Source organism: Gastrolobium bilobum, unplaced genomic scaffold, assembly GCF_033153095.1.
Source record: "Gastrolobium bilobum isolate Gb01-03AN ecotype WA unplaced genomic scaffold, APGP_CSIRO_Gbil_v1 utg20882, whole genome shotgun sequence".
In the NCBI taxonomy this organism is placed as follows: domain Eukaryota; kingdom Viridiplantae; phylum Streptophyta; class Magnoliopsida; order Fabales; family Fabaceae; genus Gastrolobium; species Gastrolobium bilobum.
Window position 1 is genome coordinate 1 of NW_026896360.1, and position 72,089 is coordinate 72,089.

At 37.2% G+C, this 72,089-nt stretch overlaps 4 protein-coding genes across 4 annotated transcripts in view; 1 reads left to right on the forward strand and 3 right to left on the reverse strand.

Moving 5' to 3' along the window:
• Positions 1-2,947: 2,947 nt before the first annotated feature.
• On the reverse strand, positions 2,948-4,517 carry LOC133299349 (uncharacterized). Its single transcript, XM_061498807.1, has 3 exons — positions 4,357-4,517; positions 3,474-4,193; positions 2,948-3,353 (listed from the first exon to the last, which is right to left on the reverse strand). The coding sequence occupies exons 1-3, from the start codon at positions 4,515-4,517 to the stop codon at positions 2,948-2,950; spliced, it is 1,287 nt and encodes a 428-aa protein (XP_061354791.1).
• Positions 4,518-4,658: 141 nt separating this feature from the next.
• On the reverse strand, positions 4,659-6,173 carry LOC133299352 (uncharacterized). The gene has a single exon (XM_061498811.1). The coding sequence runs from the start codon at positions 6,171-6,173 to the stop codon at positions 4,659-4,661; it is 1,515 nt and encodes a 504-aa protein (XP_061354795.1).
• A 1,671-nt stretch (positions 6,174-7,844) lies between these two features.
• Positions 7,845-41,317, reverse strand: LOC133299353 (uncharacterized). Its single transcript, XM_061498812.1, has 17 exons — positions 41,017-41,317; positions 28,838-28,935; positions 23,248-23,367; positions 21,381-21,470; positions 21,165-21,280; positions 20,601-20,700; positions 20,059-20,130; positions 19,934-19,981; positions 19,774-19,851; positions 19,573-19,692; positions 19,305-19,410; positions 9,718-9,881; positions 9,305-9,439; positions 8,527-8,657; positions 8,187-8,249; positions 8,016-8,094; positions 7,845-7,911 (listed from the first exon to the last, which is right to left on the reverse strand). Exons 1-17 carry the CDS (start codon positions 41,315-41,317, stop codon positions 7,882-7,884), a joined length of 1,851 nt encoding a protein of 616 aa, XP_061354796.1. The 3' UTR covers positions 7,845-7,881.
• A 28,250-nt stretch (positions 41,318-69,567) lies between these two features.
• The window catches only part of LOC133299348 (aspartic proteinase-like), a 4,045-nt gene continuing 1,523 nt past the window's right edge, over positions 69,568-72,089 (forward strand). The window contains exons 1-9 of the mRNA XM_061498806.1: positions 69,568-69,801; positions 70,006-70,360; positions 70,444-70,504; positions 70,645-70,739; positions 70,841-70,953; positions 71,159-71,327; positions 71,407-71,446; positions 71,803-71,867; positions 71,960-72,073. Coding sequence (XP_061354790.1) covers positions 70,019-70,360; positions 70,444-70,504; positions 70,645-70,739; positions 70,841-70,953; positions 71,159-71,327; positions 71,407-71,446; positions 71,803-71,867; positions 71,960-72,073 — 999 coding nt within the window. The 5' untranslated portion in view covers positions 69,568-69,801; positions 70,006-70,018. The remainder of the gene's footprint in view (positions 69,802-70,005; positions 70,361-70,443; positions 70,505-70,644; positions 70,740-70,840; positions 70,954-71,158; positions 71,328-71,406; positions 71,447-71,802; positions 71,868-71,959; positions 72,074-72,089) is intronic.

Below are 72,089 nucleotides of genomic sequence, written 5' to 3' on the forward strand. Positions count from 1 at the left end.
GAAGACATGTGAGAATAAAAGAGAGGGAAAAAAAATATCACGTACTTTTTTTTTTTTGGAAATATAATGAAAACTAAAGCAACATAAAAAAAAAGCTTTATACTGGGCACAATCTTGGGAGACTAACTCCCCTCAAGTCATTACGAAGCAATTCCAAACAAGTCGTTGGAGGGATATCCAGCACAATCAGTTGTCCATCCTGATGAGGTGCATGAGTGGCAAGCCAATCAGCAACAAAATTTCCTTCTCTATAAGTATGACTAAGCTGAATAATACAGTCTCTTTGAAGCATGCTACGAGCTCGGATGATTAAAGCAGGAAGAGGATGACTTACGTCACACATTTTTCTTATAAATTCCAAAGTCACCTTGGAGTCACCCTCCACAAAGACTCTCCTAAATCCCTTATGCCAAGCCAGATCCATACATGTCAAGAACCCCCAAATTTCTGCTGAAGTAGAAGTACCACTCCCAAGGAATTTTGTAAAACCAGTTAACTAGTTCCCAGTAGCATCCCTTATGACTCCACCACATGCAGTCATTTGCCCACTGTCTATGCTGGAACCATCCACATTAAGTTTAACATAACCCTCAGAGGGAAAATTCCAGTGAATAAGACGCTCCTCTCTTCTAAGCTCCTGATGACCAATCTTAATAAGGGTTTCATTAGCCAATTGAATATTACCACAAGTATAGGTAATGCGCCTAATGAGACCATACTTCGAGGTGCTAATTTGATCAAAGATCGCCTTATTTCTTTTCCCCCACAAACACCAAGCTATCACCCCAAAATACAAAGGCCAAGTTCGATCAGTTTGAAACGGACCTTTTAATCCTAGATTTGTCTGAATCCATAGGTGAAGATCCATGGAGAAAAAGTCACTACGGTTATCAGAAGGAACCCAATGCTCCCATAATTCCCTAGCACCAGGACAATCTCTAATGGCATGTAAACTATCCTCAAGATTATAATGACATCTCAGACACGCTGCATCTGTAGCCATGTGACGATGCACTCTACGAACATTAGTTAAAAGAGAACCTCTGTAGAGAAGCCATAAGAATTGTCTAATACGTTCAGGACCAGGCCAAGCCCAAATTACCTTCCAAATCCTATCCTGATGATAATGCGAGGTACCCATGAGATAGTTATAAGCTGATTTCACTGGAAAAAAACCCATCTTGGCTACCTGCCCGAATAACACGGTCTGGAGAAGGATCCACTGTAGGAGGGAGCACACTACGAATCTTGTCTAATACTGAAGTAGGAAGAAGGTGCTGAAATAAAGGCCAGTCCCAATTACCATAACAAGTTACAAATTGAGACGTAGACCAATGAGTCATAATAGGAGGAATAGGTTGAACGGCCAGAGAAACAAGTTGAGGACATCCTGGCACCCACGAATCCATCCAAAAAGACGTATGAACCACATCCCCTAAAATGATACGAGAATTCTCTAGAGTTTGAGGCCAATACTTAACAATAGCCTTTCATAAACCAGAATCATTTGCTGAAGCCGAGATACTTGGAATGAGCCTTTCCTCCACCTTATACTTGCTACGAAGGACCCGAACCCATAACGAATTACGATCGGTCATGATACGGTGACCTAGCTTCATGATAAAAGCCATATTATTCTCTTTAATTTTACGAAAACCAAGCCCCCTACATTCTTCGGCAAACAGACCGTCCCAAGAAACCAGGTGAACTTTCCTTCGTTCAGAAGTTGATCCCCAAATGAAATTCCTAGTTACACTCTCAATACGACCACACGTACCACTAAGAATAATACAAGTTTGCATAGGATATTGAGGAATTGCAGTAAGAACTGACCTAGCCAAAGTTGATCTTCCTGCCAATGAAAGAGTACGTTGATTCCAGGCATTTAAACGAGCTTGCATCCGATTTAAGATATAGCCAAACATACTCTTTGTAACACGGCTATGACGAAGAGGAATACCCAAGTATTTACCCAAGTCATTTGTAGGAGAGTAGCCCATCAACTGGCTTAGATTCTGCACTCGGGTATGATTAACGTTTTTGGAGAAGAAGACTTTTGTTTTTTCCTTGCTAACCTTCTCACCAGAGCACCTACAAAAACAATCAAGAATCTTATTAATAATAACAGCTTGCCCTTCTGTGGCTTCTGTAAAGAGCGGAAGATCATCTGCAAAAAATAGATGGGAAAGCAGTGGTCCCCTTCTATTCAATTTGATAGGCTTCCAAACGTCCTCCTGAACTGCTACATTAATCAAATGAGCAAGTCTTTCCATGCAAAGGATGAAAAGATAAGGAGACAAAGGATCTCCCTGACGAAGACCTTGATTAGGAGAAAATTCTGTCGTAGTTGATCCATTCCATAACAAATTCATTGTACATGACGAGACACAACACAAGATCAGAGAAATAATATTCTCAGGCAAACCAACATCCACAAGCGTGTCTTTCAGAAACTCCCAAGAAATCTTGTCATAAGCCTTTTCTAAATCAACTTTGACAGTCATCCAACCCTTACCTCCTCTCTTTTTATTCATGGAATGGATGATTTCCTGAGCCACAATGATATTATCCGCTCCTTGTCTACCCTTAATAAAACCACATTGATTAGGCTTAACCAAGTGAGCCATATGAAATTTCAGCCTATTAGCCACAATCTTAGTTACAGTCTTGTAAATAACATTACAAAGGCTAATAGGTCTGAAATCTTTAAGTAATTCAGGCACATCAATCTTAGGAATCAGACAAATCAAAGTTTGGTTAACCTCTTTGATATTATCCGGATGAAGGAACACATCTTTCACAAAAGAGATAACTGACTCACCCACCTTATCCCACTGAGATTGAAAGAAAAGAGCATTAAGCCCATCCTTCCCAGGCGACTTGTATGGACCAAAAGAGAAGACTACATCTCTGATCTCCTTACTGTTTGGCATAATACTCATCGTGTCTAAAGCATGCGCTTCAATAACTGGAAAAAGCCACGAACTGGAAAAGCCGGTTTAGGTAATGGATCTTTTGTGTACAGATATTCAAAGAAAGAAACAACCATTTCCATTAAAACCTGCTGATCACCAATCCAAACTCCCTCCGAGTTTTTCAACGTATCTATGTGATTCCTCCTACGTCTGGCAACCGTCACAGAGTGAAAGAAACGCGAGTTCCTATCTCCAAGAGCAAACCAATTCAATTTCGATCTTTGAAACCAAGTGATTTCCTCTTGAAGATAAATCTTGTCAAGTTCCCTCCATAGATCCTTTTGCAACATCTCAAGGCTATGACTGTACTGATAACTAAGACATCTATCAATACCTCTAATCCTTGCATGCAAATCATTCTTTCTTTTTAGAGCAATCCTATAAACATTTATATGTCATTCCGAAGCATTAATCCGAAATGTCTCCATAGCATGCATCCAGTTTACATTGTTTGACCAACATCCATTAACCACCTCATGAAAAGTGCTCTCTGTTAACCAGGACGCTAGAAAACGGAAAGGACGCTCCCCTCTCGGATAAATAGCAGGTTGACCTTTCCATAATAGCACTGGTCGATGATCTGAGCCAAAGAAAGGCAAGTTGAAAGCCACACGGTTAGGGAAAACCAAGTTCCAATTATCATTAGCGCAAACCCTATCAAGACGTTCCTGAAGATTTCTTCTTTGCCAAGTGAAAATAGGACCTTGATTGCCAATGTCAGACAAGCTACATTCATCTAAACAATCACGAAATTCTCTCATGCTATTCCAGTTATGCCCATTACCACCTAGCTTCTCATACTCATACAAATAAGTGTTAAAATCACCTGCTATCCCCCAAGCTGCATTCCTCATGAACGGATCAAACAATGAAGATAGAATTTCCCACAGCTGAATACGTTCCTGTCTTCGCGGACTTGCATAAATAAAAGTCATGAACTCCTCTCTATTTTCTTTTACCCAACAAATTTTAGTATGAACAAGTTGGTGATGAGAAAAAAGAACATCCACTGAAACTTCATCAGTGTTCCAAAGCACCCAAATACCGCCAGAAAAACCAAAAGCATCACGATGAAAGTGACCAGAAAAACCAAGACGCCGAATAGCTCTATCCGCCATAACACCACTCAATTTGGTTTCTAATAAAGCCATAACCTTAATACTGTATCTATGAGAAAGATCCCGAATCAGAGGCGAAAAACTCCTTTTCCCAGCCCCTCTACAATTCCAGGTCAAAATATTCATAAAAACAATCTTAAATTTATCCGAACAGAAACCGGCTCTAAGAAAGAGCATTAGTATAAACCGAAGTTGCACCCAAAACGTCCAAATTATCCAAAGGGATAGAATCCTTGTGAGTTTGATAAAAATTCCTCATTAACGTAAGAGCATCTGGTGGTCTTCCATGTTTACCTCCATTATCCAAGCCACTAGAAGAAGGAAGAGTCTCTTGCTGATCATTAACCACATAAGACGTCTTCCTTTGAAATTTAGATAAAGAAGGGTGCAAGACAATTTGTCTATCTTGGAAATCCTCCGACATATTCTTCTGAGAATCAAGTTTAAAATTATTCTTTTGAGATTCTGCACCTTTTGAAGCATTTAATCCGCCTTTGCTAATATTAGCATTCTGGATCAGCTGATGAACTTTAGCAGATGATGCAATTGCTTTCTTCTTTTGGTTCTATTTGAATTTTACTCCTTGACTTTGGACCTCTTTTCTCGACTTGCCCGCTGATAGGTTTGCAGATGGAGAAACTGTTTCCATTTGAATATCCTTTTTCACCAACGGTTCTTCATTATGAGCAATTAATTCCCCATGATTAATTCGTGTCAGACCAGATTCAATGCTGATTGAATCAATCACTGGAGAATCAGAAATAATTAAGATATTATTATCCTTTTGAGCCAACTCAGCAATAGCTTGAAATCTTGAACCTGATTGAATGACCTGTATGTGATTAGGATGAGAATTGGAAACTGCCTTATTACGTAACGCTGCATTATTAACAACGCCAACTTGTCTCTTACCCGATGGTAATGATTCCTCCTTTGATTGTGCTATGCTCCTTGATCGACGGTTACGCTGCACCAGCATCCAATTCCCAAACGGTTCCTCCTTCGCCGGAACAGAATCTTTTTCCAGCTGCTTATGCACCACCGAGTCAGAAACTTCAGGAGAATAAGCCGTAATATCTTGTTGAAGATTACTATGGGAACACTGATCCCTCCTATGCCCATACTTTCCGCAAGCAAAACAAACTAAGTGGAGACCCTCATATCCAACGTGGAAGATACGATCAGCAATCCAGAATTTGGACAAAAAGCCTTTCCTAAGATCAACTTCGACACAAATTCTAGCAAACTTTGCTCTCTCTGTAATATCACCTTCACCAGAATCACATTTCCTGATAGAGTTCCTATCAATCTTCAATGTGCGACCAAGAATACTACCTATATTCCACAAATGATGAGACGTATAGAATTCAATAGGAAGTCCTGGAATACGAATCCAAACTGCTAGCTTTCTGATCTCATCATCATAAGGATTAAAAAATGGACACCACCGTTGAACTACCACATAATGATCAGCTATGATCCAAGGACCATCCTCCAAAACATGAGAGTAATCATTCTTATTTGAAAATCGGAACAAAAAGTAGTCATTCTCCAGATCAATGAATTCATATGTGCCTGAGATATTCCACATTCTCAGTAAACGATTGAGTAAGAATCTAACTCCAACTTTCTTCCCCAGAAGTTTCACAATCACTGCCTGTCTCCAAGGTCTGCAACCTTCTAAATGCAAGGCTTTTGGAAAAGAGTACGTTGGGCAAAGAGGATCCTCCTCACCATCAACCGAAACAAAGACCTCATCCCCTTCTTCTTCGTCCCCTTCCTTACGTAGTTTTTCTACCCAATCTTCCTCATCGCTATCAGCAACATGGGGTCCTCCATTAAAACCAAGAAGAGAATCTTTATATGACACCAACTTCCTGTTAGATGAATCACCTGACTCCTCCTTCTTTTTTCCCTCGTTGCTAGTCACATTCACCTGGATATCCTCCTCTGCCATGTGATCCATAGGTTGATCTTCCATAGCAGGGCCTTTAGGTTTTTTTGTGCTTCGATGGAGAAGATCTTCCTCCTCCGCCGTAGCATCTCTCGCCTCTTTGCCGGTTTCTCTCTCTTCACTCATCTCTCGACTAGTTGATTTGTATAAATCTCACGTACTTTTATATATGTGTAAAAATTATCTCATGAGAGATATTAAACAAAAAAAAGCCAGTTATCAGTAAAAATATTTTCTTTAATACCATGGCTAGCATTTTAATATGGTTTAGTGTTGAACTCAATGTTGCGAGATTGGTTTTACTATCTCTCAGTTGTGTTCAACTTCTTATAATAATTCAATGGTCATGAATAGAAACTGCATATTGGTACTATTGCCATTGCTTATGATGTTGAGTCATGGCTGCATTTGCTAACACATTATGGTGTTACTATTTAGTGTACTGGCCTTTATGTGAGTGTCTTTCGGAGTGATTGTATAAATGGATAGACTGCAGAAGGAAATGCCATTTCATAAAATGTGTTAAACATTGATTTAAGCGAAGTAGAGTTGCAGAACTCATATTCAAACATTGGGGAAGTGAGGTCTCGTTTGGCGTCACCAATGCAACAAGAGGGAGTTAACAAATTGAGACTTTTCAGATTATAATTCTTCTAAGAAGCTTTTGTCTTTTAACAACCAAATTTTGTATTGATCTAATCAATTAGCTAATCTTTAGACTCAAAAATGGAAATGCAAGCAAACAGAGCAAGTTAATACATAGTGTTCCCGATTCAGCTGTATAAGGATTACTATGTTTAACCAAACACTAGGGCTACACAATGAAAAGCACAGACATTTACATACATACGGAGGATCATCTATAGAAGAATAGGATAACTCTTGTTGTACAAAAGGAATGCAGTGATGATCAAACTAGGCCTCTTAGAATGTTGAGCTACCCTTTATTGATAGTTTCATGTTTTTAAAACATAATATTTAGATATACGAGAGAAGTTGAAATACACGTTCTTAATAGGTAACTAAGAAACGTTTTGTTTATTAGGGAGAGCGTTAGAGTAGTTGCTTGTCAAGCAAATTCTTATTAGTTATAAATACTTTGTTTTGTGTAACTGTTAGGGTTGTGAAAATGAGAGGTTGAAATAAATTGCCTAGGAAAGGAGCCTCCTAGCTTAAACCCTCATGATTTAGTGAGATGCAGTAAGGGATAGTAGTCATGTATGTCTGAAATAGAAGAGATCGAGATTACTAGAAAACATTATCATATAATCTTGTTTTAATGTAGTGTTATACCTAGTAATTAAAAAAAGACCCTCTCTAATTTTTATTTTTTATTTTTTTCATTTCTCCTCCACCCGAATAGTTCGGTCAAGCTGGATTGGATATATAAGACGTGAACTCAAGACAACTGATTAAGTTAGAACAATTCCTATATACTTGATAGTTGTTAGAGAAATATAATATAAATGGTTATTTATGGTAGTCCAACTAGTTCTTATACACACATATAAGAGCTCTCCACCAAACTAGGGTTCAACCCCATCTTATTGACATAGGGACCTCTTAAGCATTATGAAATATGCTATATGGAGTCCTTCGTACACTTGTTATCAATTTATTTTATTTTATTTTATTTTTGGTTTTTCAACCTATTCATCCATTGCTCGACTAGTCCAGTTCGTTCTGTTATGAATTTAAATTATATAATATATCATCATCGCAGCATTATATATAGTTAAAATGATACATAGGTTTAATTGTCAACCTCATACTTTTATTACTTCTATTTCTCCTCCAATTTTTCACATGAAGGAAACTTACCAAGTTGTGAACATTAGTGTGTGTATGAATCATGCGCAAGGTTCTGCAGAACACAAAGAAAACTTGTCTAAGTTCACAACCCAAATCATAACCTACTGCTTTCAGGATTTGGAAGAGGAGGTGAGGAAAAGAAGATGATCTGAATACCTGTTCCTGAGAGCGGAAATACATAAAGGGTGTGTAATATAAAAAATTTGACACCCTAGAGGTATATATATCAGCATACCTGCAATTCAGATAAATTTAAACATTCCATTATCAAGAAAGCACATATTCTGGAATAATAGAGATCAGGTGCATCAAGAAGAAATCACATACTTCTCAATTTGTCTCATCAAGTGGCTTTTATCCCACAAACCAGCACGTGATAGAAAACCCCACCTAACGTATAAATATACCACCAAGTGAATACCTTAGTATGAGGTAATAATGACCGAAATACAAATTACAATGATCTTTGAGTATTTTAAAAGATGTCAGGGACTATTTCAACCTATGACAATTTAAATAAAATCAATCATTAGTCTCAAATTCTTTCCTATGGCTAATCAATAATAAAAATAAACAAGTTTTATATATACAGCCATGTTGCAGAAATTAATAATAGCTAAGTACGATAAAGAATTTCTAAATCAATAGCTCTATACTTTGAACTCACCTTTTATTGAAGAGCTCCCCATCTGCCTCTAGCATTGGAGCTATTTTCTCATCTAGTCTTTGCATAACAATAAGTAGCTTTTGCATGCTTTCAGTAAGGTTTTTGTCGTCCATGTTAGTTGCAGCAAGGGTCTTTCATTACATGGAAAATCTTACTATCAATATTAATGAAAACATATTGCTATCCTTGAATAATTACTCATACAAAATTTATCTGGTCAAGTTAAAAAAAAAAAAAAAAAAAAAAATGGCATTCTCATTAGCTCTAAATCAAGAACCACAAAAAGCAGACAAGGTTAACCCTGGGATAATTTCCACCATGTTTTGAGCTGCATGGACATGAGAAGCTTAGTTGAAATTCGAAAAGCGAGAAGGCTTCAAGATAAAAAGAAAAACTACTCCCCGTTAAACTCGACTAGCGAGTGTGGGGTGGAGTCAATCCTTATACGCAGCCTTACCCTTGCATAATTGCAAAGAGGTTGTTTCCTGGATTCGAACCCATGACTTTTCAGTCATGAAAGAACAAATCATTCCAAAATCCAAGAAAGTTATAAATAGGCTAATAATATAAAACACACCAGCCTTAATTAGAGTTATTTGTTAGAATGAATAATGACTGTATTGGTATCATATTTAGAACTGAATGAAGTAAAGGTTGACCATGTGGGCAATAACATAACAATGCAAAAGAGAATTCTTAATCAACAGTGGCAAGATGTACGTGCACAAATAAGCCATAAAATATACAATATATAATACGAATGTAGGACCAAACTTACATGAGCAGGACACCATTTACTTCGCCTCTGCAGAGCCAGCCGAAGTTGGTTAAAGAGATCACCTAAAACCTCCTTTTGATTTATAAGTTCCACCAATGATTGTCTATGACTCTGGCTTCGAATTAGGGCACTGTACTGCAGTTTTAACATTTTATAAAGCACAAGGACATTTTCAGCTTTGGAAACCAATTGAAGCAGCATATTTTCTCAACAGAGTACATATGGTTCAACATAAAGAATTGCTGAAGGCAGAAACTGCATTTTGACTCCAAGTTAACAAACAGTCATAATTTTTCCTTTCTCAGAACATTAAGTATATGACTTTTTCAAGCTAAAGAGAAAAATGAAATTCTAGAGAACAAAATTGAAATATAATCAGAAAATTAAGCCAAGCATATAAACGGATTACTAACCTCTTCTTCCAGTTCCCGACAAATCAATGCTGTTCGCCATCGCAAATGGACTTTGGATTGACTGACATCAGTATAAATATGGTCACCAATATACAATATCTCATCTCCATGCATATTTAGGGATTTTTCAACCAACTGTGCACTTCCCCCTGAGTACAAACCGCCTACAGAATATGGCAAATAAAGTACCACAAAGTTAAATCATCTTAAAAATAACTTTGACTGTAGCACATCAAAAAGTCAATTCATTGTCCATATTCACAAGTAAAATTAACAGATCCATTATGTTTAGTGAAAATCAACGTGGTGGTTACTTAAGGGGGTTAAACTTCACAAAATGATTCCAGCCAGTACTCCTTGTGATTAAAGGGAAAGGGAAAATGGGCTTACCTTATAGGAATTACTTCTGTTCCACCAACCAACGATGCAGTCTACTAAAATTGGGATGCAGAAAACTTCATTGTCACGGTTTTGTTGTGTTACGAACAAAAATACAAGGGAACCTAACACTGGAAAAGTTATACCAGAAGGCAGAAGCTAAGGCAGTCAGTTGGATTAATTGAAAGCTTTAATTAGGAGCCTAGATTAGTTAGTCAGTTAGTAGGAGGCCAGTCACAGCAGTCCAATTGCACGTATATTAGGAGTAGTTTTTGATAATTTTGAGTTTGGCTGAGAATTTCTCAAAGGAAGGGGAGTTCCCCTTGTGAAGAGCTTGTCTCTTGCACTTTTGCTTTTGTATCAATTAAGTCTCTCCTATTATCTTTTTCTATCAATCCGTAAAAATTCTCTTTTTTTCATATATGTTTCTCATCTCTATCAAACCAGAGTCGTTACAGGTTGATAAACTTGATGGATCCCAAATAGGCCGAACTTATGCTCATGAAATTTAAACAACTGTCCAAGAGATGTATTTTGACCTCCAAAATTCAGTTATGATGAAAAGAAAACGAGAGTCATATGATGAAATCCTTGTATGTGAATTACATAGCAGAGACTCTAATATATACAAAATATATAATTACAAGAATCTCAAATATCCTAGTTACCTTAATTGCAAGATATTATTAGCCTATTTACAATATTTACATATTTTCCATCAGATTACAATGCAGACTATTATCAAACATGTCTACAATTTGTGACTCATGTTGGACTTCCTCCTTCAATGCTAAGCCCAAGCCCATTGAGGGGTTTCCTAAAACCCTAAACCCTAGATCTCACCTCCTCTATATATTCATTAGTTGAGGGTGGAGGCTAGGTTAGAGATTAAGAGAGAGATTAGAAATTTGAGAGAAAATTGTTTGAGCAAAGCTTTATACTTTGTATTTGAGAGATCTCTAGAGAGAGTTTGAGTGAAACATCTCTAGGGAGGTTTGATTATCACCATTGTTTGAGAGATTGAGTTAATCACCACATTGGTGATTCTGATTATTTGTAACCATTATTTTCATAGTGAATTTTTGATCTGGACTAGGTTCCGTGGGTTTTTACTTCTTCATTGGAGAAGGTTTTCCCACGTTAAAAACTGCTTGTGTTCTCTCTCTCTCTCTCTCCCGTTTTTCGTTTTGATTTTCCGCTGCGTTGCCTGACCTGGTGAAGTTCAGGCCGAGGTATTGCCGAGATCCAGGATCTCATTGACTGACTTCCGCAAAAGGCCCCTGAGCCGATCTGAGGGAACCGAGTTCCCAACAATGGTATCAGAGCCCGAGGTCGACGGGTTCTGAGGGAGACGAGATGGAGACCAGTGGCATAACTCATGATGGAGATATGACCGCAGACAATTTCACCTATTGGAGACCGATGATGGAAGTTCATATCTACTGCAAAGATTTACATGAGCCCATTATCCGTGATGGGAGACCGGAAGGCAAAACCGATAAGGAGTGGGAGATTCAGAGTCGTAAGGCGGTAGCTACGATCAGAAAGTATATTGACAAAAGCCTCTTTGAGCACGCGTCCGAGTTCACGAACGCGTATGAGTTGTGGACGAAGCTGGAGTCCATGATTCAGAAGAAGACTCCCAGGAACAAAGCACATCTGGTTCGCCGACTTGTGAAGCTTGAATACAAGGACGGTATGAGTATGATTGAACACCTCAACACCTACAAAGGTATTGTGAATCAGCTGTCAAAGGCTGAGATGAAAATTGATGACGAGATGCAGGCCTTGCTACTGTTGAGCTCACTGCCAGAAAGCTGGGATACTCTGGTGGTGACCTTGAATAATTCGACTTTAGATGGAAAATTGAAGATTGATGTCGTGACAGACAGCCTCTTGGGCGAAGAAGCCAGGAGAAGAGAACAAGGTATTTCGAGCACGTCTGAGGCCAACGTTGCTGAGAACAGAGGTAAATCCGAATCCGGGGGTAGAAGCAAGAGCCGGGGTCGAGATTGTGATAGAAGAGGAAAGTCCAGAGGTCGGTCAAAGCCGAGATATGAGTTGAAGTGCTTTTACTGTGGAAAGACAGGTCATAAGAAGCCAGACTGCTGGACTTTGCAGAATGATGAGAAGAACGGCTTTGTGCAGCAGGATCAGATTATTCCCAATAAGAGGGAAGCCAAGAGCACCACTGCGGTGGCTGCCAACTTGAATGCCGAGATATTCCTTCTAGGTGAGGATAATTATTTGAATGTTGCATATGATGACTGCACCTGGATTGTTGACTCCGGTGCCTCCTTCCACGTTACTCCACACAAAGGTTTTTTCTCTTCTTACCGAGGTGGTGATTTTGGAGTCGTGAAGATGGGAAATCAAGTGACCAGCAAGATTGTTGGTGTCAGTGATGTAACCCTGCCATAGATGTCGGATGCCGACTTGTGTTGAAGGATGTGAGGCATGTACCTGACATGCGATTGAACCTAATCTCGGTAGGCAAACTTGACGATGTCGGGTTAGTGAACTACTTCGGTAGTGTTAGATGGAAGCTGGCCAAGGGAAACTTGGTCGTAGCCCGAGGTGAGAAGGAAGGCTCCTTGTACGTGATGCAAGGAAAGATCAATGGCGGATAAGCCAATTCTGTTCGAGATGAACCTAGCTTGGAGCTATAGCACAAGCGCCTCGACCACATGAGCGAGAAAGGGCTCCAAATCCTGAACAAGAAAGGATTACTGACCGGGTTGAAAGGCCAAGCGTTGGAGAGTTGCACGCACTGCCTAGCTGGAAAGCAGCACCAGGTTTCTTTTGTGAGACTGGATCAACCCCAGACGACGCAGGTATATTCTTAACCTCGTCCATACTGATGTCTGCTCCATGTCGGAAAGATCCCTTGGAGGAGCTCAATACTTTGTTTCATTCATTGATGATCATTCACGCAAAGTGTGGATATATTTGTTGAAGTCTAAAGACCAGGTACTCCAATCCTTTAAAGAATTCCATGCAATGGTTGAAAGGGAGACTGAGAAGAAATTGAAGGTGGTCCGATCTGATAATGGTGGCGAGTATTGCGGCCCATTTGATGCATACTGCAGAGCGGCCGGGATTCGACTTGAGAAGACGACCCCCAAGACTCCACGGTTGAATGGACTCGCTGAGAGGATGAACAAGATTATTGAAGAGAAGGTCCGAAGCATGTTATCCAATGCCGGATTGTCGAAATCTTTCTGGGGAGAAGCCGTCAGAACTGCTGTTGATTTAATCAACCTCTCACCATCACGGCCACTTGAAGGAGAAATTCCAGAAGAAGTCTGGACAGGTCGGAAAGCGGCCTATAATCAACTGAAGGTGTTTGGATGCCGAGCCTTCGTGCATATCCCTAAAGATGAAAGGGAAAAACTCGATGCGAAGACAAAAGAATGCAATCTATCTTGGTTCGCCGAGATGTGAGTTCAGGTTCCGACTTTGGGATCCAATCAATAAGAAGATAGTGAGAAGCCGAGATGTGATCTTTCATGAAGATGAGAACATTCATGACATTTCGAAGCCCAAAGTCCGGGTTACTGTCAAACGTGAAGAACCCGTTCCTCCTGTCCGAGCTGAAGCAGGGGGAAATCAAGAGAATGAAGAAAATGATGACCAGTAACAAGCTGATGATGACCAAGACACTGAGGTCTGAGTTGATGATGAGATCCGGGATGAAAATGATGAACCGGGTTCTCAAGCTGAAGAACAGCCGGGATATCCAACTCGAGAAAGAAGACCCTCTACAAGGTACCCATCTGATGAATACACCGTTGTTGCTGAAGACGATGAGCCTCAGAGTTATGATGAGGCTGTAATGAGCTCAAAGAAAGAAGAATGGAAAAAGGCAATGCAAGACGAGATGAAGTCTCTGCACGAGAATCATACTTATGAGCTGACCGAGTTTCCTGAAAGAAGACGAGCACTGAAAAATAAATGGGTCTACAAGATTAAGAATGAAGAGAACTATAATAGCCCTAACCCAATTAATTAGCAAATTACATGTAGTTAAATAATTAAGCATGTTTTAGTGAGTAAAATTAGGTATAAGGCTTAATTAAATGAATCTGAGTCACTTTGGAGTTAAAAAGTGTACTCAGTGAAAATTAAGGGGTATAAATGGGTACTGGCGAAAGTGCCCAAAATATAAAAATAAAATTATAAATATTCCTAGAATAATATTCCAGACTTTTGGGTAAAGTTTGGTAATTAATGGAGTTGGATAGATAGATGAACTAATACCCACATGTTACCACTTAACTAATGTTAAGTGATAAAACAAGAAAGAAGACCCATTTCCCACCCCTAAACCGTCGAGCAATCAGAGAAGAAAAGAGGAAGAAGGAGAAGGAGAAGAAAGGGAGAGAGAAGAAGAGAGAGAGGAGGGAGCAAATCCCAACCGTTTTGGGTGATTCAAAAGCCTAAACTACTCTAAATCTTCCCCTCTTTCATAATTCTGGCTTAGTTTTGAGTGGGGAGCATTGTGGAGAGAGATATTGCCTCTCAAAAATTCGGCCCTTTGGTGAAATTTGGGGTTTTGAGTGCTTCAACCTCCATTGAAGCTTGAGGAGCCATCAATCCTTGGTTGTGCAACCATTGGTGGTAAGATTCTACCCCTTGAACCTTATTTTCATGGAAAATTGCATGAGTTAGGGTTCAATGAATAGTAAATTGGGGTTTTGATGAAATGTTGTTAAATTAGCTATGTTATAGGAAGAATGGAGCTTAGAGCATGTTGTGAAAAATGCTAGGAACGACGTTTAATCGGTGAAAATGAGCTTAGATAGCTAAATGAGTATATTTGGAAAATGGCAAGAATATGATGCTTGATATTGGACTTTCTTGCAATTGTACTCAATGGTTTGGTTGATTGATGATTGTGTCCTAATGATGTCTAGGATTGAGGCATTTGGACCAACCGTAAGTGATCAACCATTGGAGCAAGCTATGGAGCTTAATTAGCTCCATTGGATAGGTGAGTTCATGCTTATGTTTGGTATGAATTGTATAGCTTGGTTGATAGCTATGAGATGTTATTGGATGCAATATGTGTTAATTGCATTAAACCTTGTGTAGGTTTTGTTTGAGAAGTGGAATATCGTAATTAACGGGCTGTAGAATCCGTGGGTGGTGAACAAAGGTCGAATTGAAGCTTGAGGTAAGCCTTCGGACCTTGGGTGTAATTCCCTTGACTGTTCCACCAAGCCCTGAAAGGGTAGAGGTTGTGATTGTGTATATAAATGCAATAAAATAGTGTAATGCTTTGTTATACGTATGTGTATGCATTTGGTGTGGCATAGGATGGTGTTTCCCTATGTTGGTATGTTGCATGACGATGCGTAAATCATACTTGGTAGTTAGCTGGCCAGTAGGACTATTTGCATCTGAGTTTCCTTAGGACAGCTTGAGAGCTCGAGGGATTTCTCCTGGAGATGTTATTGCACTTTGCATAGATATGTATTTATTGCATTATTGTTGTTATTGCTATTACACTGATATGGAATTGTGGGGTGGAGAGATGCTCCAAGGACCCCTGGTTTACTGGATATATTCGTATATCTCACCTCGTGTTGTGGGGACTCCCTTTCAGGTAAGGATGCTGCAGGAGCCTCTGGTGGCAAGTGGCGATATCTGGATTAGCCTATGCATGAAGTGTTGCATTTTTGAGATCATACATGTTGTTTTGTAGCTCACATGTATAAATTGTAATTAATAGGCAATGATAGATTTATGATTTGTATATTAGAATGGACTTAGCCTATGCTCATGCCTTTGGTCATCTCTTTTGTTGATGGGAGCCAAGGGAATGATCATAGTGTTTTGTAAGCTAAGTTCCATGATTTGTAATGAATATGTACTGTAAATGATGCCTACTTGAAATTCAATATATGCATGTTTGTTATGTATTGAGTTATTGAATTGGTTGGGCTGAGAATCAATTAGGTACCTTTTGTTTAAATTAGGAACGTTGAGAAAACAAAGGTTATGCTGCCCAAATTCTAGCTAAATCTCATGAGGAGAGGTGGATGAGTGCTAGGATTAAGTTTTGAGGCATGAACCATTGGGGTTGGAATGGGGATGCATCTTCCCCTAGACTTGGACTTGAAAAATGAGGGTAATGGAATTCCCTGGCAGCGCGCTTTAGCGCCCTGGAGCGCGCTTTAGCGCCCTGCTGCCCCTGTGAGAGCCAATGCTTTCGGCCTCCTCGCGCTGGAGCGCCCAGAGTGGGGGCTTAAGCGCCCAGGGTCGAGCGTTTGAGCGCCCTGGCTCGCGCTTGAGCGCCCTTAGCCGCTGAAAGAGGAGATGCTTCTGCCTCTGCGCGCTAAAACGTCCCAAATGGGGGCTTAAGCGCCCAGGATAGCGCGCTTGAGCGCCCTGATGCGCGCTTAAGCGCCTATTTATACTGAAAAACCTGATGCTTCCTGCCTCCGTGCGCTTAAGCGTCCAGATGGAGGCTTTAGCGCCCGATAACTCGCGCTTGAGCGCCCGGTAGCGCGCTGAAGCGCGCAGGGCCTGTGACCAATACTCTATTGTGTTGCTTCCAATTGTCATAACTTGGGCTACAGTGCTCCGATTTGAGCATGGTTTGAAGCCACGCGTAGCCAACGAAGAGATCTACAATATAGTAGAAGTTGTGAAATAAATAAGAAGTAAATTAATGGTTTAAAAATGGAATAAGAACATGATGTTAAGCTTGATTTATCTGATTCCGCAAGGTAATATGATTATGATCACGAAATTGGGCATTATAAATTCGGATGTTTTAAAATGAAAAATTTATCCGGATTTTAATTGAACCCATGTGATTGTAACTGCGCTTAATATCATAATGCGATGTTAACAAACCGGTTTTAGAACGGGGTGTTACAAGAACGGGCTGAAGCCGAGATACAAAGCCCGAATTGTAGTGAAAGGCTGCAATTAGAAGAAGGGTGTAGACTTTGAGGAGATTTTTTCTCCTGTAGTGAAAATGACCTCGGTCCGAACTATGTTAGCCATGGCGGCTTCGATGGACCTCGAGGTAGAACAAAAAGATGTGAAAACGGCATTTCTTCACGGTGATTTAGAAGAAGAAATATATATGGAACAACCTGAGGGATTCCGAGCTCCAGACCAAGAAGACTTGGTATGTCGATTGAAGAAGAGCCTCTATGGTTTGAAGCAAGCACCTTGGAAGTGGTACAAGAAGTTTGAATCATTCATGACTGATCACAAGTTTGAGAAGACAGAAGCCGTCCACTGCGTATTTGTGAAGAGGTATGAGGCCGGAGATTTTCTGATATTGTTGTTATATGTTGACGACATGCTTATTGTAGGGAAAGACAAATCAAGGATAGTCGCCCTGAAAAAGGCGTTGAGCTCGTCCTTTGCAATGAAGGACCTCGGCCCTGCAAAGCAGATTCTCGGAATCAAGATTATCTGAGATAGACAAAAGAAGCTACTGTGGCTGAGTCAAGAGAAGTATATTGAGAAGATTCTGAAGAGATTCAGCATGGACAAAGCCAAAACAGTGAGCATCCCCCTAGCTGGACATATAAAGCTGAACCAGAAGCAATGAACGATATCTGATGAAGACAAAGATGAGATGATGAAGGTCCCATACCAATCCGCCTCGGAAGCTTGATGTATGCAATGGTTTGCACTAGACCCGACTTGGCGTATGCTGTTGGAATGGTAAGCCGGTATCAGTCAAACCCCGACAAAGAGCACTGGGAAGCAGTGAAGTGGATATTCAAGTACCTCCGAGGTACGACCGACTTATGTCTCCGATTTGGAGAAGGAAAAGCTGAGTTGCAAGGCTATTCGGATTCTGATTTAGGGGGAGATTCTGACTCGAGAAAATCGAAGACGGGATATATGATGAGATTTGCCAGAGGAGCTGCCTCTTGACAATCAAGACTTCAGAAATGTGTTGCACTATCAACAACTGAGGCTGAGTACATTGCCGCTACTGAGGCAAGTAAAGAGATGTTGTGGATGAAGAAGTTCTTCATGGAACTCGGCCATGATCAAGACAAGTACGAGCTGGGTTGTGACAATCAAAGCGCAATCCATCTTGCGAAGAATTCGACCTATCTCTTCCGTACTAAGCATATTGATGTAAGATATCACTGGATCCGGGATGTGGTGGAAGGTGGAGAGCTCGAACTCGTCAAAGTGCACACTGACCAAAATTGGTCCGACATGATGACAAAGCCGGTTCCAACAAGAAAATTTGAAGACTGCTGTCAAGGAGCCGGGTTGATGCTGAAGCCGACGCATTGAAGTCGGAGGGGGAGATTTGTTGGGCTTCCTCCTTCAATGCTAAGCCCAAGCCCATTGAGGGGTTTCCTAAAATCCCTAAACCCTATATCTCACCTCCTCCATATATTCATTAGTTGAGGGTGGAGGCTAGGTTAGAGATTAAGAGAGAGATTAGAAATTTGAGAAAAAATTGTTTGAGCAAAGCTTTATGCTTTGTATTTGAGAGATCTCTAGAGAGAGATTGAGTGAAACATCTCTAGGGAGGTTTGATTATCACCATTGTTGGAGAGGTTGAGTTAACCACCACATTGGTGATTCTGATTATTTGTAACCATTATTTTCATAGTGGATTTTTGATCTGGACTAGGTCCCGTGGGTCTTTACTTCTTCATTGGAGATGGTTTTCCCACGTTAAAAACTGCTTGTGTTCTCTCTCTCTCCCGTTTTTCGTTTTGATTTTCCGCTGCGCTGCCTGACCTGGTGAAGTTCAGACTGAGGTATTGCCAGGATCCGAGATCCAGGATGTCATTGACTGACTTCCACAAAAGGCCCCTGAGCCGATCTGTGGGAACCGAGTTCCCAACAACTCATCCTCTATTCCGAATATTATAAAGGAGGACATTGGAACGTACATATTCCTAATGGTTATCAGTTATGCATATATGAGATAGAAACTGCCCAGGTATAAATAAATAACATTTTTCCCCTGTTAAGGATTAGAATACTTCCTCTGTCCCAATCTGTAAGAGTCACTTTCAATTTAAAGACAAGAAGTAAACTTAGGAATAGTGTTCAAAATAACACTCTTCAATTGATTTATATATTAAACTTTAAAATAAAAGTTTGAAGAAATATGTGATGTTCTCTATCAGAAATTAAGAATATTCTTAAACTTTTGTGGAAAAGCGAATGAGTCATACAATATAGGCATATGGAGCACTAATTACCAATTTGAGCCTTGAAGCATGGACGCATCAGACCCTCGCTTGTCACCACTTCATACATGGGGTGTAACATTTGGAAGAATTCTGGTTTCTGTGCTGAGACAATTACCTACTTATGAACAAGAGCAACATCCATACGCAACACTTATTTCACAAAAAAGATGAGGTTGTTGATTCAGGGCACCAAAATGAAGAGAATATTGTGTGTTTTTTGTTCTTCCAATGTCAAGAGGATAACTTCATATTGTATTAATAAATTATGAGAACTTACCATATCAAATAAATCTCGCCAATCCATATCACTGGGAAGGAATCTATTAAATGCATGCTGCATCATTGTGTTTGTATAGCGATAATCTGAATTGGTAATAAGCAGAAGTTTTTTGCCAGCCTGTTTCATGAAGACAACTAAGTAATGAGTAGAAGCAAACATCACATGCTATGCAAAGATAACATATTACAGGCAAAATACCTCCTTTTGATCCAAAAGTACCAACGGCAATTCCGGATCAGGCTCCACAAACTGTTCAGGGTTAGACATAATCTCATTCTGCATAAAATCAATAAGTCATTATGGGCAAATAAAGCACAGCATAAATATATCATCCTGGACAATGACGACACATGTATACCTTCAGGCGACCTTCTACATGTGCCCTGAAGAGAGCTTTTCCAACAGCCTGAAAGTCATGCCAATGGTAAAGAAAAGACCATCCCTAATCAAATATAATTTAACAAAGTATTTGCACCGTATTACCTTATAAAGCCCTTTATAATCAAAGGGGCCAAGATCTGATGGTATAGCCCCATCATTGAATCTGTCAACCACCTGAAAGAAATCAAATGACATGAATGAAGTTCATCCCAGTCAAATGTTGAATCAAATTAAAAGTTCACATTTGAGTAAATTAGATGCATACAAGGTTACCAGTTACAAAGAGACAAGAGTCAAACAAATAGACCGAGGCAGCTTATAGTTACAGGAGCTGCTTCATGTTAAAACGTCTCATCTTAATATGCTGGAATTCCCATTTGGACCTATTAACTACTTGAAAGAATAAAATATTTGGAAACCCTAGTTGATCCAAAAAGAGTCAATTAAGGAGACTTGACAGTTTTGTGACTTTCTGCTTACCCCATTAGGGTTCATAGATATAGCCACCAACACTCAATTTTTAGACACCAACATAACCCATCACCCTTTGAAGGGATAATAAAAGACCACATAAACTAAGATCTGAATGCTACTGCAAAATTTGCAGCACAATGTATAGGTTTTCAACAGCAATTGGAACACACCTGCATGTAGGCCACAGCTTCAGACACAGAGAACAATGTGTTGAGAAACTCCCATCGACTCTCCTGCCGCAGGTCCACCAGTTCTCTCCCGTACATCTCACTTCCACGCATACAAAATTAGGTAACACTACAGAAACTATTATTCCTGTTTTTGATAAATGATATCTACTAAGTAATTTATAGGTTAATATATATCTAACAAAATGAAGGCTTTGCCGCAAGGAAGTCAATAAGGAAACAGTAGCTGATCCATGTGCTTACATATAATGCACAAATTTAGTGTTAACTTATTTCAGAAGATGGAGTACTGGTGATATGTTGAATGTGTTCTTCTGAACAATTGAATATATAACTGCATTGTATCAACTTCCATAGTTCATCAATAACTCAATGCCAAATAGCATTATTTCTCTAGAGCGCAGTCTTGTAGAATCATTGTCACTTAAAGTGATATATATTTTAATAAGTTGTTACTTGTTGCAGGGTATGTTGGTATAACAAATTAGCAAGACTCTGCATGAATTTCCATTATCAAAAATCAGAATTACAATGCCCAACACTTACCTAACAGCACAAGTAGATAACATTTTGGTTCCATGCATGGCTCTTTTTACATAACCAAATCGATCAGCTTTAACCAAATTGCCTCTCTCTTTGTCTATGACAAGGCCTCTAATAACCTGAACAATTTAATGGAATGCAAAGATCACTTGGTCAAACGAGATAATACTAATCCTATGAATTGCTAAATGCTTCAGCTTGCCAGAGATAACATGTTACCAGGTCTGGATCAAATGCAAGTCCATCAACAGGGAAACCCATATTCTTGAGGTTTTCCATACAGTAGTCATAAGCGCGCCCTTCCCAAGCCTGAAAAAACACTTATCTATATCAGAGAAGTCCATTTATCTGTATACATAACACTAAAAAACATAAAGTTTCAGGAAACACATAAAAATAAATAACCTTTTTTATACTTATTGTTAGAGATATAAAATCATTCACGTGTTTGAACAATTTAAACTTTTGGGAGTGTTTGTTCATGACATGGTATCCTAGACTCAATGACCAAATGATCTAGAGTTCGATCTTTGCTGTCCCCATTTTAATAATAAAAAGTTTAATTTCCATGCTTCAACCTTTATAAAGGCCTTTGATATGGTGGGCTTGTGCATTGCCCACACTTCAATCACTAAAAAATGTTTTTTTGGTGTGGAGGGCCTGTGTATACTTCACGCTTCAAACCTACGAGACTCTTGGCATGAGGGGGTGCGTTATATATATAAAATCATTCAGGTGTCTTCATTTAACAGCTTAAACTTTTGATAAAGTTGCTTTATGACACTTGTATACTTCTACTATTTGAAGTAGAATGCAAATGATTTTAACATACATTAGCAAAAATTTTAAGCATAGTAAGGGGAAAATAATTTGTATTTTTACTTGTTTCATCTAACATTTATCTCTATGATTCTTTCCTTTCCATTGAACATGCACAAATTCCATCCACCAAAACTAATCCAACATCACTTTCTCTTTCCTTTTTCTCTCTCTTTTGTATGGGTGATAGATTTACCCTTGTGTGCCTATCTTTTCACCTTGCCACCACTATTAGTTTTGGCATGTTCAAGTAGACTAGGTCCTAAAGTTACACCAACACCACACCCAGAGCTCGAACACGCCACCACATACCATTTGACAAAATCTAACTAATTTAGCTCTTTCGTGTGTGTGATCTCGACCGCCCATCTCCCTTATTTTTGGTCGCCATCTCCGCTCACCTTGTAGTGGCCAATCTGATGACACCAACTGGATTGGTTAACACCCCTCCAAAGGGTGTTTAGTTGCGTTTTGGGTCTAATCGTCTCCTGACCTATATGTAGCGCTCTATTCATGTGTTTTCATGTCTGGTCTAACTTTCTCTTGCCTTTTGTCTTTAGGATGTTTGTTTGTTCTCCCAGCATCTACAGGTTGTTAAATCTTCATCTTCACTCTATTTCCTTTTAGGTATTGTTTTTTATTTATCCAATGCCATCATGGCATTGAGGGGGAGAGCAAGAATGATAAAGTTACATCTTTTCCTATTGACAATCAATCCCCACAATCCACTAATGATCATACCAGTGATGACTTTTCTTCCCATCGATGATCATTGTGATGGTAACTTATATAGCTGCAACTTGCACCGGCTCTATATCTGTCCCAGATGCAGTTTGGTTTCTGTCTTTATTCCATATGCAGTATGGCCCCTCTCTAGTCCCAAATACTCTTGCCTGCCTCTACAATATATTTTTACTTTTATTTCTTTTGATGTGTTTAATTGTAACAAGCTTAAAGCTTAGTAAAGTTAAAAATGAGGTGGAGTATTAGAATATCCAGAAAATATCTCATAATATCATTATTGTATCTTAAAATATCTTGAAGTATCTTGGATAATCTTGTGGGAATGGTTCCCACATTTTATTATATTTTCTAATTTGTTTCCATATTTGATTAGGATTATGTTCTGACTCTAGTAACGGTATAAATAAGGATTAGTACTTTTGTCTTTTGTATCATATCGTTATACACAGGAGAATATTATGTAGTGTCTTTATTCTCTATTTTCCTTCATCCCTACCTAAATCCCTATGGTTTCAACAATTACCATCACATTATAATGCATCAAGGTATAATCCATGTCATATCCAATGGCACTAATTGATCGTAGATTCAATGTACGGGTACAGAATATTCCACGAGGTGAATTTCTTGATGAAGAAGGGCTCTGCATGAGGACACAAAACAGTGTTATTTCCATAATGTACATTAAAAAACCTCCCAGACAAAATCCAAATACAGTAGATTGGGAGGGTAAAAGTACAGAAAGATGAAATCAGTGTGCCAGTCAGCAACAATTAATGAAGAAAGTAACAAGTGGTGAAAGATACACAGTAGGCCAGATCTGGAGGTAAAATAGAAATGTTAGTTCATTGCTAACTAGTATAAAAAAAAAAAAAAAAAACCCATAAAATTAATAAAAAATGAAGAAAAACAAATGTTTAAATAGTACAACGAAACAACAAATTAGTTTAGAAGCAAACAGAACAAACTCAGCATTATATACAATTTCCTCAAATCTGGCACACCTTTTTGAGTAAGGTTGATACTGATCTAATTGTTCACACGCAAGGGCGACAATCCCATGACAAAAAATAGAGTAATATAGTATTCATCTGCTAGGGCCTTGAATCACAAACAAATTAAGCGATAATATAAGCAAATTACATTAAGTCTCAAGTTTGTGAAACCTATGAAAACATCCCCTCTGGTTTCATATTATACAAAGGCCTGCATTTAGTTTTTTGTTAGAGGATGTTTAGAGAAAGTTGTGCAGGGAGTATGTGTATTTGAAAAAAAAAGAAAAGAAAAAGAATAGAAGTTATACACGGAGTAATTGTAGGAAATCTTAGATTTATGCGGAAGCGGTTTAGGACCTAGTACATTGGTATGCTTACCGAATCATCATCGTTTCACAATTACCTCTCGGTGCGCAGGTCTCGTGTAGAATCTTCCCTTGTAGGATTCCTCTTCACGAACAGCTCACCTCAGCGCCGCAGCACGAACAACCTCCTTGAAGCTGGACTGTGGCAGATCTTCCAGACTATCTCTCGAGGAGGATGAGATGGTTGTGTGGGCAACCGTTCAGATGATGAACGTCTGCCTCTTAGGTTTGTTTCTGATGATCTGATCACCTTGGAGGCACAAGAGGAGAAAACTATGAATATATACGCTTAGGTCTTAGACATAACTCAACCCTAAGCCTCATGGGCTCAAGTTTCACTGAAGCCCAATAGGACTTTAGTGACCAAAAGAGCATATATCCAACAATCTCCCACTTGCTCTTTAAGATACAAACTTGAGTTCGTAAACCCAAGACCATGTAGCCCATAAGTTATCATCATCTGATAATATACCTCATCCCTTGTCTCGAGCTAGCCTGGGGACCTACCATTTGTCATTGATCAAGGCTCCTGATAATCTTTACAAGATTATCTAATTCGGTGCTACTCCACTAAAAGCCCGAACGTGAACTCCAAGATTAATGACCTTTATAACATTAATATGCATTGCCCCTTTATAGAATGTCTATAATTCATTGATTAGTTTTCTGTAACCCAATCAATTATTTATTCCCTTGACTTTGATAATTTCTCTAATGGATTACATGCACTGGCCAGTGTCTTTAATATCCAAGTACCGAAATATATCAAGGGGACATTTCCTATAAATTCCTTGTTGTTTATCTCATAAATACTGATAATCAAATAATCTCACTCCCAAAACACCGAGTTATTGGCCGTCAAAAGATCGGACCTCACCCGTTGGTAAATCAAAGAATGAAAACTATTTGATTACCTATTTATAATAAACTCAGGATTAAGAGCAATCACATAACTATAGTTAACTGGAGATTTGATACCTTATGACAGAAAAACAACCTTAATCAAATCTCTCCTTGATCCTTTCCATGTGAATGTTAATTCACACCAATATTTTACAATGATTCGGACAAAATCACTTCATAAAATATTGCAGCCTGAATGAAGTGCCCAACTTTATTTAATGGCTGTGACTTCATTCATCAATTGTGAGATCCTATGATCATGTCCTCCATGAACGTATCCATATGATCATATACTCCACAATTTGATCCGGACCTTTATGTTTGTAAATAGTGCGCAAAATAAATAAATAAAGCCTTATTTATGAAATTCAGAAAATTATTTTATTGTTTCATCGTCTTACTCCAAGAGCACAATGAAACCAATAACTCCCACTTGCTTAATGCAAGTCTGGGATCCTCCTAAGACCCAAAGAAGTAACATGCCTCTCGAACACAAGTTCAGGCAAACTCTTAGTAACTGGGTCTGCAAGATCCACCTCTAATGCTATCTGAGTTTAGTGAAAAACTCATAGCTCGAGGTTGATTTTCTTGAGTCAATATCCACTTGAAATAACTGAATTTTTGAAAACTCAGCTTTTCAAGACTCCCACTAGAATATACCAGCATATAATCTCTCGTTCTCCAAAGATACTTGAGTACATGCTTAACAATAATCTAGTATTCCTCTAGGTTCAAAATGGTACTATCTCTCTACTCCCACTGCGTGACAGATGTCTGGTTTAATGCCCAACATGATATGCATGAGTCTACCTTTGCCAAAGCATAAGATATCCTACTCATGCATTCTTTCTTCTTAGAAGTCTTTGGTTACTCCTTAGGAAGATGAATTCCACATCTGAGAATTATAATTCTTCTCTTAGAATTCTCATGTTGAATTTTGGCAAGAGTTTTGTCAATGTAAGTAGCCTGAGGTGATGCCAACAACTTATTCTTCCGGCCTCATAAGAGTTTTATACCAAGAATATAATTGGCTTCCCCAGTACTTCCATACCAAAACACTAACTTAGCCAACTCTTTATGCTTGATATTACCTCCACGTTGTTTCCAATAAGGAGCATATCATCTACATAAAGTACCAGAAAAAACTAATGTCTTCCGTTGGATCCTTTACATACAAATACACATCATTCATCAAGGTTCTCTCAAAATCAAAATTTTGATAACCTGATCAAAACTGATGTTCCAAGACCTGGATGCTTGCTTAAGACTATGAAATAGACTTTCACAACTTGCATACCGTGTGTTTCTACCCATTTGCTATAAACCCTTTTTGGTTGTAGTATGCAGATATCCTGACATCCAACTCCCAAAATTAAATCTCATAATTGAGACTTATAGCAACCAAGAGAATCTGGATAGACTCAAGCATGGCGTCTGGCAAAAAATGCCTAGCTTTGAAGTTTTTCACCTTCCTGTCCATCCTCTCTTTGCCTTTTATGTCCACATGCACCTTGTTGGTTTTACCCCTCTTGGTGTTTTTACTAGGACCGAACGGAGTTGAAATACAAGTATTTCATCTCATTGTTCATAGCTTGAGCAACACTTGATCAACAACATTTTCTAGTGCATTATTGTAACTAGTAGGATCAATGTCACTCAACAAGAGACAACTTGAGAGTTAACAAGGTTCTCTCCCACTACGAATGTACTGCACTAGACCTTGTGTATTTATAGGTAAAACAAAGAGTGGGTCAAATGATGGATCTTCAATTTCTTGAGGATCCGCTTATACTTGATATTGTTCCTTTACATGTGATACTAATATTTCTACTAGTTTCACTTATATATTATCATGTTGAATTTCCAATCATGGTTCTCTTGTTTGTTCACTTAGAGATATATTTATCCCCTCTTGAACAATCAAGGGAACAGTGGATGAAGCTTCTAGAGATTCTAGAAATTCTTGATCTGAGATAAATCTCATCAAGAATAACTTAACTTAAGAGCTTATAATTTCTTATCTAGTCCTCCTTTAAGAAAATCATGTAAGTGCTCAATTAGATTATCTTGTCCTTAAGACTAAATAAGAAATCATCCCTAGTTCTCTTAGGGTAGCCAAAATATATGCACTCTTCCATACAAGATTCCATCCCATTTGACTGTTGTTGTAAGACGTGTGTCGTAGCACCCTAAATCCGAATATGGTTTGATCTGGGCTTGCACCCTTTCCATAATTCTTTAGGTGTCTTTACAACAAACTTTTGATGGAATCAAGTTAAGAAGGTACATTTCCTTCTCTTAGGCATCTCCCTTGAACAACATTGACAAAGATGAATAATTGAACATGATCTTCACCAAGTCTAGAAATGTTTGATTTTTGCATACTGCAACTTCATTCAACTAATGCATTCTTAGAGTTGACAGTTACAAAAACTATCCCCTCTTAAATCAGGTAAGACCTGAACTTACCAGACAGGTAGCCAACACTTTAGTCAGACCAAAGTGTTTTTGATTTGAACACCTACATGCTTTTCTGCCTCAGACTAAACCTCTTGGAATTTCCAAAAGCTTTAGACTTATGGTGCACTTGGTTCATCTGTCCAAATCCAGAGTAAACATTCATATAATGAAGTACTCATCACCTCTTCTGTTCTGAACACTAATTGGTCCACATACATTAGTATGTACCAGTTCCAGTTGAATAGTTGCGCAAACCTTTTTGGCCCTTGTAGGATTGTTTGGCCACTTTACCTTCCAAATAGGACTAACATGTAGCTGTTAGTTAAAAGATTATTGAACTTTCAGTCCCTCTTTTAACTAAAATATGTTTCCTACTTGAGATAATATGACTCAATCACAAAGGCCAAAGTGATGTTTCATTTGAAACTTTTATTTCTTTGGTGAAAGTTCTTGTTCATCATCCTTTCCATTCAACATAACAAATTTAAAAAGGGTATAGGGCATAGGTAATAAAGACTATTTAAACAATGTACCAGAACAAACAAGACGAAGATGAACTTCGAAATGTAACTGCGGAATCAATTGCATTGTCAAACCATGTTTTAACCAAAACAACTAACAAAAATTGAATTCCTCTTGAAATCCGGAACAAATAAACAGTCACTCAAAACCATAGTCTTATAAATAACATGTCCTACTGCAAATGCAGACACAAGTTCCCATTTTCAAGCTTAAAATATCTATGTCCATTGCTGACAGGTATGCCATGTTTGAACTACTACAAAGAGTAACAAACATAATCAGTGATTCCTGAATCAATAATTCATTCACTCATCAGAGCCTGGGCTGTACATTGGTATGTGAATCTAGTTTCACTATTCATGTAATTAGTTTTGCTTCTTGAAATGTGGCACCTAGGGTTCTAGGATTATGGTATGAATCTAGCATGTGTATTTTATAATTCATTTTCATAAAAGTTTAAATTTTAATCGGTAAAAATGCTTTAATCCATGGTTAGGCCAATGCAATTTCTGAAACTAGATGGGTTGTTTGCATGGGCTTCATAAGCCTCCTAAGGGGAGGTCCATCTAATTTACCCTAGCTCTCCCCTTTAAGACTCCAAAAATATAAAGCATCCATATTCACAACTTATGTCAATGTAATCTCCATTATATTCCTATGGCTGTGGGTTGAGAAGAGGATACCATAATGCTGCATTCCTGCAAATAGGCACAAATGTCCAGATGATATGATACCACTTGATAAATTCACGAGAATTATGACACATTCATACTAATAGCATAGAACAGAGGACACCAAAGATTCTTTCAAGCCAAATATAAGCAACTAGAGAAGAAGCAACTAAGCATAAGGAGTAGGCCTACAGCACCTGAATACCCAAGTCTTGCAGTAAATCTTCAGCTTCTCTAGCCTCTATCCTAGCCACCTCCTCAACTGGACCTTCTAATGCAGCATGACCATCAATTCCTACATGGAAAACCAAGATTATGTCAACCATAACCCACATCACGATGTCCGATATTTGGCACTACCAGAAGAGAAATATTTGCAAACAATATCAATAATTTCTGACAAAAGTGTTAATTATATCATAATTAATGTTAGGTTTAATATAAAACTATTGAAATATAAAAAAAATTGTTTTTTTCTAAATTGATTCAAATGATTTTACACTGGTAGGGAGATTTATACAAGAGAGAATGAGAAAAAATTGATAAGGATGACTCAGCGATGAGTCATTAGTCCTATCCACTAATTAATAGAAAAATAAAAACGGAAATATTTTTAATTGTAATTTCCTACACTCTCCCTCAAGTTGGGAGGTAAATGTTGACCATTCCCAACTTGCCAATCAAGTCTTCAAAAGGATGGACGATGTAGATCTTTAGTGAGGATATCTGCAGTATGCTCTTTGGTAGGAACATACATCATATGCACACTTCCATCATCTAATTTTTCTTTAATGAAGTGACAATCAACTTCCACGTGCTTTGTTCGATCATGGTGCACAGGATTTTGAGCGATGCTGACAGTTGCCTTGTTGTCACAATATAGTTTTATTGGTTGGGAATACGAGATCTTCAACTCTTCAAGAAGTCTTCTCAACCAGATTCCTTTACAAACTCCATGAGCTAAAGCTCGAAATTCTGCTTCAGCACTACTTCTTGCAACTACTGTTTGCTTTTTGCTTCTCCAAGTAACAAGATTTCCCCACACATAGGTGCAATAGCCTGAGGTAGATCTCCTGTCCATGATGAGACTGCCTACTCTGAATCAGTGTAGATTTCAATGTCCTTTTATACCCCTTTCTAAAGAATAATCCTCTGTCTGGAGTGTTTTTGAGGTATCTAAGTACCCTATAGATTGCACAAAGATGTTTCTCCTTGGGTGAGTGCATGAATTAACTAACCATACTCACCGCAAAGGCAATGTCAGGTCGCTTGTGGGATAGATAGATTAGTTTGCCGACCAATCTCTGATATTGCTCTTTGTCCACCTCGTTCCCATCTTCAATACCTAACTTGGTGTTAGGCTCCACAGGTGTCTTTGTCGGCTTACATCTTAACATTCATGTTTTCAACAAAAGAACTAGAACATACTTCTTTTGTGTGAGAGTGATGCCCGTTTTATTCCGAGCAACTTCCATACCAAAGAAATATTTAAAAGTTCCAAGGTCCTTTAACTTGAACTGAGTTGCTAGGTATTCTTTCAAGGAGTTTAATTCCTCACTATAGTCAGCTGTAAGAACTATATCATCCACATAAACAATAAGAATAATGACTTTACCATTCTTAGAGTGTTTGTGGAAGAGAGTATGATCAGTTTGCGTTTGGATGAAACCTCTTCCTTTGACAGCTTGTGTGAATTTTTCGAACCATTCTCTAGGGGACTGTTTCAACCCATAGAGAGACTTCTTCAGTTTACACACTGATCCATATCCTTTTGCAAAGCTAGGTGGAGAATCTATATAGACCTCCTCATGTAAATCGCCATTTAGGAATACATTCTTTACATCTAACTATTGTAGAGGCCAATCTAGGTTGGCTACAAGAGATAAGAGAACTCGGATTGGCAACTGGAGCAAAAGTCTCATGATAATCTATCCCACGAATCTAAGTGAACCCCTTCGCAACCAATCTTGCCTTGTATCTGTTGATGCTATTATTTGCATTGAATTTTATTGTAAACACCAATTTTCATCCTACTGCCCGTTTTCCTTGTGGCAAGGTCACTGTCTCCCAAGTTCCATTTCTTTCTAATGCATTCATTTCTTCAAAGACAACATCCCTCCATTTTGGATCATTGAGGGCCTCATGTATATCTCTTGGTATCTTTGTATTATCCAACGTAGTGTTGAAAGCACAAAATCCTGAGGACAACTTTGCATACAAAATATAATTAGAAATAGGATGAGCAGTACAAGATCGAGTATTTTTTTTAAGAGCAACGGGCAAGTGTAGATCAGTTGTGTCATGGCACTAAGTGTCAGGGTGCTGGAACTAGAACTCAGTTCAAAATCCTGGCAGTGCAGAGATTCTGGGTTATTCACGCTTTGAGTGGGCTTTCGCCTGCTATAAACTTGTCCCCACTTTGAGGAGGCTCTCCCTGTCTCCAATGGTGAAGGTATTGTAGCTCCCCTTGTCTCCAATAGTAGAGGTAACACTGTGGCATCAGTAGGCTCCCATGACTTATCTTCATCTATTCCTATAGACTCCCCCTGAAGAGAAATCAAGGGAAAAAAAGGCTGAGTTTCAGAAAAGATGACATCCATAGAAACAAAAACCTTACGAAGAGAGGGTGAATAACACTTATAGCATCGTTGGGTAGGAGAATAACCAATGAAGACACACCAGAGAGACTTAGGATCAAACTTGGACCGTTGATGAGAGGGAATATCGACAAACACGACACAACCAAACAACTTGGGAGGTAGTGATGAGATGCCCTAGAAGGAGGGGAAGGTGTGGACAAGACTAGAAATAGGAGATTGAAAGTTGAGAGTACGAGATGGCATTCGATTGATAAGATATGAGGCAGTGAATACGGCTTCCCCCCAAAGGTATGTAGGGACACTCATAGTAAACATAAGAGCTCAAGCAACTTCAAGGAGATGTGCATTTTTTCTTTCAGCAACTCCATTTTGTTGGGGTATGTCAAGACATGAGCTTTGGTGAAGGATGTCATGTTGGGAGAGATATTCCCCAAGAATAGAATTGAAATATTCTTTGCCATTTTCTGTACGAAGAATTTGTATAGAAACTTGGAATTGGGCTTAGACCATGGCATGGAATTGTTTGAAAGTGAATGCAGTATTTGACTTATCCTTTAGAAGGTATACCTAACAAACTTGGGAGTGGTCATCAATGAATGTAATGAACCAGCACCTAAAATATTCTTTACTCGGGCTGGGTCCCATATGTCACTATGAATCAAAGTAAATGGGGAAGAGTCATGGCGAGCTCTGGACGGATAATGAACACGAGTATGCTTGGCAAGTTGACAAATATCACAAGAAAACAAACTGAGACTTTTGTTAATGAATAACTTTGGTAACAACTTATGAAGATAGATAAAACTAGGATGGCCTAACCTACGGTGCCACAGCATAACATCATCACAAGAGTCAGAGAGAAACATAGAATCGTTTTCCACGAAGGTAGCCTCATGCGTCACACTCTCCTCAAAGTAGTAAAGTCTGTCATCTTCTCTAGCACTGCCAATCATCTTCTCTGAGTCCTGTTCATGAAAAACACAACCATGTGCAAAGAATTTAGTGAAACATTGCAACTCAGAGGTCAACTTACTAATGGAAATGAGATTGCAAGCCAGATGAGGAACATGAAGAATTGATGTTAAGATAATTTGTTCGAAAAATTTGACGGTTCCGTGTCCAACAAGCAGGGAGAAACTGCCATCGGCAATTTTGATCCGAGAAGGTTTAGAATATAGAGTGTAAGAACAAACAAGGTCTGTTACCTGTCATATGGTCAGATGCCCCAGAATCAAGAATCCAACGAGTTTCATTGCCTACATGAAAGCCCATACCTTGTTGAGCCACATTTTTAGTGGCCTTAGCAGGTTGAGTCAGAAACCTCTGAAGTTGAGTTCTGCTGAGAAACACTCCATTAGAGTCAGCAGAGGCAGATGCGGAAGCGAAAGAATCGAACGAGAAAGACATCAATGAGGAGAGAAGGTAGAAATTTTATTTTATTTTTCCTTCTTTTTTTATGAATAGTGTTTCCGGCGTGAACAGTGTCGTTGGTGAACAGTACTCCGTCCGTGAACAGTACTCTGGCGCAGTGAACAGTGATTCCTGTATGAACAGTACTCCAGCCGTGAATAGTAACTCTGGCGCGGTGAACAGTGCTTTCAGCCTTGAGGATGGCTGGTCTAGGGGTGGAACGAACCCACTCTTGATACTATATTGAAATATAAAAAGAATTATTTTTTTCTGAATTGATTCAAATGATTTTACACTGGTAGGGAGATTTATACAAGAGAGAATGAGAAATAATCGATAAGGATGACTCAGCAATAAGTCATTAGTCCTATCCTCTAATTAATAGAAAAATAAAAACGAAAATATTTTCAATTCTAATTTCCTACAAAAACCTTTCATGTGTCTTTACCTAACATTTTAAGCTTTTGGGACAGTTTATGACATGGTATCCTCTATGACCAAATGGTTGAGTTTAATCCTTGATGTACCATCTTTCAGATAAAAAGTTTCGACACAAGTTAGGTGGGTCTGTGCATTGTTCACACTTCAAGCCCAAAAGACTCTTGCATAAGGGGGCATGTTAGAAATGAAACATAAAATCATTTATATGTCTTCATCAAACAATTTACGCTTTTGAGATAGTTGATTCATGGCAATTATAATATCCTTTATTGTAAATAATAGATTTATTTTATTATTATTTTGTAATAGTTAGAATACTCTATAAGTGTATTTGGGCTTAGCCCATTAGGTTTTTTAGTCTCTTTAAAAAGAGAACTCTTGTACAAATATTATACAATTCAATTATATACAAATCTTCTTTTCTAGTTGGTATCAGAGCTCTCGATTCTGAGGGCTCTGCTTCCGCAAATCACTACCTCTAAAAACCAAACCCTTTTGCCTCTCGCCGCCACAAAGCCGCCACCGGGAAAAAAAAATTCGGGGACCTTTTGGACCGTGAGGACCCCTGTTTCACTCTGTTTTCTCAGATCTATCATTCTACGGAGGTTTCTTTGTCATCAGACGACCGGAACAGCTTAAGCAAAAAACAAAAAAAACAAAAAAAAAAGTACTGTGTCATCGCGCACTGTTCACGCGATACTGTTCATCGCGCACTGTTCACCGGCACTGTTCATCGCGCACTGTTCACCGATACTGTTCATCGAGAAAAAAAAAAAAACAGAACTTTATTTTATTTTTCTGATCAACTATGTTTGGTAAGATTACACACCCTACATCTCTTCTTACATCTTGCACTGATTTCAAAAATTCATGGATTATGGATTCTGGTGCAACTGATCATATGACTTGCCTAGCTGATTCTTTTCTTTCATATCACCCTACTAGTGGTATCCGTACTATAGCTGTAGCTGATGGATCCCACAAATCAGTTGTGGGTTCTGGTAACATTCAAATTCAACCTTCCTTATTTTTAAAGAATGTTCTTTATGTTCCTCAGCTCTCTACCAATCTTATCTCCACTTATAAGCTTACAACTGACATGAATTGTGCTGTCACCTTTTTTTCTACCCATTGTGTTATTCAGGATATCACCACGGGGAGGACGGTTGAAGATGCTAAGGAGCAAGGTAGGTTGTACTATCTCATTCCAGAGCATGCTACAAGGGAGACCGGGAATCAATTATTGATGAGTCATCACCCGTCTACTTCATTCTCACAGATTTGGCTTCATCACAAACGTCTAGGGCACCCGTCATTTGGCTTATTGAAGTCAATGTTTCCTTCTTTATTTAAGGATCAGGCAATTGACTTTTTCCATTGTGATGTTTGTGAGCTTGCGAATTACCACCGTGTGCCCTTTCCTTCAAGTTCAATAAAGAGCATTGAGCCTTTTACTCTTATCCATTCAGATGTTTGGGGCCCTTCTAAAGTACATAATATTTCAGGTGCTAGATAGTTTGTTTCTTTTATTGATGATTGCACTCGGGTGACATGGATATTCTTGATGAAAGACAAGTCAGAAGTACCAAAATTGTTTATTCGATTTTATCAAATGATCGAGACACAGTTTGGTAAAAGTATTAAGAGATTAAGATCTGACAATGGTACGGAGTATGTCAACCAGCGCCTGTCACAATTCGTTTTAGATAAGGGTATGATTCATGAGCTCACATGCGTGGATACCCCTCAACAGAATGGGGTTGCTGAAAGAAAAAATCGACATTTGCTTGAAGTCACCAGAGCATTATTGTTTCAGACATCTGTACCTAACTCTTATTGGGGAGAAGCCTTATTAGCTGCAACCTATTTGATCAACCGCTTGCCTTCCAGAGTCCTTGGCCATGTAAGTCCTGTTGATCTCATGACCTCTTTTTTTCCTTCTGTTCCAATTATGCAAAGTCTCCAGTCTCGTATCTTTGGATGTGTTGCCTTCGTCCATATCCATAAACAACATCGGAGTAAATTAGAGCCTAGAGCCCTTAAGTGTGTCTTCCTTGGTTATGCTCCCAACAAGAAAGGATACAAATGTTACCACCCTCCAAGTCGTAAATTCTTTGTCTCTATGGATGTTAGCTTCCACGAATCTGAGTCTTACTTTCTACACCCTCAGCTTCAGGGGGAGAATAGTGTAGAAGCTTCATCCATTTTCTTCGAGTCTGAGTCTCCCTTTCTGTTACCTACATCTTCTACTCCAGTAGTTACACTACATGACAATGAGAAGGAAGACTTAATTGCTGAGGTTGAAAATTCATCTGATTCCTCATGTGACATGCCTCCTATTGATAGACAGAAAGTACGCAAAGCTGGGACACCCGAACTATTCTACCAAAGGAAGAAACAACCCACACTGCCCCATCAGCAACTGCAATCGCCTGAACCGCTGATAAGTACTGAACACACTACTTCTTTTATTCCTGAGCCTGATATTAATTCTGATGACTTACCCATTGCTGTAAGAAAAGGGAAAAGGTCTTGTACCCAACACCCTATTTCTCATTTTGTCTCCTCTAAGAATCTTTCTCTGCAGCATAGAAGTTTTATTACAGCACTTGACTCCATTTCAATCTCGAAATCAGTACATGAAGCATTAAAGGATGATAATTGGGTTCAAGCCATGCATGAGGAGATGAATGCATTGGAGAAGAATAATACATGGGAAGTTGTTGGCAGGCCAAATGAAAAAAAGACAGTAGGGTGCAGATGGGTGTATACTCCGAAGTATAATTATGATGGGACTCTTGAGAGGAATAAAGCTCGATTGGTAGCCAAGGGATACACACAGACCTATGGCATTGATTACGAAGAAACATTTGCTCCAGTGGCCAAAATGAACACTGTAAGAGTTCTATTGTCCCTCGCTGCTCATTTTAGCTGGGATTTGAACCAATTTGATGTAAAAAATGTCTTCCTCAATGGTGAATTAGAAGATGAGGTTTACATGGAGATTCCACCAGGATTTAACTCTACAATTGGAGATAATAAAGTTTGCAGGTTAAAGAAGGCATTTTATGGTTTGAAGCAATCCTCGCGTGCTTCGTTTGGAAGATTTACCAAAGTCATGCTTTCATTGGGATATAAGCAAAGCCAAGGAGATCATAAACTTTTCTTTAAACATTCCCAGGAAGGTAAGACCACTATCCTTCTAGTTTATGTTGATGACATTATTATAACAGGGGATAATATAGGTGAGAAATGTCCTCTGAAAAAAAGATTGACTGTTGAATTTGAAGTTAAAGATCTTGGAAAACTGAGATATTTTCTTGGGATAGAAGTTGCTCATTCAAAGCAAGGGATATTTATTTGTCAAAGGAAGTATGTTCTTGACCTCCTTAAAGAAGCAGGAAAACTTGGGTGTAACCTTTCCAATACTCCGATTGAGCAGAATCACATACTAAGAAGTGAAAATGAGAGCTCTCCAGTTGACAAAGGACAATATCAACGAATAGTGGGCAGATTGATATATCTAGCTTATACTAAACCTGATCTAGCTTATGCAGTTAGTGTTGTTAGTCAATTTATGCATGATCCGAGGGAGAAACACTTGCAAGTTGGGGACAGGTTCTCCAATATCTGAAAGGCACACCAGGTAGAGGACTATTGTTCTAGAGAGGAAGAAACTTAACCTTAGAAGTTTATACAGACACCGATTATGCTGGATCTGTGACTGACCGACGGTCTACTTCGGGCTATTGTATGTTTCTCTGTGGAAATCTTATAACATGGAGAAGTAAAAAGCAAAATGTGGTTGCTAGATCAAGTGCAGAAGCAGAATTTCGAGCTATGGCTCAAGGTATATGTGAGTTATTATGGCTGAAAATCATTCTAGATGATCTCAAGGTGAGATATGAAGGATCTATGAAGTTACTTTGTGATAACAAGTCAGCTATTTGTATAGCCCACAATCCAATTCAACACGATCGAACCAAACATATTGAGATTGATCGCCACTTCATTAAAGAGAAATTAGATAGTGGACTGATCACTACTCAATATATTCCTTCTGGTCGTCAATTGGCTGATGTCTTAACCAAGGGTCTTCCTAATGATAGATTTCAAGAACTTACTACCAAGCTGGGAATGATAAATATCCATTCCTCAGCTTGAGGGGGAGTATTGTAAATAATAAATTTATTTTATTATTATTTTGTAATAGTTAGAATACTCTATAAGTGTATTTGGGCTTAGCCCATTAGGTTTTTTAGTCTCTTTAAATAAAGAACTCTTGTACAAATATTATACAATTCAATTATATACAAATCTTCTTTTCTAGTTCCTTGTTTGGAAGATTTTTTAGGAGAAAAAGGGAGGGGAAGTCCCAAATTCTTCCTCCCCTAATTATGGCATTACGGGAAAGAGTATTTTTTAAATTAAGCACAAAAATACATTTTGTATATTTGTTTCTCAACTTAACTACTTGAGTTTGATTTTAAGTGAAAATGTTACTCTAGTTAAACCAAATAGACATTTGTTTTTAACTAGAGAGCCTCTTTAATGGTTTTATATTATACTCTAACAACATTAACCTCCATATACTTCAAATGAAACTTTAGGCGGGATTAAGTGGGGGGAAAACCTCATTTTGTAACAATAAGGTCATGTGGCGTGTACATTACATTTGTATGTTCCATTTGATTTTGTAAAGAATCAATTCAACCCAAAAGGTTAAGCTCAGGAGAATAACAATGATAACCCTTTTGATACGAGAATAATCAAGAAAAACACACTTAAAGGTTTTGGATGTTAACTTGTCCTTACCAGGAGTGAGATCATGAACAAAACAGGTACAAACAAAGATATGTGGGGATAGAGGATAGAGAGAAGCATCTGGAAACAACAGGTTATGGGGAATGTCATTGTTAAGCACAGAGGAAGGTATGTGGTTGATGAAAAAACAAGAGGCGAGTACTGCATCTGCCCAGAAGTGAAGAGGAACATGCATGTGAATAAGAAGAGTCCAGGCATTTTCAATGAGATGTCTGTTTTTACGTTTAGCCACCCTATTTTGTTGTGGAATGTGAGGACAAGTGGTCTGGTATAAAGTACCTTGTGTGGCCAAGAAATTAGAAAAGTCAAAAGAAACATTCCTTAGCATTATCACAACATAAAATACGAATAGAGGCACCAAATTGAGTATGAACCCCAGAAGAAAACCTTTTATAAATGGAGAATAAATCAGAACGATTTTTCATTAAATAAATCTAGGTACAACAGGAATAATCATCAATAAACGTAACAAAATACCGAAAGCCTAAAACAGACAAAGTACGACTTGGACCCCAAAATCTGAATGAATAAGAGAGAAAGGAGCATCGGCTCGTTTATTGACTCGACTGGCAAAGGAGGAGCGTGTGTGCTTTCTTTGCTGACACGACAGACAATCTAAAGACTGAAGACCAAACAAAAGAGGAACCATCTTTTGAAATTTTGAAAGACTTGGATGACTGAGGCGACTGTGGATAAGTTGTGGAGATTCTGTGAGAGAGCATGCCACTGAAGGACAATGCACAACCAGATAGTAAAGACCCTGTGACTCACGGCCCACTCCAATCGTTTTGCCCGTACCCGGATCCTGCACAGAAACAGAATTGTTAAAGAAGGGAATAGTGAAAGTAAGGGAGTAGGCCAATTTACTAACAAAAATTAAGTTATAAGGGATGTCAGGAATGTAATAGACAGATGTCAAGGTCAAAGACGAGGTTAGACGAGCTTGTCCAATCCTACGAACAGGGGCTTTAGTGCCATCAACAAGGTTAAAGGAAGGTAAATGATTAGAATAAGAGAAGTAAAGAGTTTCTTACTACCACAGAGGTGATCGGTAGCACCTGAGTCAAATATCCAAGGACCAAGTGATGTGGAATGAGAAACACAAGCAACAGCATTACCAGTATCTGGACTAGAAGGCTGAGACTGAGGAGGAGCCTTCCTGAGAAGAGTTTGAAGTGTTGCATAGTCTACAAGAGAGAGAGAGACTTAACCAGATGAAGCAGTATCTGACTGAGTTATATTTGCAGCATGAGAGGGTCGCAAGTGAGGATACTTTGTGTAACAACGTTCCTCACACTTCATGTGAATAGGAGACGATTCTTCCATTATGAATGCAATAAAAACTTGTAGAACAAGGCAAATAGAATCAAACCGATAGCCAAACAAGAATAAACACACGCCAAATAAGAGACCCACGAAGAAGCAAGAGCAGATTTGGAAGGAAGAGACAAAACCGAGCAATTTTGTCCTGAAAAGACCAAAAAAGAATGTCAGAACAGTGTTTCCGGCGATGTGAACAGTAACTCTGGTGACTTGAACAGTGTTTCCGTCGGTGAACAGTGCTTCTATTAGTTGTCGGAAGGACGTATGGCAAGGAATGAGAGAACACCCAAGCAGTGGGCTTGGGGTTTTGACACACCTAAGCAGTGGGCTTAGGGTTTTAGTGGAAGAGAAAGTTCCCAGAACAAAAAGCTCTGGTACCATGTAAAGAACCAATTCAATCCAAAAACTTAAGCTTTTGGGTGAAATGGTATCAGAGCCTCGGTGTCCCGGGTTCGATCCTTGACACCCCCCATTTTCTTTGTGGAATTTCTTAGCACAGGTAGGCTAGGATTGATGCATCATCTACCTTTCAAGTCCAATGGGCTCTCTTGTGAGGGGGCGTATTAGAGATATATAAGACCATTCATGTAACTTCACCCACCAGCTTAAGCTTTTGGGTGAAATGGTTCTTTACATATTTAATTCAAAAATTAACGTTTCCACTTAAAACCAAATTTAATGAGGGTTAAGTGATAAAATAACTTTGGGATTAAGTTGAGACAAGGGAAAGTGGCTCCTTTCCCAACCTCTTGCCTCCCTTCCATTCCACTAAAACTATCAAACATAGAACATATATAGAACACCAGATAGAGAAAAGTTTAATGCAAATCATATATACCTCTCAAAGCAATGACTAGAAATTAAAACCTTAGTTGTTGAAGATGAGACACACAAAATTGTATTAGACATAAACCAACTCTTACTCCACCAAACTATATATCAGTTCATTGTATTAGACATAAACCAAGTCTTACTCCACCAAACCATATAGCAGTTCATCGTTTTGACTGGAAAGTAGTACGTATAGCTATCTTGTCTTGTACAACCTCATGGACCTTAATAGAATGGTCCAAACAGCAAGCCCAATAAAATCCTTTTAGTTAAGCCTAATCTTTACTCTAACACATATAATGCTAGTGGCTCATCGTGTTAACAAAATGTTTCCACACAATGAGTTGGCATGCTTCCAGGATAGAGGAGTGGTCCCTATTACTTTATTTTCTCCAACAACCACCTTTTAATCTAACCCAATTGTGTCAAAATTCTGGCTAATATTTCCTGGTTGTGCAGCCCAACTCCATTATTAATAGCAGCCATGATTTACAATCCATATTTTCATCAACCCATGTTGTAAAACAAAAGGTCCAATCCAATCAATTAACCACAAATTCCAAACCAATAGTTGGCATAAACCAAAGAAATGTGTTACAAACAAACTCCCCAGCCTGTGACAAAACAAATGAAATCCACCCAAGCAGGTTTTCATCAGCACCTTAAGGATCAATATCAGAACAATGATTGAGTAGAGTGTCCATGACTTGACTAAAAAGAGAAGGGTACATCATGGTTCAACGGAACTTAAACATGTAGATCCAACTGAACACCAAGTCCAACTCACAAATAACAGAACAACCCTCATAAGCAAAAGCAAGAAACAAATGACAATTACAACATCCGCATCACTCCACAGTCACACCACACAAACATGAAAATTTATATGGAGTTGAACAAGAAATAAGATAGACAAAAGGGGCAAAGAAAAAGTTGGGAATTTTTACCAAAAGCATGAAGATGCTCCAACTTAACATTCAAGTCCCCTTTGGTGCTCTCTCCAAGATAGTCAACCTCGTACTTGTTGGAAGGTGTCACAGAGAAAACACCACTAGTGACTGGCTTGGGGTCCAAGGAACATAGACAAACCGTTGAAGCGTTTCTTCCTGGTTCCACATTGAAGGTGTTACTGTAACAGTAAAAGGTTCCTTTCAAAGCTCCGTTTTTGAAGCAGTTATTGGTGGCTGCCACTGTAAAAGAAACATCGAGGTTGACAGTGAAGTTGCCGAAAAACTTTGCCCCAAACATCTATGTCTTAATGCAGCACCGAAGGTTGGTGCCGGAGAAGTTAAAGTGAGAGAAACAGTTAATGGAAAACAGAATCTGTGTTCTGAACACTGATAGTGAGGGACAGCATGGAACCAAATAATGACATTGAATAGTGTCTTTTTTCTCTTTCTTTTTTCCCTATTGTATCATAAATAGTATAAATTTTCTAAGTCATTTTCTCAATAATAATAGAATATTCTTAATTCCTCTTAAGTTATTTTGTAGATGATCATTAAGGTCATATTTTACCTGGATATAATATTACTTTTTTTCAATAAGAGGAAATTAATATTAAACATTATGAAAAAGTAAAATTAAATTTAAAAGTATTAAAAAGATATAACTTATCTACTTAAAATTTTTAATTGAAATAATTTTTTTTGAGAAAATGATTTTTACAATTGTGGTAGAAATCATTCCATCTCCCACTTATACAAAAATAAGAGAGAAAAGAAAAAATAAGAGAAAATAGAAAAATTTGTGTTAGGATGAATGATTTATGTCATAACTGCATAAATCATTTCCTCAATTTTTTATGGGTTAATCTTTTCTCATTTTTTACATGAGAAAAGATTCTCATGTTACATGAGTAAAGATTCTCATGTTACAGATACAATCAAAAGGTGGGTCCCATATTTATTCTTTTTGTCTTTTTACTTTTTTGTGGACTCCACTTATACATTGAGTGTGTGGCATAAGACAATTTTCTCGTGTAAAATGAGAAAATTAATCCTCATTTTTTATATATGAAAACCAAGATGATTATGGGGCCTTGAGTTCAATTTTCATCGTCCCATAATTTACCTGCTTAAATTTTTTAGTTAAATTGGTGCTTTAAAAAATAAAAATTATGACAAATTAAAATTTATTTAGAGAAATAAAGTCTTTTATCGATAATTTCGTTTACAATTATTAGTGTTGCCCATTTGACGAGAATGAATAATTACAGTATACTTATTTACCAATTTCTTCACATTTATATCTAGATTAATGCTAAACAATAAAGGGGGCAAATTTTGACAGAATTATAAGGTGGCTGTTGGATGAAATGAAGTTGTATGGACCACTTAGTTATCCAATAGTCAACAGATATGTCACTTTATTCCGTAAAAAATTATTGCGAAATAGCATTTTTTTTTTTATCGAGTGAAATTTAATGGTTCTTCCCTCTAAATCTAGTTTGCATCGTCTTTTCTAATAATTTAAAATTTATATGACCCTTAAAAATTATCCTTAACATTGATTTCATTCTCTTAATAATCTTCATAATAATTAACAAATGAAGTAAGTATTGAATTTTTTTGTCTATGAACAAAACTTTTATTTTTTTTCTTCCAACACATACCTTAATAAATATTAAAATGATTATTATGAAAAAGGATAAGATTTTGCCAATTTGATGATTATAACAAGAGATAAAATTATCTCATACAACTCAAGATAATGTTGTTTTGACAAAAAAATTATCTCTATAAAAAATAATTTTCTCATACAACTCAAAATAACGTTGTTTTGACAAAAAAAATATCATGTAAAAAGAAAAATAAAATTTCTAAAATACCCTATATATTTTTTAGAGCAACCAACGAGAGGAAGGACTTTAGAAGTAAGTTAAGAGTGTTTTGTTGATAGCTTATGACCAATATTTGGTGATGCATGACTTAGTGATATGTGTTGCTGGAGACTTTTATATTAGATAAGAACTTAAAAATAAAAGACAATATTAAAACTTGTACCAGTCATTCATCATAAGGTTGAGTCTTCTAATTTAAAAAAATTTGGTTGTTGTTCTGTCTTAGAGACAGAGATGTCTAACCCAATGGACTAGTTGTTGCTTTTGGATCTAGGTGCCCTCTCTAAGATATCTATAAGTTAGATGCCCTTGAGTCAAACAGATCGTGGTACACAGAAGAACAATAAACGGCTTTGCCAAAGGGATGTGTGTGCGCACAGTGATAGCATAACAGTAAGAGAGATAGCGTAACGTACCTGTAGGTTTTACCACTTATTTATAGAGTTTGCCTGTGGGTATTGGATTTTGGACCTTCAGTACTTCTGATAACGGATCAAGCCCATATATCATGTTGTCGTATTAGGATTGATATCATTGATGAATATCTTTCCTTAACTGTGTCTGATTTATATTTGGATTGCCCATTGTTGGGTTTGTTAATAGATGAGCCTCATATATGAGTCCATAACAATTTCCCCTCAGCCGAGCAGTTTGGGTGTCTAAGCTGTCGAGGTGTAAATATTTTGAATCTTCGTTAAATTTGCATTCGTTCGGGTTTCTTCGAAAGTTACTCGGGTTCTTTGTAAAACCAATCTCGGTTCTTATGATCTTCCCATGTATGCATTATGGTCTAGTAAACAACATCATTTGGCTTTATCCTTGGGTTTCTTTTTAAGAGGTATTCGGTTTTCAAAATTCAAAGATTTTATATTAATGGGTAATATATCTGCCCCCAATCTCAGTACATTGAGTATTCAATATACTGAGATATTATTCATGTCGTTCTAACCTGAGTTGCAAATGAACTTGGATTGCTTCATCTTTAATTGATGAGTTTCCCCCAAGTTCTCCTGTTTTGGAACTCGGCTCGAAAATTCGATGTAAATATATTTTCGGGATATATTTATATTTTCTGCATCAATGATGCAATTTTTACACGTGGTAACTTTTGCATTCATTAGCGTGTTGCAGGTAGCTTATGCCATTTTCGAATTTTGTGTGCATTTAATGCCTGAGTCATTTCAAATACCTAATCATTGCTTTTTAGGGGCAATTGACACTTGCGCCCCTAACCTTTGCCCTTCGTAACCGTAACGGTTACAAAAAGTTGTATATACTTTTCCCCTTTTCATTCTCCCACTTCTCATTTGCAGTTTGCGAGAAGTTCATTTTTATTTTCCCTCTCTGCATTTCGTGCATACAAGAGCTCACATTCAAGCGTCTCCATACACTATTTCTACTTAGGTACCTTCATTGTCTCTTAGATTCCTCAGTTCCTTTTGAAAATCTGAAGTGATCTATGCCTCGAATCTTCATTTCTCTGGCTTTTTAAGTTTCTGAATTTCTAAATGCTCTTGCGTCTTTGAATCTTATTGTTTTTTGAATCATCTGTATCTTGCATAATTTTTTTGGTTTTTCTAAGTGAGTATTCATCTTCTGTCTGAAGACTTTAAACAAATTTTTCATATGTTTCTTGCTTTCTTCAATAATGAGAGGGAAGAAAAATCCTCGGAATACTGTCTATGGTGGAGACCAGGAAAAAGATGAATCAGATCTTCTTAAAAAGATACCTCCTGGTCTTCTATATTGGTTCTAGGGAATACCCTGCACTGAAGAGGAGAAACACGAAGCCATGCTTCGTGGATACCGTGGTGGAAGTAGCAGTAGAGGTAGGTCCGGGTTATCAGACCATATGATTCCTCAAAACCCTATTGGCCGGGGTCGAGGCTCAAGTAGGCAGGGTAGAGGTCGTTCTTTTGTAAACAAATGTATCCCTCAATATTTTTCTAGAACCCAGCCAGACACTCCTCATATTGTTTCCCATCCAAATTTGGATGTGTCGTCTTCTTCTCAGGCTCCCCCTAGGTCTGTAAAGCCTAAACATGATGACCTTTATTATTCTTGTGTCTTTTTAAGTTATAAACTCATAGAGAGGGGATGTGACTCTCTAGCCGAGTCTATCTTGTCTAGTTGTCGCCATGGAGATGTTCCAGAATCTACCTCGGCTTCTGGTGATGCAAAAGATCTGATTTCAATCTCGGAGAAATCTGCAACTTCATCAACTAGTAATTCTTCTACTAGTAGCTTTTTTTTATTCAGGTATGCCCATCCATTTCTTCTGATTATTCTTCTCCTTGTTTTATGTATTTATGGCATCATCTTCATCAGAGATTGTAGAGGAGTCTCGTTCTGCTGAGTCGGATTTTGAGTCTCCTCCTGCTGCCTTAATAGCCTAGTATCCCTGGGTGACTTATAAAGTTTTAAGCACCTTATCTGAGATGAGCGTGGAAGACGTAACCGGGCACAATGTCGGCAACCTTATCAACTATGATATAGTTCCTCCCCATGAAAATGAGCCGGTTAGCTCAGGGAGGAATTTAGATTAACCCTCTTTTTTCTTATTTTACCGAGATCTTGTGACGCAACTCGGTATTGGGTTTCCTTTAACCGAATTTCGGATTTCTATTTTAAACCATCTCCATATAGCTCCTTCTCAACTCCACCCCAATGGTTGGGGATTTTTGAAAGCGCTTGAGCGCTTCTGTGCTTATTGATGGGATGAAAATTCGTTCCAATCTAAGCCCATTTTGATGGTAAAAATTCCATCTGTTCCTTCATCCGGGGACCATTTTTTGCCTTAAAAATACATTTCTAGATCTTAGGAACAAAAGCTCTTGTAATCAGCTGAGAATACAAGAAAAGAGGAACAGATTGACTCATTAATTCACCTGCTCCTCTAACCCTCTCTCTCTGACCACTTTGCAGGAAACGTTGAAAAGAAGCTTTCAAAAAGTAGAAAGAAGTACAGCAATCAAGCAGGAAGAAATGTGTAAGCAGCGAATAAAGAGTTACCATTGGGTGAGAGAAAAAGTAAGCATGGGAGACTCAGAAGAAAAAGGAAAATTTCAACCTTAAGTTGTCCCATCCAATAACTTGTTTCACATAAAAGCATTGTTTACACCGCCTCTTTATGCAATCAAGGAACAACTCAGAAAGAATTACAAATATGCCATCTACTCTTCTGACCTATAAATAGGATGTTCCAACACGAAGAAAAGATCGAACTCCTTAAGAAGAGATCACATAGGATAGTTTCAGTTTCAGTTTGTATAGTTTTAGCAATAGTTAAGTGACAACAACTCGTCCCCTACTCTCTTTTCACCATTTGAGACTCCTCACGAGCATTACCCATACTTCTCCATTTTTTCTCTTTGTAATCTGAAGTTATTTCTCATTAATATATGTTTTTTATTTCTCTTTTCTTCCCTTTTTTATCTTCAAACTGAATCTCGGATCTATGGGACTTCAGTTTGAAATAATTATGTTTATGTTTTCAGCCATGAGATAAGTTATTTTGGAATGGAAAAACTATGAAGTTCTTAAGGAACTATGCTCAAAACTTTTGTATTGAAGCTTTTGCATTTCTGTGATTTAAGTAAGCTTAACTCCTTGTGTATCAATGGAAATTGAACTCAAACTGAGAAAGGAACTTCCTTAAGGAAGGGATTTCAAACAACTTAATCATAGAAGTAAGGTAGGGTTGTGAAAAAAATGCTACTGGTTGCCTTAGGAATAAGGAACCACCTCGTTCTCTGAAGGTTTTGAACTTAGTAACTGTTAGAGTCAAAGGAACCATAATCATATGGAAACATGTGAGCCATTAAAGTCCAAGAGCTGAGGAATCAGAGTTGGTAGTGAAAAGACCTGAACAGATTCAGAAGGGTTAAGTTTTAAGTTGAGAGTATAACTATTTAAGAATGGAACAGTGGATCCGTTCCTTGTGTTAAAACTGTTTTTATCCAACCATCTCGTTGTCTCTTAAATATTGTTATCTTTTAGTTATTCTCCTTTATACTTCTTGTGACCATACAATCAAAACTCCAATGAATTTTGACGTTCTTTCTCGTATCAAGAAGGATTTGATACATAACGACGTGAGGAGTGTTTAGAGTCAAACTGAACCTATTATCTTGAGGAAAAGTCTTCAAGGTGGTAGGGAACGAATGACCAAATAGTTCAAATACTGTCTTTCTTCTTCTTCACAACTCTTTTAAATAGTTAAAGGTATTATTTAGAGTTCTATCCTCATGGGAACGATAATCTGGGCACTAATAATCCTATTTATTACTTGATGCGTGCGCTTGCGCGATTGGGTTGATATCAAGAGAACGAATGCATTTTCTCTTAATGGACTAAGTAAAGGGAACATCCTTAAAAGAACACAAGCCACCCAACAAGCACTATTGGACCCAACACTTATCTTTCTTTGCCTAATATAGTTTCTTTTGCCTTATATAGTTTCTGTCTTCTTTTTTTATTTGCAAGTCATTACATCTTGCACTGGCAGTGAACCACCCGAAAGAAAAGGTTGGGTCAATATCCGGGGTTACCCTTCTCGAAAAAATTTCCATGTTTATTCTGATTCTTTCAAGAACTTTAAAGAAAAGTTCTTTAAGGTCATTGCCCAACCTGGAAAGAGCCCTGGTTCCTTCGTTCCTCTGATTCATAGGATGTTGAGGGAATATTTCCCTTATATTGGTCTTCTGACCATTATAATTTTACTCCTTCCAATTATCGTTTCAAAGAAAATGAGCTGTCAGATGTTGAAATTAATTCGGCCATTTCCATGAAGGCATATGTTGATGCACATGGTTATGCTAGCATGGCATCTCTCATTTACAAATCTCAGGAGGATTTGGATTTGGAAATAAGTATGATTTCTACATTATTTGTTTATTTTATATTTATAGTATAATATCCCATTTTAACCTGGTCCCATTATTCTTACTTGCAGTTCCAGACATAGAGACCAACAAGATGAGCAACCAAGATTCTTGGCCGTTGTGGGCTGAGGAAAGAAGACCGCGGTTGTCGACTTGACAACCTGGAAAAGGAAAACTCCATAACCCAGGACCAAGAAGCTGGCTGCCGGGGAGAAAAAGAAAGGGACCCCGGCTGGTAAGGATACCCAGGCTTCCTCGCAGGCCTTAGCAACTGCCACCCAAGCCTTGCTCCTCCATCATCTTCTGGCCTTTCTAAAAATGTTGTTTGGAAGACCGAAATTTCTAATTATTTTTGGGATGTTATTTGTCCTTCTGCCCACTTTTTCAGTTCCACTATTTTTACTCCAGCTGAAGTGAAGGAGTTGGAAACAATTGAACTGAATTGTATAAAGATGGCTTCATTGGCTAGGGCTTTGCAATCCTTGAAGAATAAATATGTCAGAACCCTTGCCGAGGTGAGGGCGAGCAGGGAGGAAAAATCTAAGATTTATGAAGAACTCCTGAAGGTGAAGGAGGATTTGAAAACTTCTAAGTTTGAAAACAATTCTCTTGAGCTTCTGCATGCCAACAATGTTCAAAATCTTAAGGATTTTAAGATTTTGTTTGAGCGCAATGAAAATAAATTGAAAGAGGCTGAAGCCGATGTTCAGTATTATCGAGGCGAGTTGGAGAAATCGGTTTTGGGCTCTTTCAATAATGCATTGAAGCAAATTAAGATTCTTAATCCTGGCCTCGAGTTGAACATTGTCGGTTTGCATAATATGGCCTATGTCGGCAATGGTCAAATTGTTCCTCCTCCTCAATTCCCTGTGGGTGATTCTGCAACCCAGATTGAGGGTGACCGAGTTGAAGGAGAGGATAAAGTTACAAACAAGGATATTGCTATGGAGGTTGCTGAGCAAGCCGTTCAGACTGAGACGCTAGTAGAATGAAGGGCCGAGATGCCGGTTTTATTTTTGTAATCTTCTTTTTCTTTGGGGATTTTGAGCCCCTTTTAAGTTTGTAATGAATATAGCCAGGTTTCTACCCGGTCTTTTTGTTTACATATATTCTGATGCTTTTTGCACCTATTGGTTTAATGCCTTATCATAGCTTTATCCTGATTATAAAGTCTTATATGCTCTATCTTTAGGCTTGCTTTATAACTCGGATGTTTTTCAAGCACTTTAAACCTTATCACATCTTAATTCTTTTTTGCACCCACTGATTTCATGCCTTATCATAGCATTATCCTGATAATAATGTTTTACATACCTATTCTTTAGGTTCGTTTGATAACAGAGATATATTTTCAAGTATTTCAAACCTTGTCAGGATTTTCTTCATCCGTAATGTATTATATCATTATATATATTAACTCGGATATGCATCTCGAGTAATATCTATTGACCTGGCCGGTGTTAAAATATATTGTACGGATTCCGCATTTTTCTTTGTCATGTATTCTTTTCCATGACGCATTTGATATTTTAACTTAGCATTTTACCAAGTTACTATTGATGAAGGTTTCCTTCAACCATAATCATGGTCTTACTATCCAGATTTTATCCAAGATAAATGCAATAGTGTCACATGTCCTTGTTTGGTTTTTCAACCATAATATGGAGCATTTCGACTTGATCAGAGCCAGTATGAGAAATCACACTTGTATTTCGGCCAAAACATACGCAGCTTCTTCTGAGTTCAAGCATTTCAGCATTGGTGAGTGCAACCCCTTCTTATATAGTTGATCTTCTATGATGGTGCACAATGCCGCATCTAGGATCAATTTTTTAGATTCTATTGAATCTTCTGGCAGTGTTCATTTCTCAAGGTAGGTAATAATTGGCTGCCTCCAATCATCTGCCGATGTGATTACCATCACGCAACTCGGCTCTACAATGCTCTGTTGAACTATGGTTCTATGATTACCCGGGTTCTTAGTACCTGCCAACTTGAACAAGATGGCTGCTCTGTTGTTCTCTCCTCGAGGAATATGAGTGATTACCACTTCCTCAAATTCGGTATAATCTCTTTGACTCTGTTCAAATATTTCACTAGCAGAAGACCTTTGGCTTGGTACTTGCCATCAATTTATGAAGTTACGAGTTGGGAATCACTAAAAACTTTCACTTTCCTAGCCCCAGGTTCTTTGACATGCATCAGCCCGACTATCAGGGCTTCATATTTTGCCTGGTGATTTGAAGTTGGAAAGTCCAAATACAGGGAATGCTTTATTGAAACTCCTTTTGGGCTTTCAATTATTATCCTGGCTCCACTCCCTTTGTTGTTTGACGAACCATCAAGATAGACTTTTCAAACGTTGTCTAGTTATGCACTTTCTGAATCTGTCGGGATGAGCTTCATTACAAAGTCGGCCAAAGCTTGTGACTTAATGGCATGTCGAGTTTCATATGTTATGTCGTATTCAGAGAGCTCAATTGCCTAGTTAGTCATTCTTCCAGCGAAATCTGGCTTGTGCAAAACTTATGGTATTGGTTGGTTAGTTCTGACTACTATTTGATGTCTTTGGAAATATGGTCGTAGTCTCCTCACGGTGATAAGTAAGGTCATTTTTTCTAGCTTCTGATACCTCAGTTCAGGACCTTGAAGAGCACTGCTAATGAAATATATCGGGTCTTAGCCTTTACTCATTTCTTTCACCAGCACGACGCTTATTGCTTCTTCTCCAATAACTATGTATTAAATTAGGACCTCTCTTGGTTTTGGCTTTGACAAAACTGGTGGTGCTGCCAAATATTTCTTTATTTTTCCAAACGCAGATTCACAATCCGGGTTCCATCCATGCTGAGCTTCTTTCTTTAATAACTTGAAAAATGGGAGGGCATTTTCAGCTGACTTAGGCAAGAATCTGGTTAGGACAGCAAACCTACCCGTCAGTTGTTGAACCTCCTTCTTACTTTTAGGAGCCTTCATGTCCAGCATAGCTTTGCATTTATCTGGATTTGCTTCAATTCCTCTGTGGGTTAACATAAAACCCAAGAATTTTTCGGCCGGGACTTCGAATGCTCATTTAACCAGGTTCAACTGGATGCGATGAGTTCTGAGCTTCTGAAATGTTTGCTCCAAATCTCGTACATGGCTTGCCACATCTAATGACTTAACAATCATTTCATCAATGTAAACTTCCACATTCTTGCCGAGTTTATCTTCAAACACTTTATTCATCATTCTTTGATAAGTGGCTTCTGAATTTTTGAGCCCAAAAGGAATTATATTGTAATAGTAATTGGCCTTTTTTTTGCAATAAAAGCTATTTTTTCTTGATCTTTCGGGAAAATAGGAATTTGATTGTAATCGGAATAAGCATCCATGAAGGATAATAACTGGAACCCGGCTGAGTTATCTACCAGCTGGTCTATGTTGGGCATTGGATACGAGTCTTTTGGACACACCTAGTTAATGTAATGCATGCCCACTTGCAAGCATTAATGACTATCCCTACACACTAACACGAGACTTTTCAGCGTGTTTTGTTCTCACTCGCACACTTCCCGGGAAAACTTCCCAGGAGGTCACCCATCCCAGAATTGCTCCAAGTAAAGCACGTTTAATTATGGAGTTCTTACGTTCTGAGCTACCGAAAAGCATATGCATCTTGTTAGTATAGGTAGTAACAATTAATGCTTATAAGTTATTCCCAATTGTACTGTTCCATACCAGTACAGTCTCTGGAATCCCTCTTTTTCGGGTGTTGATTCGATTCATGTATGTACCCCCGTCACTGGAAGCCTGCTAGGAGCCGCTCCTTGTCTGTGCCCTTGCGCACCATGCCTTTGCGCACCGGCGATCACTCCCGCTTTAATCAGCGCCCGGGATATTACAGTTAAGGTCAGTGTAATCCGTACAAACCTTTCACTTTCCACTGGGCTTCTTCACTCTGCCTACATTAGCAAGCCATGTGGTTTATTGGATTTCTCTTATGAACCCGACATCTAGCAGTTCTTTCACATGTTTCTCCAAAACTTGTCTTTTTTCCGATCCCAGCTTCCTTTTCTTTTGTGCAACTGGAGTTGATCCGGGATAGATCGCCAGCTTGTGACAACAAAATTTAGGATCAATACCAAGTATCTCAGATGATTTCCACGCAAAGACATCCTTGTTATTTTTCATAAATTCTTCCACCTCGGCTTTAATCTCAGAGTTGATAGTCTTACCTATTTTGGTAAATTGACCAGGTTCATCTCCCAGGATAAGATCTTCCAATTCACCATTTGGTTCGGGTCTTGGAATGACAGCTTCTTCTCTCATATCCAACTCAACCATATTTACTGGTTTACTTGAATGTTGAGAGGTTATCTTCTTCCCGGCTTTATCTTCGGGACGGATCCGGGGAGGACTTAAATGTCCGCCTTCATTTTTCTTGATAGCTTCAAAATAACATTGACGTGATTCTTTTTGATTCCCTTGGCTGGTGATGACCTCATTCTTGTTGCTCACCATCTTCAACTTCTGATGTTTCATGGAAACCAGAATGTCCCACTTATGTAAGGTTGGCCTTCCTAGGATTACGTTGTATGGAGAGGGAAAGTCGGCAACGATGAACCTTACGCGTTCCGATTTGAATGCCTATTTTGTCCCCAGAGTGAGTCTGAGGTCTATATATCCCTTAGGGGGTGTATTTCCCCCGTAAAAAGCTATAAGGGTAGTATTGCATGCCTTGAGATCTTCTGCATCCAAATTCATTCTTTTGAAAGCATCCTAAAGAATGATATCAGCACAACTTCTAGCATCTATGAAAATCTTTTCAACCCAGCACTTCACCAGGGTTCCTGTAATAATCAGTCCATCTTCGTGTCCCGGTAGCACACCTTGCATGTCTTCTTTAGTGAAATAAAGTAGAGGAGGATCCGATTTACTAGGATCTTCCTTGAACTTTGGTCGATCTCTGACTGAAAGTGCTTCTTTGAGGTACTTTCTTCTTGCATTTACAGTATCTCCACCTCCGCTAAGAGCTCCACTAATCACATTACAGTCAAACTCACCTTCTGGAAACTCATCATTATTGAAATCATCTTTCTTGCTTCTATCTTCTTTCTTTTTCTTTTCAGGAGCCAGGCTCTTGCTTTTACTTTTTCCCCTGGATTTCCTCTTATTATTTTTCCATCCTTGCTTCTTGATCACATACTGACGCAGTTTTCCATTTCTGACAAATTTCTCCACGGCATCTCAGAGGTCCCAACATTGATCAGTAGTACGCCCAGGTTCATTATGAAAAGCACAAAACTTGGACCGATTCAAACCTCCTCTATCAAATATTGGCCGCGGTCGTTCTGCTTTCTTTATCTTGGTCATTGCCACTTCTCTCCATATCTGAGACCGTGGCACATTCAATGGAGTATATTTTTCGTATCTTTCTACCCGGAATCTGTCATCCGGGTTTTTTCCGCGGGAATCTTTCTATTTGTTGTTAGGTCGTTCTTTTTCCCCTGTAGCTGGACTTTTCCTCTTTGGGTTCATCTTCCTTTTTTCTTCACCTAATGCATTTGCTATTTTCATTTGCTCAAGCTCCAAGTACTTCTTCGATCGAGTTCTGAACTCCTCTAATGTCCTCACCGGATCCTTATAAATTGATTTGGCTAACCGAGATGCTCCATCTAACCCGGCTACAATCAAATGTACATGGACATTTTCTTGCAAACCCGGGACTTACAAAGCGGCATCTTTAAATCGATCCAGATATTTCTGGAGAGTCTCTCCAGCTTGTTGCCGAATTTTTTCAAGTGCAAACTCGGATTTTGGATGCTTCTTGCTTGTTGCAAAGTTCAACAAGAACTTTTTCCCAAAATCTATAAAGGATCCAATCGAATTAGCAGGCAGGGTTAAAAACTATGTCTGCACAGCTCCAGTCAAGGTCGTAGCAAATATATGGGATATGATAAGCTCATCAATCCCCCGGATGTACATATCTGTGTTGAAAGCATCTATATGGACTTGTGGGTCCTGACTTCCATCGTATTTCGACAAGTGTGTCGAGTCAAATTCCTCTGGGAATAGAGCATTAAGTATCTCTCCTATGAAGGGACTATTATTATATTGCCCCCTGCTATACTTCCTTTTGTATACACCAGCTTCACCATGTCCCCGAATGTTAAGTAGAAGTTGAGTATCCCGGTTTTGATGGGTATCACCCCGGTTACTCTCCACACTCCTCCCTGCCCTAGCATTCTGGGCATGAGGCATTATACTCATATTGTGATTGTTGCCTTGATTATAATCTTTAACATTATTGTTGATTTGGATGTGGCGGTCTGGGTTTATAGTCGCTCCTATGTTTGGTGCTCCTTGGACCCTGACATTTCCAACCTGGATCTATATATCCCAGTTACGATTCATGTTCTGATTATTGCCACCATAGAGCTGAGGATTTTCTCCTGGAATTTCCCTTCCTTCCCGGATCCGACCTTCATCATGGCTCACATTCCTTGCTTGCACTAAACGCTGTTCCATCTCTTGTATTCTTCTCATATTTTCTTCTTGAATTCTTCTGAAATACTTCTTTCACCGGAGGTTGTTATGATTCTCCATATCCTCTATCCGCCTTATGATTGCAGCAAATGCGTTCTGGCCAAGACGGGAATATGGATCTGCAGGATTCAGGGGAGGAGGATCCACCATTCGATTTCGAGGAGCTGGTGTTGAGGCAGTGTCTGAGACGTCATCACTCACATGGACTCCATCATAATCAACCTTATTTCCTGGTTGATTTTGAGGCTGATTTACCTCTTCCAATACAGGATCCAATGGAAGGTTTGGGTGTTGTGGTTGTTGGCCGCTACTTCTTGTATGAACCGCCATTGTTGATCGTGATCGTGGGAATAACGAATTTACCATTTCCCTACAGATGGCGCCAGTGTTCTGTCTTAAAGATAGAGATATCTAGCCCAATGGATTAGTTTGTTGCTTTTGGATCTAGGTGCCCTTTTTAAGGTATCTATGAGTTAGATGCCTTTGAATCAAGCAGATCACTGTGCACAAAAGAACAATAAACGGCTTTGCCAAATGGGGGGGTGTGTGCACAGTGACAACATAACAGTAAGAGAGAGAGTGTAACGTACCTGTAGGTTTTACCTCTTATTTATAGAGTTTACCTGTGGGTATTAAATTTTGGACCTTCAGTGTTTCTGATAACGGTCCAAGCCCATATATCATGATGTCGAATTAGGATTGATATCCTTGATGAATATCTTTCCTTAACTGTGTTTGATTTGTATTTGAATTGCCCCTTATTAGACTTGTCAATACATGAGCATCATATATGATTCGATAACAGTTGTCATTTATAAATTAAAATCTTTGATGTTCTTTTGTTAGTCAATCTCTCAACTCCTTGTTTAGCTTTGAAAGCGTATCATTGACCACAGATAAAAAAAAAGCGGCGCTATTGCACGTTATACCGCTTACATTGTGGATAGCAGCTATGCGCAGCAACAAATTGCATGCAACACAACAACGATAGTAGCGATCAAAAAATTCTAATAGTTTATAGTGAAAATAGCAGTGCGATCTCACGCTAGCGAAAAAAGGAATAGAAAAGTTATAATACGGTATAATTGTTTAAAAAATTCCTTTTAAGGATAGTAAAGACTTTTTAGTACGAACCCTTAATATTTTAAGGAAAAATTATCTTGTCATTTTAAAAGATGTAAAGTTGTGTCATCTTAAGTGAGAGAAAAAGATAGATAAAAAGGAGAGAGTGGACAAAAAATAATAATAAAGATGTAAGTCTCACCTCTTTGTAAGAATGAAATAATACAAGTTATGTCGTTTAAAAGGACAAATATTTTTTCTATATTTTAATGAAGAGATAGATAAAAGGAAAAGAATGGACAAAAAATAATAATAAAGATGTCTGTGAAATGATATAAGTTATTTATTTAAAACAACAAACATTTTTTCCCATATTTTAACGCTTATAGGGGCATTACTCCTCCGGCCTCGGTTACTTTTTCTATCTCACTCATTTTTTGCCTTTGTTTTCTCTCTCTTCTATTTTCTGCCTTCGATCTTTCTCTCTTCTATTTTCTAGCTTCGAACTGATATTCGAGCAAGTCTACGACAGCGGCGCAAACTCTATGACTATGGCGGAACTTCATCTCCAACTTCTTTTAATCTCTCTTGCAGCCTTGCTCTGTTTCCTATTTTCTGTTTGTGAAAAGGAGCCATTAACTCTCGTGGCAAGGGAAGCTCCAACGAAATCTATTTGTAACATATATCAATATGAAACACTGATTTTTTTTTATTTTTTTTATGTATTATAGAATATATTAATAATATGAATATATATTATATATTATTATTTTATAGTAAAATTCTAAATATATTACTAATCTAATTTTATATATATTATAAATATGTTTTTATATATTTTACAGAATATATTATCATTCCGAATATATTATTAATATTATGTATTAATATTTTATTATTGTACATTAAATCTTTGAGTATAATCAGTAAATTATTAAATATTAATATATTTTTATATATATATATATATATATATATATATATATATATATATATATATATATATATATACGTAAAATCATTTATGCAGTCGCTTTACGTACAGTAACGACAAATGTATGGTTATAATTTCTCACATTTAATGCTTTTACGTATATATATATAGTAAGTATTTGATTGCTGCACGTACAACAACTGCAGAAATATAAATCACATATATATATATATATATATATATATATATATATATATATATATATAGAAACAATATTTCTACAGCCACTTTAGATAAGGTTATCTACAGCTATCCAAAAACTACATCGTTTTGATTAATGAAAGGTGTTTCTGTAATTTTAGGTGAATTAATAAAGGGTGTTTCAGTAAAATATATATGATAAAAAAATAAACAAAATTACAGAAACACATTTCATTAATTCACCTAAAATTACAGAAACACCCTTCATTAATCAAAACAACATAATTTTTGTTAGTTGTCGATAACCTTATCTAAAGTGACTGTAGAAATGTTTACCCCTATATATATATTATATATATTTTATTAACTTAAATATATTAGAGCTATGATATATTATTGTTTTATATTGAATAAAACTCTGCATATACTATTAATCTATTTTTGTTTATATTACAGAATACGTTGTTAATTTGAATATATTATGAATATGAATATATATTAATATATTATTATTTTGATTGAAATTCTGAGTGTGTTATTATAGAATATATATTATAGAATATATTAAATTTTTAAATACATTATTGATATAAATAAATATATTAATATTTTATATTGAATGTATGATCAGACGAGATCTGATCACTTCATCAGAATTACATTAATATATTCGTATGAATATTTTAATTATTAATATATTAATATTATAAATGAATCATAATATTTTATATTATATTTACAAATAATATTTTTATTCATATAATCTGTATTCGTCTTTTCAGTTTTACTTAATTACTTATAACATCAACATCTTAAAATGACGGGATCACTCAACCACAAAACAATATTTGATGCACAATATATGATAAGGCCTAATAGTATAAGGCGTGATTAAATTTTAATATTATCCGATGTTTGACATGGTATTGTATAAGATAATGTATTATATAAGATAATATCATCCGGTGTTTAGTAATGCACTGTACAATATTAGATAGGATAAAAATAAATTTTTTTTTATAAAAATACTCTTTAATAAGTAATTTATATAATTCTTCCATATATATCACATAATATTAATTTTTATAAAAATCTATTGATTAGTGTGTCTAAAAAACATATTAATTTTTATAAAAATAAAAATCTCCAATATTTAAAAATCAATATATTGAAAAATAATTTTTTATTTAATATATTAATATTAAAATAGTATATTAATTCTTAAGAATTGCATTGATCAACGATGTTAATACATCAACCCCTTATTAGGCCTAATCCCACCCCTTAGACCTGATTAAGTTATACATCATTTTGATATATTAAGAAATTCTTCTATATAAGCTTATACTATATGATAGTCACACCAAATAACTAAAAATGTCTTAACGTATAGTATAAGCTTATACTATCAGGCCTTATACATCACACCAAACAAGCCCTAAGTCTCAGTCTCTTCTTGTAGTTTGGTGAAACTCACTGGGGAAAACATTGATATGGCATGGAATTGTTTAAAAGATATCAACAATGTTTACCCAAAAAAAAAAAGATATCAACAATAAGAGTTATGTCACGTGTGATTTTTGTTTGAAAACTACAACTGGTGGAATTACAAGGGCTAAAAGACACCAAATTGGATTGAAAGGAGATGTCAATCCGAGTAAAAAAATCCAACCAGAAATTAAGAAGATACTCAAGGAAGCCTATGTTAAGGAGCAAGCTAAAAAGGAAGCGTACATGGTTAATATACATGAAGATGATGATAAGGAAGAAGAAGTGCAAGGAATTCATAACATTCAAAGTGGAAATAGTAAAGCAACAAGTGAAATTGTTGCTGCCAAGAGTATCAAAGCTCCCTTGGAGTTAGAATGTACAACCTTAATTTGTGACCCCTATTGTGTATATATATTGGCCTCCATTTGGAGTTTGAATGTACAGAAATACAATGAAATTTTTTCATTTGAAAGTTTTGTGAATACCACTGTTTGACATGGTACCAGAGCATAGGTTTCGATTCAAAAGTAAAACTCCTACACTTTTTTTTTCTCTTTTCTCGAAACAACATCTTATTGTGCTTGCAATTGCAGCCAATTTTCTTTTTCCGATCTAATTGTTCTTATCTCTTTCTCTTCCTAAATTTAAAATCCCAAAATTTTCCTGTTCGCCTTTTCATCTAGGGCAACAACCATCCTCTATTTTGTTTCTTAACCCTAAAAATCAAATATTGCCTTGTTCTATACAACAACATTGGAAAACCTAGAAGACCTAAATCTTAACCCCATTTTTGCAACCCCTTTGAACACCTATATGAGCATCCCATCGCAGAACATTATTATCCAGCAAGATAATTATGTTTTTCATATCAGCATAATCCTAGATAAATCCAATTACCCCTTATGGTCCCAACTTATGGAAATGTGTATCGGCCAGAGTAATAAAGCCAGATACCTCACTGGAAAAATGATGAGACCTGCATCTGAAGATCCAAGATTTACAACTTAGGTCACTAAAAAACAATAGGAGAAAAATAGGCCCATTAAAGCCATGACACCAACTCTCGGGCAATGATTTATTCCTCTCCCCCACTGTAAATGAAATCTGGGAAGCAGTATCAAAGACTTTCTACGATGGACCAAACGAAACATGTCTTTTTGAATTGAACTAACGATCCCTCACCATGACTCAACATGGTCATCCTCTTTTGACCTATTACAATGAATTTGTGGGTATTTTATAGGACATAGATCATCAAACCACGTCTGAGGCACGCACAATGGACAAGGTGATCCAAATGAATTCCGCCATGTCTAGGCTTCGGGTTAACATTTTTCTGCGTGGACTTGATTCAGAGTATGACCAGGTCTGTGGAGAAACTCTAAGGAAAGATCCCAAATTGGATCTAGAAAATGCTTATGCCTATGTAAAAAGAAAATACTAGCGAAGACAAACCATGGGCAATACTAGACCAATCTCTGAGAATTCAGCCTTACTTACACATCCACCACGACAAGGACCATCATTGGGATTTGGAAAAATCCTCAAGGATCCATTTGCAAGTGAAACTAAAAATTTTGTATACATTCATTATAGCAAAAAAGGACTTTACCAAGAAATCACGGAATAAGCTGGCTGGAAAAGCTATGACCATTATTGGAGAAGAAGCAACATTACCACCACTATCACAACTAGATAATTTGTTGCAAATGTAACCCATTTAGGCATTGTTGGTAAGACCACTTCACTCTCTAAAATATTTTGGGATAACAGCTAGATAATTGACACAGGTGCATCTGATCATATGACTACGAATTCTAGCGTGTTACAAGCTATTTGCCCATACACTCAATCTTTTATTTCTGCCGCTAATGGCATAACATCCACTGTCGTTGGAGAAGGGTCAATCACACTTTCTAAGAACCTTACTTTGCTCTCAGTTCTAGTTGTTCCAGGTCTTGAATACAACCTTTTGTCTATCGGCCAAATCAGTAGCACTCTTAATTGTATTGTAACATTTTGGCCCTCATTTTGTGTTTTTTCAAGACATTTTAACCCACACGATTCTTGGTTATGGTGTTAAACGAGATAACTTGTACTACCCGGAAGTCACCAAAAATGAAGACACAAAATTGAGTAAAGCATGTGATATGCCTCCAACATATATAATTTCTTAAGCTGAAAAGAGCAAGAATCTTAACCAATCTTGAGTAAAAAGGCTCTTAATTGCTAATGTAACACCCCGTATATATCCGGTAATGTTATCATAATATCGTATTAAGCTGCGCTTAATTAAAATGCGGAATTACTTTTTCTTTTCAATTATGATGCCATTAACATTACCAACTTGCTTAATAATCAATTAATAAAACATCGCCTGTATGTAATTGCAATAAAACCGCTAACTGAAATACCTCATAACATAGATAATATAAGTGTGGCTCTAGTCACGAAACTGCAACAACGTAGACCGAACCATCTAACAGTTTATACAACTCCAAACTACAAGTACTAACAGAAAGTGTCATGGACAATCCCCATGCTCACTCAAATAAGGCAACATGCCCAACATCAGTCTCAACAACATCATATCATAAATAGCGGAAAACATAAACAGCATCCAAATCCAGTCATGCTAACAAATAAGCAGAAACAACAAAATCAGCTAAGCTCCGGCCTCCCGCCGCCTGAGGCATCAGTACCCATACTACCTGATCCTGAAATAAGCATTCCCCAAACGTGGGGTAAGATCTCTAATCTAGAAATCTCAGTAAGTCAGTGAGTCCTCAAGGATCTTCCACCCCAAGCTCACTTACATGTGCAATATAAGTTCAAAAGCAGTTTATCATTTATCATTTCAAAAACAATGCAATGCAGCAGATAATCATGTCATGTGTGTCAATACTAATCTACTGGCCAGAGACAGTGCAGGTATACGTCTATCACCTACACACCGTGCAAGTACCACTTGCATTCACCCCGGTACACCATCTTGTATGGCGCTACATACTCAGGCTTCCCGTCAAGATGAAACAACACATGCATATTAAAAGCCATTACATGTAAAGTTCAATCAACATATCAAATATCCAAAAGCATGTACACAGCATGCATAAACCATACCCCCATGGGACATGGTGGAACCACAACATGGCTAAACCGAGGACACGAAAGCTTACCTTGCAAGCTAACTCCAAAAGCCAAGAGTCCACAGCTCAAAGTCCAAACACAGCAGATTCACAATCTGTTATGGACCAATACTATATCAATAATAATGCAACACAAGCATAAAACTTAAAGACAATGCCTTTTCATTACGTTTTCAAGTCTTAAAGCTTCTAACAAAGCCACAAGCCCTTAATCCCATGATTCTGGCTTAATCCATTAAATACAGAAGTTCAACTTCATCAATCTAGGGTCCACAAACCCCCAATAGCCTACTGTACACACAACATAGCTACTGTTCTACGAAATCCCAGAATATCCGGATATTCCTCGGGACCATATCCGGATATGCAATATCCGGATATCTCACTGGACGTATCCGGATATGCAATATCCGGATATCCATAATCCCATATCCGAATACCTAGTATCCGGATACACAAAACTCATATCCGGATATCACATATCCAGATATTCATCGGGCACATATCCAGATATTTCACGACAGAATGCAGAAAATGCATTTCGTGAACATATCCTTCCAAGGTTGGGTTTTTAACGATTTAAAGCACCTAAGCATGCATTTCTAGGTGTGTTCAACATTACCCCACAACAAGTTATCATCTTTACGCCTTAACATGCATCAAGCTTTCATTTTTAAGCATTAAACTCATGATCAAAGGTTGGTATACATACCAAAGGCTTAAAACAGAGAAAGGAGATGCTCTTGGAGCTCAACACAGCCCCTCAAGTCTGACTCAAAGATGTGCACGAAAATAGCACCATAAAGGTTGGTTCCTTAGAGCAAAGTTCCCCACTTGGACCTCCAAAACCAAAGCCAAGCTTCTCACAACCAAGCCAACCAAGTAAGCCCTAAAACCCCTCACCAACAGTGGCTGAGCACTCCCCCAAGCCCACTCTCCACACTCACAAGTCACCACCCAAGTGTATACAAGAAGAAAGGGTGAAGAAAACCAATAAAGGTCACAACTTGGCTCAAGAATGAGGGATAAGGCCAAAGGAACAGAAACTGGTCAGCCTCCACCAACAACTCACGCTCAAAGTCTGGTATCTAGGGCTTTGTGCCCTTAAAAGGAGTATATATAGCCCAAACGCACTTAAACACACAGTATTAAGTTTAATTGCTACGCTTAGCATTTTAATCCCAAACTTTGGATTATGAAACTACATAATTTTCTAAGATTTATGATATTTTTCTTATAATTTTCTGAGCACTTTTCCGGTAAGCGCTTTTCCAAGCCAGTACCAGTTTTCAGCACCGGTTCTCATTATCTGGACTTGAAACTCGTTTTACAAGTCCTACATATTATTCTAGTAATTATCATGCACTTACATTAATTTTCCGGGATACTTTTTCGGCACGCATTTATACCGACTAGCAGAACCGGTATCTGCACTTTTCTTCCGAAAAGTGACTTTCAGCATTCTTAATCACTTATTACGATTATTAAGCCTCATAAATAATTATTAGGGTCAATTATGGAATCATTTCCTATTTTCTCGTAATTTATTAATTAAATACCTTAATTAACGGTGCGGGTTCTTACAGCTAACAAATTGATAAATCACACTCAGGTATCTTGTAACTGATTTTCTTATATTTTTGTAGGAAAAAGTACAAGAAAAGACCTCAATTCAGCAACACAGATAAACACAAAGAGTGAATTCACCGCGCTACTGGCGCGGCACTGGCGTTATCAGCGCCAGCATCAATTTCAACATAGAGGAACCGCGCTATCAGCACGAGATTCGTGATAGTAGCGCGAAGTCACTGTCTCCAAACATAATTCCCACGCTATCAGCGCCAACCTGGCGCTAGTAGCGTGGGAGGCACGTGACAGTTTTTAATCAGGAATCAAAGTGTATCTGGAAGAGATTCTAAACAAAAAAGACATGATTAGGATTTGGACCAAGGAGACAAAGTCTATAAGAAGGGACTAAAAACCCTTAGAATGGTATCTTTTTGGCTGAGGAGTTGTGAGAATCAATGAAATTGAGAGAATTTCAGGAGGCTCACGCTGGAGATCAGGATTCTGAAGAATTTGAAGATTGAAGACAATTGATTCTTTCTCTTCATCTTCTTCTTCGTTCTTTACTTGTCATGAATTCTTGTTATTATTTTGAATTGTTTAAGTCAGCTATGTCTGGCTAATTTTCTTTTGTAGTTGAGATCACGGATCTGATGTGAATCTTTTATACTTTCTAAATTGTTTTAATTCAATTATTTTATTTTACCTGAATGAATTTTTCCATATCCTTATTAAATCTGATCAATTTTATAAGGCTTTGAGGGTTAGAGCTCACAATAGGCATATTGGAATTTTAATTCTGACAAGGGTAGAATAACAATTTGTGCATGATCTAGACATAGGCTTACATGATTGCGGACTTTTAAATTCATTTGCTTAATGCTTGATTCAAAAGGAATCACTAGGATACTAGTGTTCTAATTGGGTTAAAGGGTTAAACACGCTAAGACATTAGGGTTTAACTACTTAAATTGAGAAAGATGATTTGTCTGAACTAATGAATTAATTAATTATAAGAATTAACTAAGAATTATAAAGGAGGATCAAAGGTGAAGTGCATCCTGGCTACAGTCTCTTTACATTAATCACTCATACTTCCTCTTACGTTCTTGATTATTCTTAAATGTTTTTGCTTATTACTGTCTTTAAATTTTGCTTCGAAATCTATTGTTTCAATTAAATTGAATTTTCCAAATTAAGGGGACTAGTTAGAATAATAATTGGTGCATTAATCCTCGTAGGAACGATACTTTCTTATCACTCTTATTACTTGAAACGATTGATATACTTGCCGAAATCGCAATAGCATACCATACTAGCAAAGAGGACAAATTTTGAGAAGAAGTTTGCCTTTGACACCGAAGACTAGGAAATCTATCCTTTGGATATCTCAAAAAATTACAACCTCAATTATTTTCTTTTTTCAGTGAATATAGGTTTTATTGTGATGTGTGTGAATTGACCAAAAGCCATAATATTTCTTATTTACCAAGCTTGAATAAAAGTACAATACCTTTTGAAGTGATTCATTCTTATGTACGGGGTCTTGCAAATGTTCCCTCCATGTCTAAAGCTCGTTACTATGTTACCTTTACTGATGAATGTACTAGGAGGACTTGGGTGTCGTTATTGCAATTAAAAAGTGATGTCTTTGCCACATTTAAACAATTCCACAACATGGCCAGCACACAATATCAGAAGAAAATAAGAGTTCTCTAATATGATAACGAGATTAAAGATGAAGGCAACACCTTTAACCAATTCCTGAGCCACCATGGCATATGACATCAAACTTCCTGCATATATACCCCACAACAAAAAGGTTTGGTAGAGAAAAAAATAGACGAAATAGTTCGTTCTTCCTTGTTTGGCACAGATATGCCCTTATGGTATTGGGGAGAAGATGTAAAGTTTGCAGCATAGCTAATCAACCAAACCCTATCTTGGTAATTGACTTCCAAACTCTCAAACAAAAAACAGAGTCTCTTCTCTCAGTCCCACACCTTCCTAATCTTGAACCTCGTGTGTTTGACTACACTATTTATGTCCATATCCATAGAGCCCTCCAAACCAAACTTGACCCTTGTTCTAAGAAGTTACTTTTGTGGGTTACTCAGACTTCCAAAAAGGATATAGGTTCTATGAGCTACTCACACACAAACTCCATGTAACTCTAGAAGCCTCCTTTCGTGAATCTGAGCCATACTAATCAGGGGGAGTCTCGCAGTCTTCGCTTCAGGGGGAAAGTACTGGTGAAGAGAAAGACATGTTTATCACTGGCCTCCATAATGCGAACAAGAAAGATCAAATAATTATTAATAATGTTGATGTTACTGACATTGCAAATGGAAAAGAAGCATATAATAATGTACTTGTAGCAATAGATTTGCCCAGTTTAACACCCTTGCCAGAAGAATCATCACAAAATTTCCAAACTCCTTCTTCTGAGGTAATTTCTAGTCCTTTGCCACATAAGTTTCATGGAATAGGTCCCTCTACTGATAGTATTACTCTTGATAACATGAATCTTAGACAATCTCATAGGGTAACAAGGGGAATTCCAAATAAACAATATGAACCTGACGCTAAAGAAAATATCAAATAGTTAATTAGTAACAATGTGTTCAACCAAAGGTTATCAGAATCATATGCATTCATTGTTGATCAATTGTCCAATGTTTTTTTGGGCCATTTCACCTACAAATTGAGTCATTAACAGCCCAACAGAACTTAAAATACAAGTGTTAAACAATGCAAAATTTACAACTAACATAAGCAATAATCAACTAGAAGTTCATAATTTTATAGAGAAGATGAAAAATCAATTTGAAATGTCTAGCTTAAGAGAAATAACTACTTCCTAGGCTTGGAAATACATCAATCCAAGAATAAAATTTATTAGAATCAAAACAAGTATTCTAATGAAATTTTGAAGAAGTTCAAAATGGAAAAGCACCATACCGAATTTGTTTGTAAGAAAAGCTTGCTAAACATGTATAAAAAAATTTACTATAGAATGTAATGAAGTTTTTCTCATTTTCTGAAGTTTATTTGAGCGATAATAATTTTGTTCATAACTTCTAAACAATGTAGTTGCTTTGTTTGAATGGATGGTTGGATATGGAGGTAAACAGAGCTATTCATTGTTTACTTTCCAAGAATAGAAAATCTCCACACCCTAGTTTTTTTTTCTTGCCAAACCAACTTACCAAAACAAAGTCCTATGACTGTGTTATTTAAATTTGAAGACTAGTGAATTCTGAGCACAATATTTGGGATAAATTCTTTGGTACCACAGATATGAAGACATGTGAATTTCTATGCATAGAATTTAGTGGGGGCGTTTGGTAAAATGATTTTTTTCATATTTCCGGGAAAGTGATATTAGGAATCCTATTTATCCATGTTTGGTACAAGGATTGTGAAACTTTTTCCCAGAATATGATTTTCTCATGATTCTGATTTGCAAACACTTTTTAAGGCAAATTGCGTCACTAGTGCGGTGATGGTGCCACTAGCGCCAAGTCTTCAAGCAATATTTTCTTCCCGTACCAATAGCCCGGTGATGGCGCCACTAGCGCCAGCAATGCAATTTTAAAATTACCCTACATTTCCAGTAATATTTGACAATCAACCAAACATAGAATCAGGAAACTTGAGCCAACATTCCTGGTAATATTTTGGTCTACCAAATAACTTTTTGGTCACATTCTCAAAAAATTTACTTTTCCAGCATATATATTCCTGGAAATCGTAATTTCCAAGAATAGAAAAATTTTTCCTCTACCAAACGCCCCTTAAATTCCTTGGTATCATAGTTACGTCTGTCTTTGTAACTATATACAGGTTGTTGCAAAGGTACTATTGAATCAGAATGATATTACTTCATGATTTTTTAATTTTTTTGTATTATCCATTGGTTCATCGATTATTCGACTAATCCTACAGTCGGGTATGATCACATGGGCATCAAAACTCTTCCTACCAAATTACCTGGAAGAACCCCTTACTAGTTGATCCATGTGCTCGGTGGTGATACTTGATGAATTGATGCTATAGAAATGACAAATGTGCTATTGTAGAGGCTTGTGATTTGCAAGCTTGGGCAACTAGTAGCATGTAGGAAGTAATATTGTCATTCTTTTAAAAGAATTGTTAATTTTGTGTAAATACATACAACAAATCAGTTAAGATTAATGTTATTAACAACAAGAAGCAAAAATAAATAAGTTTGTAGAGTCATTAGAATGTATATGAATTTTTACAAAATCTGAATTTTTGTAGAAAGATTTTGAAGTGATGTTGCTGTTAGAATTCTTATAGAATTCAAATGTTATGAATAAGAAGTTGAGTGTGAAGAGATGTGTCTGTTCACAATCGAACAAACATAACTATTTACTGGTGAACAAGCATAACTCTTCGTAGCCGAACATATACCATTCATCCAGTCATGGTTTATAAATATGGAAGAAAATAACTCAAGGCATGCTTTTGGGATTTACTTCCATATTTATAAAACATAACTGATCATGATGAATAGTGCCTGTTCGGCAATGAAGAGTCATGCTTGTTCACCAGGGAATAATTGTGTCTGCTCGAAAGTAAAAAGACAAATCTCTTTACACTCAACTTTTTATTCATAAAATTTGAGTTCTATAGGAATTTAACAGCTACACGGTCATAAATGTAATAACGCAAAAATAAGAGATGAATCTTAGGGGGTGTGCGTGGAGAGGTTCATAATCGATTTTAACAAAAACCGAACCGAACCGGTTTTAAATGGTTTGGTTTTCATACTGAACCGGTTTTTAATTTTCTAAACCGGTTTATGGTTTATAACCGGTTTAATTTAAAACCGGTTTTAAACTGGTTTTAATTCAAATCCGATTTTAAATCAAAAACCGGTTATGAACCATAAACCGGTTATCAATTTCAAAACTTGTTTTTTTAACAAATTCAAAATCGGTTTTTGATTAATTGTGCTATTTTTATAAGTAGTCGTTTGTTTCTCCCGGTTATAGGTAGTTGACCAACTATTTCTTGCAAGAATCTTCATTGTTTTGGAACTCTCAGTACGAAATGATTCTTATAGAAATTATTTCACGTTGTTTTGTGATTGATTGATAGAAGAACTGTTGAACTAATTTAAAATTATAAAAATATTGCTCTTCGTTCTCTCAAGATTTATGTTACTTAGAGTTTCATTTGAACTGATGGAGGAAGGTATGGGTAAGGGTGTTCAAAATGTTCAAAAGAACTAAACCAATCCATAACCAGACCGCTCCACATTTTAAAAATCGATTATTTTTAAAAATCGGTTTCATATGAAACTGTATTTTATTTTATAAACTAGTTATTTACCAAACCATAAAAATAATTGGTTATCCATAACCAAACTGCTCGATAATTAAAGAACAAATAAGTAAATCCGTTGTGAGTTGTCCTTTTAACGATGCTGATTCATCATCTTAAACATCTCAGAGATGTTAAGTCAATTGATTAATTTTGTTGCCCTTTTTGTTTATGATTTTTTAACTTCATCTTTGCCATTTCAAAGTATTTGCTTTGTCAAGTTGTGAGTTTACCCGGAGGTCTGTATGTGGTTATTTTTTTTTTTTGGGAAAAAAAGTTGTTACGTTACATAAGAAGTTCTTTCTTAGGATGCGACCCTTCGATTTATGTGTAATTTTTTTTTAAATAAATATTTTCTACTGGAGCTGCTTAACTTTTTTTGCTAGTTTATTGTTTGAAAGTTTGAGTTAATTGACTAATATAATAGGCATGATAAAAGATAATACTTATTTGTTCTTTAATTGTAAAGCAGTTTGGTTATGGATAACCATGATAACCAATTATTTTTATGATTCGGTAAATAACCTGTTTATAAAATAAAATATAGTTTCATTTGAAACCAATTTTTAAAAATAACCGATTTTTAAAATATGGAGTAGTTTTGTTATGGATTAGTTTGGTTTTTTTGAACATTTTGAACACCCTTAATAAATCGAATAGGGTTAATCTTTTCTCCTATGATAAGTAGATACAAAAAACACATGGGGCCCACCTAATTATAATAAAAAAAAAAATAAGTGGGAGGAATTTTGACAGATTAGCTGGATGGGGTTCTTTTATCGTACAAGGAGAAAAGATTAACCCAATCTAATACTATAGTAATAATTGTCTACTTTATCTGTCAAGAGTTATTCGTATAACGTTAGCCACATGGAATAGTGCAGTTAGTAAGGTTTAAGTTCAGATTGATGTAGACAAGGGTTATGCCAACATGTAATAGTTATTTGCTCTTATCACATTCAAATATCAGTTTACCGGCTTAACCGAACTAATTCCGGTTGGCACTGCATAATCTCTATCATGAAGAGAAAATTTTCAGAAACTGTTAAGTTTTGCCACAAAGATAGGCAAAAACAGGTAACATTAGTTACATAATTAATCTAAGGCAAGTTAATTCATTTTGTGATCGTTTTATAATCTTCCTAAGTTGACATATAGAACATAATCAGAGAAATAAATAATGTATATTATAAAAACGCGTGCATCACGCGTCTACAATTAGTATATTAAATAAATATTTTGGTTTTAGATTGGGCAGAAAGTTTACAGTTACAAAACCTAACCAACACTGTTTCATTAACAAGTACTAAATCAATCAATTGGCCTTGTGGATTCTAAAAAATACACTAATATGGTTGGTCGTTTTGTACCCACGTGTTAGAGCATTCTAACTAAAGCATGTCTACTTCGAACGAAGGTCTTTCTCTCTATTTATTGTATGCGACAAAATTCTGAAGCTACTTCCGCTTCTTTTAACGTGTTGAAAATAACATTATCCTAAGCGAAACTACGCAGCGGTTTCCATGTAAGGTTAAACTGTTCCTTTTCATCATCGAAAGTACTTGAAACATAAAAAAATGGGTAAAATTTGATTTTGAGGGACGGGTATTTGTGAATTGTTCAAACTTCATACCCAGTTGCTATTAGGTACCATGGTTAAATTTATATATGAAAGATGTTAGCTTAGCTCAGCTTCTGGCCTTAAAAGTAATTGTCATCATTAGGTATGAAATTTTCAAGTTTGTCTCTAATACTTGCTTTTAGCTTTGATTATATACTTCTAATATTTGTCTCAGTACCTTGAACCTCTTTATGTTTTGATTCTGATACTAATTCAAATGATATTAGTCTATTTTGGGATTATTTTGTAATGAATCAGTCACTCTTTATATTGCTTATGCTGAACTTTTTTAAACATGTTGAACCAGATGAGTTGTAAGTATGGGTATCAAGTATCTGCTGGTTGTTATGTGTCTTTGGGATTGGTCAGGATCCTTGGCTTCTACAACTTTTAATGATGGGTTGATGAAGGTAAGTCTAAAAAGGAGGAAGTTAGATCTCCACAGTCTTAATGCTGCAAGAATCAAAGAGGCCGGTAATCCCAAAGATTTAGGGAGTGTTGATAAACATTATTTAACTGAAAATGTAGTATATCTTAAGAATTATCTTGATGCACAATATTTTGGGGAAATTAGTATTGGTTCACCGCCACAATACTTCAATGTTGTGTTTGATACTGGCAGCTCGAATCTTTGGGTCCCATCTTCCAAATGCATCTTCTCTGTAAGTTATCACATGATCTGATGCAATTGAATACTCCTTTGATTTTTGTCTTATGAATTAGCTTGCTAATATGACACATGCAGATCGCTTGCTATTTGCATTCCAAGTATAGGTCGAGGATCTCTAGCACCTATACAGAAATTGGTAACTATGGATTACCATGACATTTAATCTGAAATATAAATGTTTCTTTTTTAGGTGCTTCTATTTGGTTTTATATGCACAAACAGAGCTATGTTTGTTATAGTGTACATACTTAAAGTTGCTTTTGGGAATATATCCAGGAATACCTTGCAAAATCCCTTATGGGGAAGGATCCATATATGGATTCTTCAGCCGAGATAATGTACAAGTTGGGGATATCATCATCAAAGATCAAGTCAGTATTTTGACTTGTTAACTTTTCAATCAGTATTGTGATTAATTGAGTTTATATGCCTATTTGGTTGCACTGATGGATGGTTAGTTTCCATCCTTCAGGAATTTGCTGAGATTATAAGGGAAGGATCTTTGGCACTTTTAGTTCTTCCGTTTGATGGGATACTTGGACTTGGATTCCAGGATATTTCAGTTGGAAAAGTTACGCCAGTGTGGTACACCTGTGCTCATGATAACTTCATTTGTTCATTTATCTGTCTTATAATTCTTTATTTTTCCCTTTCAAATTAGTGAACAAGAGTTCATGATTAGTAGTGAGATTGTATTTTGGTAGTAATAGGATAAAAGAAAAACTTAATTCTTCCTTTTTTCTAAAGTTTTTGATGCCTCAAATACAATGATTTAGTTCTGTGACTACAGGTATAATATGATAGAGCAAGGGCACTTATCTAAGAAAATTTTCTCTCTTTGGCTAAATCAAGACCCAATGGCAAAGATAGGGGGTGAGATTGTCTTTGGTGGTATTGACTCAAGGCGTTTTATAGGTGACCATACTTATTTTCCACTTTCTCAGAAGGGTTATTGGCAGGTATATTATACTAAGAACTTCATCAGTAGTTCTTATCATCAACCTTGTCATTATTAACTTTTGGTGTTTGCACCTCCAGATTGAGGTGGGAGATATTCTACTTGCAAATAATTCAACAGGTCCTCTTAAATTTCTAGTCAGATTGAACCTTTAGCTGCATTGAATTTCATTGTTTCTTGTAGTTGTGTGTTAAACTATGTATGAAGAGATTAAAGTAGCTAAAGATTGTATCATATTAAGAGGTTAGAAAGATTGATACTTTTTCAAGAAAAGCCATTCAAATTTCCACAGGCATTGTACAGAACTAAAAGGACTCATGCATCAATTGTTGATTTTCAATTTAACTTGTCCTCTTGGTTCATTTTTAACAGCATTACTGTTTTAACTGCCAACATGCACTATTGCAATTCTTGGTACTTTTCTTCATTGCCTTAGACCTAACTCACAACGGAAAATTGTGTGAAAAATTTCACAGGGTTATGTGAGGGTGGCTGTGCTGCAATTGTGGACTCAGGGACATCTTTAATTGCTGGTCCAACTGTATGCTCTCAAACATTATACTTCTATCTTTTGATACATTGCTTTGTTCCCTTTTCCTTTGGTGTCCTTTTCTTACTAGTTCTTGTTTGCAGAGTGTTGTGACTCAAATTAACCATGCCATTGGAGCAGAAGGATATGTGAGTTTTGAGTGCAAAAACATAGTTCATAACTATGGCGATTTGATATGGGAATCCTTGATTTCTGGGGTTTGTTCTCTTTGTC

What these genes read in the sequence shown, in the direction of transcription:
- LOC133299353 (XM_061498812.1), bottom strand. Translation starts at nt 41,317, where the DNA reads ATGTTTGGGGCAAAGTTTTTCGGCAACTTCACTGTCAACCTCGATGTT. An exon ending in AAGCTGTGGCCTACATGCAG is followed by an intron (nt 20,131 to 20,600) that starts GTGTGTTCCAAT and finishes GATTTCTTTCAG; the next exon opens with GTGGTTGACAGATTCAATGA. An exon ending in ATGCTTCAAGGCTCAAATTG is followed by an intron (nt 9,882 to 19,304) that starts GTAATTAGTGCT and finishes CATATTCTGTAG; the next exon opens with GCGGTTTGTACTCAGGGGGA.
- LOC133299352 (XM_061498811.1), bottom strand. Translation starts at nt 6,173, where the DNA reads ATGAGTGAAGAGAGAGAAACCGGCAAAGAGGCGAGAGATGCTACGGCG.
- LOC133299349 (XM_061498807.1), bottom strand. Translation starts at nt 4,517, where the DNA reads ATGTCGGAGGATTTCCAAGATAGACAAATTGTCTTGCACCCTTCTTTA. An exon ending in AGACCACCAGATGCTCTTAC is followed by an intron (nt 4,194 to 4,356) that starts GTTAATGAGGAA and finishes CTGGAATTGTAG; the next exon opens with AGGGGCTGGGAAAAGGAGTT. An exon ending in TTCCGTTTTCTAGCGTCCTG is followed by an intron (nt 3,354 to 3,473) that starts GTTAACAGAGAG and finishes AAATGTTTATAG; the next exon opens with GATTGCTCTAAAAAGAAAGA.